This window comes from Cervus elaphus, chromosome 30, assembly GCF_910594005.1.
Source record: "Cervus elaphus chromosome 30, mCerEla1.1, whole genome shotgun sequence".
Taxonomy (NCBI): Eukaryota; Metazoa; Chordata; class Mammalia; order Artiodactyla; family Cervidae; genus Cervus; species Cervus elaphus.
Genome location: NC_057844.1, coordinates 62,327,263 through 62,399,351, shown reverse-complemented (window position 1 = coordinate 62,399,351; position 72,089 = coordinate 62,327,263). Strand labels below are relative to the sequence as shown.

The following is a 72,089-nucleotide window of genomic DNA, read 5'->3' as shown; positions in this document are numbered from 1 at the left end:
AACAAAAGAAAAACACATGGAAATAAAATATCTTACCCAAACTGACTCAAAACTAGATATTGCCACAGTGATACTTAGGCCATGTTTTCTTTTTAATCTTCTTACCATTGGACTCTGAAAGAGAATCTCAGGAGACATGGAAAATCTTCAGCTTGGAACACTATGTGATGGTTGAATCATTTTCTAAGAATCCTCCTTCATTAAGAAAATAATAGTGCCTACCCTGGGCCAACTTCTCTCTCTGTTAGGAGAGTAAAAATGGAAATTTGCTATGGTAAGATTTTCATACTATGTGTAAAGTTACATAGTATCATTTAAATGTAAATCATGATAGAAGTGGATTCTCTTAATTCTAAAGAGTAGAATTCTAAACCAGTAGAATACCAACCACTCCAGTAATCTTGCCTGGAAAATTCCCTGGATGGAGGAGCCTAGTAAAATACAGTCCATGGGATCGCAAAGAGTCGGACACAACTGAGCAACTTCACTGGTTCACTAGAATGCCAAAACCAAAGAAGATAGGAAATGGAAAACATATTGCAAGATGAAAGACTAAAACATAACTATATCAATAATCAAAATTTTAATCTTCTAATTACTTCAATCAAATAAAAGTATTGACTCAGCTATATGCTACCTACTAGAATTATGTTTTAAATATAAATACAAGAAGTTTAAAAAGAATTTAAGACCATGCTATTATAAGTTTAAAAAAAAGCTGAAGTGACTATATTAATTCTGTTAAGATTTCTAAGCAAAGGATATTATTGGGAACAACAGGGTCATTTCACAAAAACAAAGGAGTGAATTTATGAGGAGGATCCCCAATTATAATTTTTTATTTACTTACCTAATAACTGATATACTATATATATATATATATGTATATATATATATATATATATATATAGCAAAAACGGGAAAAAAAAGAAAAAAGGAAAGAGAAAAATCTACCAATGCAGTCAGGAGATCCAGCACTTATTAATTAATTAGTAGGCCAAGTAGACAGATAAGAATACAAAAGATTTTAACAACACTGTCTATCTACATAAACTAATTATTTATAGAATATTCCACCTGAAAACAACCAAATGTACATTCTTTGTAAAGCAAAATGGAACATTTATCAAGAGATGAATATTCCAGGACAGAAACAAGTGTCAATAAATTTTAAAGGTTTTGAGCCCAAGTATGTTTTCTGGTTACAATAGAATCAAATTAGAAATCAATCAGAGCTGCGATGAACATTGGGGTACATGTGTTTCTTTCAGTTCTGGTTTCCTCGGTGTGTATGCCCAGGAGTGGGGTTGCTGGGTCATATGGCAGTTCTATTTCCAGTTTTTTAAGGAATCTCCACACTGTTTTCCATAGTGGCTGTACTAGTTTGCATTCCCACCAACAGTGTAAGAGGGTGAAAAGACAGCCTTCAGAATGGGAGAAAATAATAACAAACGAAGCAACAGACAAAGGATTAATCTCAAAAATAAACAAGCAACTCCTGCAGCTCAATTCCAGAAAAATAAATGACCCAATCAAAAAATGGGCCAAAGATCTAAACAGACATTTCTCCAAAGAAGACATACAGATGGCTAACAAACACATGAAAAGATGCTTAGCATCACTCATGATCAGAGAAATGCAAATCAAAACCACAATGAGGTACCATTACACACCAGTCAGGATGGCTGCTATCCAAAAGTCTACAAGCAATAAATGCTGGAGAGGGTGTGGAGAAAAGGGAACCCTCTTACACTGTTGGTGGGAATGCAAACTAGTACAGCTGCTATGGACCCAGGTCAGGACATGGAAGCAACCTAGATGCCCATCAGCAGACGAATGGATAAAGAAGCTGTGGTACATATACACAATGGAATATTACTCAGCCATTAAAAAGAATACATTTGAGTCAGTTCTAATGAGATGGATGAAACTGGAGCCCATTATACAGAGTGAAGTAAGCCAGAAAGATAAACACCAATACAGTATGCTAACACATATATATGGAATTTAGAAAGATGGTAACTATAACCCTATATACAAGACAGAAAAAGAGACATAGATGTATAGAACAGACTTTTAGACTCTATGGGAGAATGTGAGGGTGGGATGATCTGAGAGAATAGCATTATAATAATAATATGTATATTATTATAATATACATATAATATACATAAAATAATAATAACATGTATATTTCAAGTGTGAAACAGATCGCCAGTCCAGGTTGGATGCATGAGACAAGTGCTCAGGGCTGCTGCACTGGGATGACTCAGAGGGATGGGATGGGAAGGGAGGTGGGGGGGGGCGGTTCAGGATGGGGAACACATGTAAATCCATGCTGATTCATGTCAATGTATGGCAAAAACCACTACGATATTATAATTAGCCTCCAACTAATAAAAAAATAAAGGAAAAAAAAATAAAGACATAGAGGAAATGTTTTAAGATTAAAAAAAAAAAAGAAATCAATCAGAAAAAGAACTCTGGAGAAATCCTGATGTATTGGAAACTAAATAACACATGCATTGATAGCCAGATTAAAGAACCCATTAAAAGGGGAATTAAAAAGTATCATAAATGAATAAAAATGAAAACACAGTGTATAAGAATTAATGCAGTGCTGCAAAGCAATATTTAAGCAGAAATTTGTAACACTAAGTATTTACATTACAAAAGGAGAAAATTCTTGAATTATGACCTCACCTTAAGACACTAGCTTAAAAAGAGCACATTAAACACAAAGTAACAGAATAATAATGATTAAAGAAGAAATTAATAGATAGAAAACACAAAATGGGAATTTTGAAATATATTTAGTGTCCTGTAATCTCCAATTTGGGAGATTATTTTTTAAAATGAAAGTAGATTCAGCAGCCTCCTTATTCAGTATGAGGACTTCCTCTTAATTCCCTGAATTTACAATGGCACCACATTTATCCACAACATTGGCACCTTGGATATTTGAGTCTAAAAACAGTCTGGTTTAATTTCTCTAAAAACTAAATTTCAGGTATCCTGTTGGGCAATGGTGCATGTATAAATGTCTTTAAACAGCTTAAAAACTATTTTTTTCACATTCTGCCTTTTAGGCACCTGCTATGGTAGCTGTGCAATCAATTCCAGAAAACTTATGAGTTCTTTCGGTTTGACTGCTTCTCTGTGTTCTTTTTTGGTTTTTTTGCTTTTTTCCTGTGGACTGGTAGGTTTTAAATTTCCTGATCCACAAATCACCTACCACTCTTCTGTTTGATTGTTTAACTTTTTTTTTCAGAAGTCTCCTAGTTTCACGAAATATGGAATATATAATTCATCTCTTTACACACATAATTATTTGGGTAGTTTTGTGGTGGTTTTGCCTTGTCCTGATAAGCCACTTTGTAGAATTTTCCCAATTTCACCTATGGCTTTAGTAAATATGTTCTCTGTGTGTGTGTGTGTGTGTGTGCACGCGTGCACACACTCAGTGGTGTCCAACTCTTTGCAACTCCATGGACTATAGGCTACCAGGCTTCTCTATCCATTGAATATTTCAGGCAAAAATACTAGAGCAAAATTACTATTTCCTACTCCAGGAGATCTTCTTGACCCAGGGACCGAACCCGTGTCTCTTGTGTCTCCTGCATTTGCTGGTGATCCTTTACCACTGTGCCATTAGTTTCATTTCATCCAAAACTGTTCAACAATCTTTCCTTGTCTCTCTCAACATAACTGTTTATTTGTTGGTTTATTATTTATTTATTATTTGCTTGTTGAAGACTATGATAGCCAGTTGTTTTGTAGAATCTTAGTTTGGGTTTTCTAATGTTTCTTCATAATTAGATTCATGTTATTTAGCAAGAATACTACACAAGGGAAGCCGTGTCCTTTTGGGTGCATCACAGCCCATGGAGTATATGCGTGCATGCTGAGTCACTTTGTTGATGCCAATTTCATTGTTACTGCTATAAACATACAAACTTTGTTCTCTTGATTGAGGTAGTGTCTGAACTTCTCCAAATTTCATTTACACCTTGACAAGGAAATAATGTTAACTATGCAATTATTCTGTGTCCATAAAAATTTCCCCCACTGTGTGTTCTGTTCTTTTCTTTTCTTCTCTTTTGGTGAGTTATGTTTTATTTGGGGCAAAATGAGGGCTGCAGCCTGAGAACCAAGACCTCAGATAGCCCTGAGAGACTGCTCCGAAGAGGCAGTGAGGGAAGGTCCATACATAAGATTTTGATGAAGAGGGAGTTCAATGCAATCAAAGCACTTAGTGGGTTTTCTGGTTTTCATGCAGATGTCATCATGAGGGGATTTCGTACTTTTCTAGATATGAAGAGATGCAAGTATTGGGATCATGAAATCAGTTCCTGAAAATATCTACCTACCTAAAGACCCGTCCGTCAGTTTCCCTGGAGCCCAGAGTGCCTCACTCTCCACCCTGAATTCCCCTCAGTGGGTGTTGAAGGTCAGCAGCTGCAGCAGCACAGAGTTCAATCTTCCGCAGAGGGAGATTGCAAATACCCTTTTTGTTGTTCAGTCGCTGGCAAATGCTCTTGACAAGTGCCAATTTGTAGTTGAGAGAGCCACCCACTGGTTTTGCATTCATTGTAATTTGTCTCAGTTAATTATTACAATTATTACAATTATTGTTGTAAATTTTTATTTTACTTATATTATCATTTCTTCAACACCTATTAATTGGCATTTGCTGTATGTGTGTATACATACATACATACATATATATATAATATGTATGTATGTCATTAGGAGATCAGAGAGTTTAATATTACTCAGTGTATTATGATCCATTATTGTCATGATTCATTTTAATTCTCTAAACTGCTATAAACTGACCAGTGAAATTCCTACCTACTTGTCTTCTATGTCTTTTGTTATGATTTTAGGATTATAACAAGCATTATGTGCATTTCCTTATTCTTCAGGCACAATAAGTTGTTTCAGGCTCACCTAAAACTCTGTCTTAACCATAGAATCAACCATGACTCCAAGAACTGGGTTCATTAGTTCAGTGAAACATGTAGAAACCAAGATTAGAATTTTTTGTCCTTCAGTTCAGTTCAGTTCAGTTCAGTCACTCAGTCATGTCTGACTCTTTGTGACCCCATGAATCACAGCATGCCAGGCCTCCCTGTCCATCACCAACTCCCGGAGTTTACTCAAACTCATGCCCACCGAGTCGGTGATGCCATCCGCCATCTCATCCTCTGTCGTCCCCTTCTCCTCCTGCCCCCAATCCCTCCCAGCATCAGGGTCTTTTCCAATGAGTCAACTCTTCGCATGAGGTGGCCAAAGTATTAGAATTTCAGCTTCAGCATCAGGCCTTCCAGTGAACACCCAGGACTGATCTCCTTTAGGATGGACTGGTTGGATCTCCTTGCAGTCCAAGGGACTCTCAAGACTCTTCTCCAACACCACAGTTCAAAAGCGTCAATTCTTTGGCACTCAGCTTTCTTCACAGTCCAACTCTCACATCCATACATGACCACTGGAAAAACCATAGCCTTGACTAGACAAGTAATGTCTCTGCTTTTTAATATGCTGTCTAAGTTGGTCATAACTTTCCTTCCAAGGAGTAAGCGTCTTTTAATTTCATGGCTGCAATCACTATCTGCAGTGATTTTGGTGCCCAGAAAAGTAAAGTCAGTCACTGTTTCCACTGTTTCCCCATCTATTTCCCGTGAAGTGATGGGACCTTACTACTATAGAAATAGCTAAAAATTTATGTTCATATATGTAGATGTATATGTGTACAAGAACATTAAAAGTGATGAGTTTCTACGGATACCCCTAAATTTTTCATTCAGTAGTCTTAGGTTCTCTCTTGTCTTCCCCATCTGTCCTTCTGCCTTTCTCTCCTCACACTGCTTAGAAACCTGTCTTTTAACATCAAACATTTATTCATTTGCTAGTTCTATGATACTCACAAATTGCAGAATTGCTGGACCAATACAACTACAAAAAACAAAACTTATATTTAGATTTCAAAATATATTTGTAGTTGTACTTATCTTTATCCTGACAGTGCACAAATATTTGTCCTATGTTCAAAACCTACTTCAGTTAGTATCTCTTTTTTCTTCTGTCCCATTATAGTATTCACTTGAATTATGGGTAAGTTCCTTTGATTCTGTTTGTTTTCAGAATATAAATTGTATGCCTGATAATTCTTGTTCAGTATAAAGCATTAGGATGATCATTACTTAACATATACTTTTAAATGATACTTTTATATACAGGTGTATCTATTTCATTATTTCAAAATATATTTATATAAAGTTTAGAGTTTAGATAATATTAGCACATTCAAATTTAAAAAAAAACTAGCACATCTTTCTAAGATCAATTTTCATAGTTCTCTGAGATGAATTAAGCATACAGTGATGCCTGTATAATTTTGAATAGCTTTGAAAAAGACCCTGAGGGAAGCAGTGAATAAGGATGACACAGGGCCAAGCTGGCGGCGCCAGGCGGGCGTATACAGACTCTATAGGTGCAGTGTACAGATGGACAGGGTCCTCCCCTTCTGAACTCTTTGACCTTCCTTGACATCTGCTTCAGACCCCTTCCCCACCAGGCTAGGCTCCACACTGGAGGACCCATGTCCCCTTTTTGGTCTTCTGTGAAGAAGGCAGGACCTATGGAATGAACAGACACTTTTGAGGACCTTCAAACCCCTTCATACCCCCCCTCCACCCCCAGCCCAGAATCTTGCCCTGCCTGCCCATCCCCTGCAGTCCCCACCTATTCTCTGGGCCTTTTCCAGTGCTTTGGCTGGGAATTTCGTACTCAGCTCTTAGTCTAAACAAATAAATCAGAGATTAAAACATTTTTAAAGTGATTTTTTTAATTAGAGTATTTGGATCCCCCTTATCTAGCTAGACTTTTAAAAATTTTATCTTGAAGATAAGAGTCTTAATTTAATAATCTGTTGCTGTTCGATCTTAGCACAGGTTTCAGGAAAAAAAATAAGTTTTTGCATGTACTGTATTGATTTTTTTTTGCAATATTCTGACATGTAAATTAAGATAAAGTGCTTCCTTATAGCTGAATAAGAACAGATGCACATAATGAATATAACAAAATAGAGAAGCAGATGGTATACCACATCTATAACATCTTAATTCATCCCGTTTTAGGTTATACAATTACCACAGCAAATATACTATATTTAACTGATTTTCTTAGAATCTGCAGGTTCCCTAAAGAAACAAAATGGCTTTTTAAAAGTGTTGCAAATGTATACATATACACAGTATTTTGCTGTTATTGTTGTTGGGATGTATTAACATTCCAAATTAAAAATTAAAAAAAACACATATATCCACATTATATTTTCCTAATTTCCATGAGACAATGTAGTTGATCTTCTGCTAATCAATGTAAGTGCTAAATAAAAGAAGTTTCATGGGAAAATATTTTTCTATTGCATACCGAAGAGGATACACACACACAAACACCATATATATACATATATGTATATGTATACTTACCATCCCCAAAAAGAACGTATGTGCATTCATTTGCTTTTCTGTGATCTACTTTTGTGAACATGTTTTAAATGTATTCATTTTATCATTTATTCTGTGTCCAGAGCACTTTGTTGCATACATTTGAAGAGCAAATTTCAATGAAAAAAAGTTAAAGAATTAAAGCAATTATATAAAAGTTAAAGATGGCTGAAATCCTCTCAGGCTATTGAAGATCAAGAAGGATTTAATCTTGGATTATCCAGATTGATAAAATTGACTAAATAATTCCTTAATTCTCCATTTGATTGTTATTGTGTGATTACAGACTTAAATTAAATCAGTGTTCATGACAAGTCTGGACAATTGGGGTTACAAAATCCTCTTTTCTTCTGTACACATCTTGTCTGATACTTTTCAATTTCTCTAGCTCCCAATTATAAATAGATGGATAATTTTGTAATAGAGTCTAATAGCAACATTCTTATACAATATAAACGATTTGCAACCTTGGCAACACCTAAATTAATTTCAACTTTTCATCTAGTTCATTGTCACATTAGTGGCTAACTTATAGTATCAGCATTTAAGTCATCAAGCAAAAGTTACTCTTACAAAATTAACCTTCTGGTGTTTAAATTTAAATCATATAAGTATGTTAAGTAGTCTCATGATAATAGAATCTCACTGTGATCAATGCTGTAAAAATATGATCTTTGCAACTACTGTATATACCTTATTTTTATGTCTATGTATGTAATTTCAGAATTCTTCTTATTGTAAGTAGATGAATCTATATAAGTAATATATATGTAGATGAACACATGAGAAATATAAGTAGAACATATCAGTAGGTGAACATATTAGAAAATATCTTTCAGTACAATCCGTTCCTGAAAATATTTTGGATTGGGTTCTTAATAAAAGAAAATAATAAAAGATAAAATAAACCAATAAGAAATAGACAAAATAAAAGTCAATTAAATAAATAATAAATACAATAAAAGAAATATAAATAAAATAAAAATAAAATAAACTGAGCATGAGATACTTTTGTAGATTTATAGACATACAAAGAAATTCCAATTATAAAATAATATATTTTTGAGGCAAGGCTACATCCAACAATATGAAATTTAATCTTAGAAAAATTTTTTATGTTGTTAGACTTATTGCTTGGGAAATATTTTGAGTGTTCTGATCATTTTAGTTAAAGTTTACCGCAAGAATGCAAAGTATAATAAGTGGGGAGGGAGGAGGCTGATGAGCCAGATTAAAAAGCAATCAAACCAATAATTAAATTATCTGCCTAATATTATCTCTTTTAGTGTGAGTATTTCTTTAAATGTTCACTTCAGAATGTTAAAAGCTTTCCTACTACAGTGACGCTTGCAATTACAGATAAGGTAGGCAAACATATTTGTACTTTAGTCGGGTCTTTAACCAGAAAATAATGTTGTGCTAATATCATTTTATTTAAGAATATAGGGTATCATTAATTTGGTCTTCATTTTAAAGTATAAAGTGATTATTTAATCATGACAACTTAGCATATGAAACAATTATAGAGTCATCCAGCAAGCCAGTCTTTTTCATGTTTGTATAATGCTTTCCCAAATTAAAAATATAATAGGGCTCGGAACATAATTCAGATAATACAAGGCAGATCACACACACACACAACTAAAGAAGCAATACTACTTGTGGGTAAAGAATTTTCACTTTAAAAAATTATAAGATATAATTATATTTATAGAAATAATGTCTCCTATACCTTCTGCACTGAAGGCAGAGTTGGAGATTAAGCCACACAAAATGAATTTCTCTGAAATATGAAAAGACACATTTGAATACATGATTTAATCATGCAAATTTAAATCAAATTATGTTTTATTTTGTGAATTAAATAGGGCCAGGGATTATACTGATACTCTGATATATATTATCTAATTAAATGGGGGAGTTGAGTCAACACCGAATGCAACACAGAATGCAAATAAGCATTAACAGTGGGAAAGAATATAATGATATGTATTTACTCATCAAATATTTATTCCACACACAACCCCACCTCCCCACCAGGTGCAAGGCACGGAGCTCCATACTATGTACATTATGGTTAAATTCAAACATAATGAAAACGAAAGCCTGTAACTGGAAACAAATTGTGACAAAAATGAGGAACATGTGAGTGCTTTGGGAAAACAGAGAAGATGATTATAATTAAGAATCAAGAAGGATGAAGTCAGAGGGAAAACAAGCAGAAAAACCTGTATTAAGTTGAGGGCATTTTTCTGCATCTTTGCAGATAGGACACATGGCATGTGTAAGTGAAGATAAAGGAGAAATGGGAATACACGCCCCCAAAATAAAAATAAGGAGTTTAGGCTACAGAGGTAAAAACACATAAAGTTTGTAAAAGAAAGGAATGTATTTCACATTTTTCTATTATTATTTAGTAAAGTTTTTTTTTTTTTAAATTTAGTAAAGTTTGTTTTTTAAAGTGTAGGACTTTCCAAAAACTCAAAGCTATTAGTTGGGATTAAAATTTTCAAGGTGAGTAAAAGCTTTAATTAAATTTCTGTTTTGAACACATGCTATTTATTTCCACCAGGAATAACCCTTAACCCTTCTTCTGGTTAAACAATACACAAGCCAGGGCTTCAGGAGTATGTGGCCTGTGCAGTAGCACTTTTAACAAGGGTCCCTGAAATTTCATTTTGCACTGGCCTCCCACAATTGTGCAGCTGTTCCAGACAGCACACTTAACCTTTGAGGGGAAACATACATCTCCTCTCCGTTCAGTGGGTCCTGACTTACTTGGGACTGTTAGCAGAATCATATTCCCCTGGAAGTAGAGATTCGGCCTGATAATCAGGCTGTGAAAGTCAGACCTAAGTTGCCTTCTTTTTAAAAAAACTAAAATAAAGAACTCTTTAGTGTTCTGAGATTTCTAAGGTTTCTTTTCTCCATTGAATGAGAAGCTACAGGGACGTTAGCTAGATCTGGAACTAAGTATTGGGGCCAGGATGAAAAAGCCCATGTGAGACGCAAGCCCACACAAAGAGAAGGGTAGACCTGAGCCTAGTCTACAGCCCGGGTTCCTGAAGCAGCATTTGCGATCTTAGAATGCACTGCATGCGAAGCCTGCCCCATGACTGAACATTTGAAATCGAGACAGTGAATTCCCCAGCTGGCTTCAGCCACATTTGAGTCATTTCATTAAGTCTTGCAGTAGAAAATATCCATATAAAAATGTGTTCAACAGAAGCACGATAGGGAAGAAGCTTCTTTTTTTCTTACTTTTTTTTTTGCAAAATCTCCTCTATAAATATTATGATTGTGGTCACTCAAATTATAATTCAGATTATTCCAGTGATAAAAATGCAATGTATAAAAGGACTCCTAAGGTTGAAGTAGTTTCTGTCATTTCAGTTTAAGATATTTTTTTTTAATGTTTTCATCATCTGTGTGCTTTCTCCCTTACAAAATACATTTATTATGTCCCTGCCAGGTGGACGGTGATTTATTAAGAGACCATCTATAAGTGTGATACTCTACCAGTTTGGGCACCCATTCAATGACTGTCTTTATTAAATATAACTGATTCCTTGATTACTGTCATGAAAAGATAAAAGAAAAAAATAAAAGCATTACTACAATGGAGGGATGCATCCATCACTTTTTTAGCATAAGATGTTTTATTCTTGAAAGGAAGGTTTTTGTGTTTTTTTTTTCTTTTTACTTCCATGTCATGCTAATATTTATCTTATTCTATTTACTTTTTCACTGGTTTTACAAATACAGCTAGGCAAAAATGGCCTGTACAAAAATTTAACTAGGCTATAAACCTGAAAGCGGAAATTATGTGATGTGCAATTCACATATTTTCAAATCTATTGCTATATGACTTTTTTCAAATCTTAAAATGCCATTGATTATAAGATGCACCATTATTTATAGGAGCTTCCCTGGTAGCTCAGATGGTAAAGAATCTGCCTGCAATGCAGAAGACCCAGGTTCGATCCCTGAGTTGGGAGGGTCCCCTGGAGGAGGAAATGGCAACAGACTCCAGTATTCTTGCCTGGGAAACCCCGTGGACAGAGGAGCCTGGTGGGCTGCAGTCCAGGGGGTCGCCACGAATCGGACACAACTGAGTGACTAACACATTATTTTGTATCACACTAGGAAATGAAAAAAAAATGCTACTGAGTAAAACTGAATCACTGATAAGTGAAGTTCTTCAGTCGTGTCTGACTCTTTGCAACCCCATGGGCTGTTAGCCTACCATGCTCCTCCATCCATGGGGTTTTCTAGGCAAGAGTACTGGAGTGGGTTGCCATTTCCTTCTCCAGGGGATCTTCCCGACCCAGGGATGGAACCTGGGTCTCCCGCCTTGTAGGCATCCGCTTTACCGTCTGAGCCACCAGAGAAATCACTTGTAAGACTCATTAAATAGGAAAACTATACACAGAGGAGCCAAGGAAATATCATTAAAATGACAAATTGTTATTCCCAATCGCAATAAAGGACCAGTCTCTCTTTGTTTGACTCAGTACCACATGTGGACTGACTTTAATTTTTGCTCTATTTACTTTGTTCTCCTTACTGATGGATTAGAGCATATTTTCATGTGTTTGTTATCACTTATGTTCCTACCCTATGTGTTGCTCATTATCGTCTGCATATTTTTATTGACATGTTTCTTCTTTTGTTTTTGGAATTTATTTTTTATTTATGCATGTTGTAATCATTGTTGTCCAGTTCTTAGCCGAACCATTCAACCTGTCCTGAGGAACCTAAGTTCTTTTTCTTACGACTTTATTTTCTTAGAGATAGGTTTAAGTTTACAACAAAATTGAGAGGAAAATACAGACATTTCTTATATACTCCATGTCCCCGTATAGGCACAGCCTCTCCCATTAGCAACACCACTCACCACTGAATCACAATTTTTTTTTTTTTTTTTAACCAAGGATGATCTACATCGACAGGTAATCACCTCAACTCCATAATTTACCTTAGGGGGTTCACTCTTAGTGTTACATTTAGATCTCTGTTCCATTTAATTTAATTTTGTGGAGGGTGTAAAGGCTGTGTCTAGATTCATGTTTTAGCATGTTGATACCCAGTTGATCAGCATCATTTGTTGAAACTATTATTGACTTGTTACATTGCCTTTGGTCCTTTGTTGAAGATGTTGACATTATATATACAAATATATACATATGTATTTATTTTTATAAGGTAACATTGGTTTCATGTGTACAGCATTACATTTCTACTTCTGTATACACTACAGCATGTTCACCTTCAAAAGTGTATTTTCTATGTGTCACCATACAGTTAACCTCCTCTAACCATTTCTTTCCCTCCCTACCACTTACCTGCCTGGTAACCACTTCTCTGTTCTCTGTATCTATGTTTTGTTTTTGTTTGGCTTGTTCATTTGTTTGTTTTTCATAACTTGCATATGAATGAAATTGCAAGGTATTTGTCTTTCTCATCTGACTTATTTCACTTAGGATGATACTGTCAAGGTCCATCCATGATGTCACAAATAGCAAGATTTCATTTTTTCTATGGATGAGTAGAATTCCTTTGTATATAATTATCACATCTTTATCCATTTATTCATTGATGAGTACATAGGTACATCAGCTTTTCATATCTTTTCTATGGTAAATAATGTTAAATATAGGGGTGCATAGTTTTTTTAATTAGTGATTTCATGTTTTTGGACAGATACTTGGAAGTGAAAGTGCTAAATCATATAGTAGTTGTATTCTTAATTTTTTAAGAAATTCCCATACTGTTTTTCAGTGTGGCTTTACCAATCCATATTTTTATGGCTTCAGGTCTTATGTTCAAGTCTTTAATCCATTTTGAGTTTAGAATATGATGTAAGATGGTGGTTTAATTTCTTTTTATTTTTTTTTGGCATATTTCTGTCCAGTTTTCTCAACACTGCTATTGAAGAGATTATTCTTTCTCCATTGTATGTTCTTTGCTCCTTTGTCATAAGTTAATTGTTCATATAGGTGTGGGTTTATTTGGAGATTCTTTTTTTTTTTTTTTATTTTTATTTTTTTATTTTTTTTTTTATTTGGAGATTCTTAATTCTGTTCTATTGACCTATGGATCTGTTTATGTGCCAGTACCATGCTGTTTTGATTACTTCAGCTATGTAATACAGTTTGATATCAGGGAATGTGACACCTCCAGCTTTGTCCTTTTATCTCAGGATTATTTTGGATGTTCAGAGACTTTTGTGGTTCTTCATGTATTGTAAATTTTAGATTTTTTTCTATTTCTTCAAAAAATGTCTTTGAGGTTTTGATAGGGATTTCATTCAATCTGTAGACTGCTTTAAATAATATGGATATTTTAACAATATTAATTCTTCCAATTCATAAGTATGGGATAACTTAACATATATTTGTGTCTTCTTCAATTTACTTCAACAATGTCATCGTTTTCATTGTACAAGTTTTTCACCACCATGGTTATATTTATTCCTAGCTTATTTTATTCATTTTTTGTGCTTGTAAATGGGATTGTTTTCTTAATTTCTCTTTCGGCTAATTTATTGTTAGCATATAAAATGCAACTGATTTTTTAAAAGTTTTCTTAATTTTTTTTAATCATGAAAGTATAATAACACATTTACAGGAGACATGGAAAATACAGAACAAAATTACATATAGTTCCACTATATATTACAACTATTTTGTAAGTAGCTAAATTAAGATTTTTTTGTTGGGAGTTTCAATATCAAACTCTCAAAAATTAATTGAATGAATAGACAAAAGTACAAGGATATAGCAGACCTAGAAAACACTATGAAACAATTCAACATAACAAAGATTTATACAATTTTCACACAATATTAGGATACAAATTCTGTTCAAGTTCCCATCGGCTATAAACCAGGAGACACTGGAACATATCCAAGGATATAAAACAAGGAAAATGCAACTGATTTTTTAAGTTGAATCTGTACCTTCAACTTGACTGTATCTGTTTATTATTTCTAATAGTGTTTGGGTTGAGTCTTTGGTGGTGGTTTAGTTGCTAAGTTGTGTCTGACTCTTGTGGACCCTATGGACTGTAGCCCACCAGGTTCCTCAGTCCACGGGGTTTTCCATGCAAGAATACTGGAGTGGGTTACCATTTCCTTCAGTCTTTAGGTTGCCTATATATAAATGTATATTGCCCACAGATGGTGGCAGTTTTACTTTTGCCTTTCCAATTTGGCTAGTGTTTCAGGTCTTTGCTCTAGATTTTTGTTTTGTGTTTACCATTACATATGTATAAAACATTTTTTAAATATAATAGTTTTTTTTTTTTCTGTTGATAGCATCTTATCTTCATTTGACTATATGGGTTTTGGTTTTCTTTTTCCTCTTCCTCTTTGTGTTTTGGTGTTTCAAATTATCCTTTCTTATGTTATGAATTTGTTACAGAATTGAAGGAGCTATAGTTAATTTTACTGCTTCCCTGCTTTTAACCTTAATATTATAATAAAGTGTTTAAAAGTCTATCTGATATAAAGCTAGGAATTTTCTGATTCTGTTTGTCTACCTAGCATCTTACTCAAAGTTTTGTGTACTTTTACCTTTTGGTTTCTGGTGGAGGAGCTCCTTTCTACATTTCTTGTAAATCAGGTCCAGTGTTAATGAACTCCCTCAGCCTTTGTTTGCTTGGCAAAGCCTGTGTTTCTCATTCATCTCTGAATGATAACTTTGCTAGAGTGTTCTTGGTTGACAGTTTATATCCGTCAGTATTTTGAGAATGTCATTCTACTTATTCCTGGCCCATAGAGATACTGCTGAGAAATCTGCTGATAGCTTAGCTGGAATTCCTTAGCTGGGGGGAGGAGAGGGTAGGGGGGAGGAGAGGATGGGGGGAGGAGAGATTCAAATTAACTAGAACCATAGATGCTTCTGCCACGTCTGAGGTTATCAGGTTTATGTGCCCCTCCACTTTGTGTTTGGGGCCAGAATCATGGAAGCCTTTATGACCGGACGAGGGGAGTCACTCTGCCCAGTTCACCCTGGTCATGAGAGAAGCCAGAGTTTTGTGTGCTGCCCCCGTCCCGGCCGGATGCTACCCAATTCTCTGGTGCTGCAGGCTCAGATGCAGAGGCTGGAGGTCCAGGCTCACAGGCACCACCTCTGCTGTCCCCCTGACTCTGCCTCCTCTACGTGTTCTGGTCCACCCACCTTTGAGGGACAGATGTGTGCAATTCCCCAGCATCCTGGTCTGTTGGGCAGAAGCACCTTGGTTGAGTTATATGTGATTTACTGGCTGTAGATTGAAGAGGAAAGAAAAATGTCAATGCTGGCATTAATCCTCCACAGGTGACTTTTTTATGGGGATCTATTTCTAGGTCCTCTGTTCTGTTCCATTTATCTATGTGTCTCTCCATTTACCAATTCCGCACTGTCTTGATTACTGCAGCTTCATAGTAAGTCTTCAATCAAATAGGGTTGGTTAGTCCTCCAATTTAGGTTTTGTCTTTCAGTGCTGGGTTGACTATTATAGGTCTTTTGCCTGTTGATGTGAACTTTAGAAACAGTGTGTTGGTATTCACAAAATAACCGGGAGTTTTGGTTGAGATTGCACTGAGAAAGAAGTTTTTCATATAATGTAGTCAAATCTGTGCCTTAAATGATTTTACTTTTGTGTTCTATTTAAGAAACGCTACTCTATCTAAAGCCCATAATAATATTCTCTTAAATAGAAATAATTTTAACGTGTTTTTATCTAGGTAATCTATCTCATGTTAATTTGTTTTTATATGTGTGTAATGTGAGGTGAGAATTGCCTTTTAATTTCTTTTCCCCAGTGGAAAAATTTATCATCCAATCACTATTTGCTGACTAGATCATCACTCTCTGATATGCCATTCTACTACATCATAAATCAAGGTTTTATATATGTTTCTATCTACTGTTTTCTTTTCTATTCTATGCCATTTTCTGAATTATAAATTCCTATATAAAACTTTTATATATTATTTTGTAGCTTTACAGTTAGTGATAACATCTGCTGGGCAATTTCCTAATACTGATCATTTTCAGAAACAGATTTTGGCTCTTTTTTGTTCTTGGTACTATATGTTTCATGCTCCATGGAGAGTTGTTTTGGAATTTTTTGTTGTTGTTTGAAATTTTTTTCTTAGCAAATCAGTTTGGAGAGAATGGTTATCTTTTTAAGATATTGTGTTTTCTAATACATCAATATTATATTCACATTTCTTTAATGTTTTTAATGAATTTATATTTCTCTCCAAAAATAGCTTTTTCATTGTCTATAAAATTCATTCCTATATATCTTGAATGTTTTGTGTAAATTTTAAATATTTTCAAAACAATTTTATAAACATTTGTTTAAATAAGGTGTTGCTGGTATGTAGAAATTCAGTGAATTTGTGCAGTGATCCTGTGTCCATTAATTGTGCTGAACTCTCCTATTAATTTCAATAATTTATAAATTATTTTCTGTTCTGTATGTGGACCAACTTATTTCAGAAGAAAAGGTTTCCAAGAATTACTGTTTTCAATATTTTATTTTTTAAGTCTTGATTGAATTTTGTTATTATAGTGTTTCTATGTTATGTTTTGATTTTTTGGCCATGAGGCATGAAGGACTCTTTGCGACCTCATGGACTGTAGCCCATCAGGCTCCTCTGTCCATGGAGTTCTCCAGGCTAGAGTACTTAAGTGTGTTGCCATTTCCTTCTCCAGGGGATCTTCCCAACCCAGGGATGGAACCTGGGTCTCCTGCATTGCAGGCAGTTTCTTTACCACCTGAGCCTCCAGGGAAGCCCCTGCATTGGACGGCAGAGTCTTAACCACTAGACTGCTAGGGAAGTCCCTCAATTAAAACCAATCATAAACCCAGCTTCTAGTTCCTAACCCAAACAGCTAGTAGGAAAGTATATCTCAATCATTCATGTGGTTCATGTTCCTTTTTCCTACCTGCTCAAAGTCTGGGAAGTTTGTATGCTTTAGAGAAAAGAGAAGAATCCAAGTCATTTATTCATTGTCCCAGCCCACGTGGATCCTTGAAATCTTCTGTTCAGGCTGCAAACAGTAATTGGGAAGCTGCCAAGCCTCAGAATTCTGGCACTGGATTCTATAGAGATATCCCACATAGCCTTTCCCTGTGAGTACTTGTTCCTTTCTCAACATACTTCAGAGAACCTTGTGAATGCTTCCAACATTCTTGGACCCCTTCCATGTCTATTGAAACCAAAATCTCTCTTCTTTGCTGTCCTCAGGTGCTATATTTTCTGTCCTGTACAGTATCGCCACCTCTACACATCATTCTAGCATAATCTTTTTAATGGATTTCGATTTTATGGGAGAATTTTAAAAGCTGCTGATCTCAAATAACTTTTGGCTTTACTTTGTTTTTTATTGTGTGTTTGTTTTTCCTAGGGAGAAGGGTGTCATGGAGGAGAAGGGAACTGAGAGTAGATTTACTGCTTGTAAATCACATGGGTTTGTTAGAGCATAAATTTGTATCTTAAACTGTATGGCCACACTTGTAATGGGGATTTGTTGGTGAGGGTCTGAGGGGTTGAAATATGAATCACTCATATCTCCCCATTGCCCAGATCTATGTTCAAATTACATGTATCTCTGCTGTATTCTTTCATTGCTGCTGTAACTACTTACCACAGACTTAGTGGTTTAAAGTGTGTTATCTTATAAATCTAGACGTCCAAAGTTCAAAATCAGTCTGCCTGAACTGAAGTCAAGGTGTTGGCAGTGCTGGTCTCTTTGGGATTCCTTGACTCTTGGCTCTTTCTCCACATTACACCAACCTTTTGCTTCTGTTGTCACATCTCTTACTACTCACTCTAATCTCCTGCCTCCCTCATTTAAGGATATGTGTAATTATACTAGGACTCCCCAGGTGATCCAGGGTAATCACCCCATCTCAAAAGCTTTCATATAATTCTGTCTCCAAATTTCCTTTTGCCATGTAAATTAACTTTCACATGTCTGGGGCTTAGGGCACACATGTTTTGAGGAGATATTTATTTGGCTTGCCACAACTGACTATTGAATGTCATGACTTTCATGCTTCATAGAAATTTCAATTAGAAAAAATTTAATGTTTAATATTAATATTCTGATGAAATTTCCTTCTATATATCCCTGTGGGTGAAAACAACTTCTCAGCTAGTTGCTAATCATCATCCTATGTTCTTTTCCCCACATCCAGTAATTTTCTAAGTCAGTTGTTATTTTCTTTAAAAAAAATCTGCTCAATTCACCCCTTGTGTTAATTATCATTGAGTTTTGTTTTTAATTTTTTTCTTGTCTCTTACTCATTTATTATAATAACTTTTTGCAGGTTTCCTGTCTTCTAGACTCACCTTCCCCAATTATTTAACACCATAGTAATCAGAGTGATTTCTCTATGACATCATCTGATCATGCCACCTTTTTTCCTGAAGGAAAATGTTAAGATCTGAAGTGGAATTGTGCAATAGCTTCCTGTTGTGTATAGGTTAAAGGTTAAATGTCTGAAATTGATTGACATGGCCTTGTCTCGACGGCACAGATTGTGAAAATACTTCCTAGAATGATGGTGTCATTAAACTTCAGACTTCCCCCTGGACTGAATATCCACAACACAGACAGCAAGTCTCCTTTTGTTTCCTATTGAATTTCCAGTGACTGACACAGTAGGTGACAAATGCACTCTCAATTGTTTCATAAAGGATTGAAGGGCTTTTAAAATCTGGTCTTACTCATTTAAGCTTTTCCTTTTCCCTTTTCACACACACACATACACACACCATATTTTGCTGAATTGTTCTTTTGCATCAAATTTGACATTGTTTTTCTGGTGCCTTGCTTTCTTTTCCTCCTTTACTCAATGGGGGTTTCTAGTAATTTTAGTCTGAAGTGTCCACTTCCAATTAAAAATGAACATGCAAAAATGTGCGTCCATTGAAACAATTCTATGCCTTCTGAAGGCAACTTCCCATCTTGTTGAATTATATACAAATCCACAAATACTAAGCTAAATGTTTCTAGTTCACTCTTTATGTGTGTGTAATACTAAAGAATGCACAACCAAGGGGCTCAGTTGACTGATAATTGAGTGCAAGACTTCAATACTTGTATTAGATTTCCTCTGTGTCCATAAAAGTTACTGCACACTTACTGACTTCAAATGACAAAAATTTCTTATCTCATAATTCTGTAAGTCAGGCTTTAAGGTTAGTATAATTGGTTCCTCTGCTCTTGATTTCATGAAGCCAGAATCAAGGGGTCAGCTGAGTATGGTCCTATGAAGAGAATCTGTTCATAAGTTCATTCAGGTTGTCGACCAGACTGTTGTTGATGTTGCAGTTATGGAACTGAGGTTTCCATTTCCAGCTGATGTTTGCTTCAAAAGGCTGCCTGCTTTTCTTGTCATACTTTCACATGGTCTGCTTACCAACTGCTGCTTCTCCTTCTGCATCATCTTTCCTGACATCTATACATACCACTTGAGCTAACTTGTCTGCCTTCTGTCCTGCTTTTCAAAGGCACCTGTGATTGCAAAAGGTCCCCCTAGATTATCGAAAATAATCTCCCTATTGTATTGTCAGCTGACTAATAACCTTAATAGAGTATTCATCTATGCCTGCTTTCCCAGGTGGTGCTAGTGGTAAAGAACCTGTCTGCCAGTGCAGGAATCTCAAGATACATGTGTTCGATCCTGGGTCGAGAAGATCCCGTGGTGGAAGTTATGGCAACCCACTCCAGTATTCTTGCCTGGAGAATCCCATTGACAGAGGAACCTGGCAGGCTATGGTCCATTGGGTCTCAAAGAATCAGACATGCAGTGACTCCCTTCTTCCTCTTCTTCATCAGCAAAGTTACCTCCCAACAGTACTACTACCCCAACCGTAGTGTTTGAAAAACAAAGGTGAAGCAATCTTGTAGGGAGAGGAATAGTGTTAGAATTCTGCATGCACAGTACTGAAGAGGGAGAAATTCTAACATATGTTACAGAGGAGCATCAAGAAATCTTTGAAATGTTCAGGATATTGTCTGTAAAAGTGAAACCAGAACTACAGGCTCTAGAAAAAAATAATGACAGTTTTGTGAAATAATAGAGACTTAAAATTTCCTTCTTTATTTCTTAATTATTAAGATAGCCTATTTTTTTCTCTCTCCATTGTCTCCTTTCAGGAATTAATAGTAAGCTGGTTTAAATTACAATTGCCTCAGTGTTATCTTTACAAACTCATAAAACATGGAAAAGCTGAAGACACAGCATTCTAGTCTGCTGCAGGCTTGAGCAAAACAGGAAACCAGGTGGGCTCAGTATGTGTTGGGGGCCAGCGAGAGAAGAAGACAGCAGATTGTGTGCCTGAGGCTTTCAGGAACAGAGTGAAAGCTTAACTGGCAGCCCAACCATGAAAAAGTTATTCAATATCAGAAGCAACATTTTGTTTTTAAGATTTAATTACCTCAGACCAAAAATTTTAAGTTTTTTATTGGTTCTTTGATATTTTTGATAGTATGGTTTCTTGCCTCACAAGTTCAAATGATCAAGGGAAACATGTAGTCTGCTTGATTTTTATAAAGCTGAATGGATGTAGACAGCCCTGGTGATTTAAACGGTAAAGAATCTGCCCACAATGCAGGAGACCTAGGTTCAATCCCTGGGTCAGGAAGACCCCTTGGAGAAAGGAATGGTTTCCCACTCCAGTATTCCTTCCTAGAGAATTCCATGGACAAAGGAGTCTGGCAGGCTACAGTCCCTAGGGTCTCAAATTAGACATGAGTGAGTGACTAACCAAGTACAAGAATATAGATAAATATAGATAGATAGATTATTACATTATTTTTAAAACATATTCTGAAATTTGGTTTACATATGAAAAGAATATGATTTTCTTTAATATCTTTTTATACTACTCTATGATTTCTAAATTTTCCTATGTATAAAATAAATAAGCATTATTTTAAATTAATAATTAAATAGCTGCTAACAAGTTACTTTTTTTGCATTACTGGTAGCATCTATTATTTTCCCTCTTCCTACTTCCTTCCCACTTTATTCTTTGGTTCAGTGTAAAGTATATCTGGAGGCTCCAAAATTTACCACATACTGCAATATAAAAATGAATGAGGCAGTCCTAGATTTTGATAATATCAGTTTGTGATGGAAAGACAGGCCCAAAATATTTCAGTTCACTGTGTACAGAAAATGTGACAAATAAGGAAGTTTCTACAAGTCAGCATGAAAAGATAAGGAATGTACAGAATGTAAAGTAACCACCCAGTAGTTGGACTGGCTGGTGGAAAAGGTTTATTTTACAGATCTCCTCTTGAAGGGTGATTTAATCCATATATTTTTGAGGTTGAATTTTAACACATTCTATTTGGTGAGATTTATAATGATATCAGATACCTATTCCTGCAACAATAAAGTAGTTTTGCACTGGAGGAGGAAGGGACACTCCTTGATGTAAGTTACTTATCGAACTGGCCAAGAGCATCCAGTTGTCCAAGGATACCTTTTCTTGGTACCTATTCTACTTTTCTTCTCATGATAATGGTAGCCAAGGAAAAAAAAAAAGTTTATATTAGGTATACCACCCCTGATCTCTACTAACCTGATTCAGTACTCTTCCAAAGAGATGACATAAGCAAAAACATTGTGATTTTTGTGCAAACCTGGATCCACATGAGAGCTAATCTCTCCCTACCATGACACATCACATGCGTACTCAAAAATTAAAATATTAGATTCATGCAAATGATTTTCATGGTCCCCCTTCCCACTTTCAATCATATTCCGTTCCAATAGAGAAATCCTAGGGCAGCCACCACTATTATGGAAGATTAAACAATCTTTTTAGTGCCTGTATGGAATGACCCTGAGTTTATTATCAGTGAAGATACCTCAGTTTATATTGGTACTGATATGCAAAGTGCTAAGTGGTTAGTGCCCACATACATTGCTTTACTTTTTTCTTACAGGGGGAAGGAGGAGGAGGGAGTAAAATACTACAAAGAAAACTGCATTTTTAGAGTATGCAGGGTCTATTCCCTGACCAGGGATCAAACACAGGCCCCCTGCATTGGGAGCTCGGAATCTTAGCCAACAGACCACCAGGGAAGTCCCCTGTACTTTTACATGAATCATAAAACATGCTCCTAGTTATAGCTGTGGTGATAATTAAGGACAATGCAGTTTTGTTACTTCTCCCACCAGTTACCAGGCATGTGATAGTTTAGTAACTCCCATTAGACATGATATAAGTATGTGTGTATGCCTGTAGGCATGTATTTGTTTTTACTTGTAGTAATTTCAGATTCTCTTTGTGTTTTCTAGTCATTTTCAAGGAATAATTTCCAAATGCACATGACAATTTTTTTTCTGGAAACATTAATTCTGTGTAAACGTTATTTAAAATTTCTCATGTAAATCACCTATTATAGGCTTTGGGGGCTTCAAAACCACTGTGGACATTGACAGCTGCATGAAAATAAAAGATGCTTGCTCCTTGGAAGAAAAGCTATGACAAACCTAGACAGTGTTGTAAAAAATAGAGACATCACTTTGCTGACAAACATCCATATTGTCAAAGCTGTGGTTTTTCCAGTAGTCATGTGTGAATGTGAAAATTGGACCATAAAGAAGGCTGAGCACCAAAGAACTGATGCTTTCAAACTATGGTGTTGGAGAAGACTCTTAAGGGTCCCTAGGATTACAAGGAGAGCCAACCAGTCAATCCTAAAGGAAATCAACCCTGATTATTCATTGGAAGGACTGATGCTAAAGCTGAAACTCCAGTACTTTGGCCACCTGATGCAGTGAACCAACTCATTGGAAAAAACCCTGATGCTGGAAAAGATTGAAGGCAGGAGAAGGGGCAACAAAGGATGAGATGCTTGGATGGCATCACTGACTCAGTGGACGTGAGTTTGAGCAAACTCTGGGAGATGGTCAAGAACAGGGAAGCTATGGCTTGTTGCAGTCCATGGGGTTGCAAAGAGTCAGACACAACTGAGCGACTGAACAACAGCGAGAGTATAGCTAGCCATAAAAACCACACACAAAAAACTAGAGTTATCCGTTGTACACATAAAGTGAAGATCATAGGAAATATTCTGGTAAATTTTTGCAAAGGAAATACAATAAATGAATACCCTCAGAAAATAATACTGACTATTTCACCTTCCCCTTCAATACAGGGGGAAATTTATATAATCAATTCTCATGAGTCTATGGATCATCTGGGTAGCTTTTCTAATTTTGACTGGACTCATTCATGTGTCTGCATTTGGCTGTGTATCAAGTAGGCAAGACTGCTAAATTTGTCTAGGTTTTTTTTTTGTTTTGTTTTTTTTTCATGTATTTGGGGCTCGGCTGGCTGTAAGCTGGTCTAGAATATCCTTAGCTGAGAAAATGGGCTCTTCTCCAAATGATCTCTGTTTTCCATTAGATTAGTTTCTTCTCACAAGGGACGGAGGTACCCAAGTGAGAGAACAGAATCAGGCAAGGCACTTGAAAGTTGCAGACAATCACTTCAAATACAGAGGAAATCACAGGACAGTCCAGATGCAGGCTGTGAAGAAATGGGCTTTGCCTCTTACAGAGAGACGCTGCAAAGTCACTTTGCAAAAAGCATGAATATGGGCTTGAGTGAAAAATTGGGATTACTTTTGCAATCAAGACAATAATATATATGTATAAAGGGTAATGATAGTTGCTATGGAGAGAAAGAAGAAAAGACTTCAGAGGATAACAGAAGGCTAGTTAGTTACTTCGGTCTCTCAGTCGTGTCCGACTCTTTGCTATTTGTACAGAAATCCTGGGCTATGGTAATGTTCTGGGTTCCTGGGTGTCTCAGGTGGTAAAACCACCTGCCAATGCAGGAGAAGCAGGCAGGAGAGGCAGGTTTGATCCCTGGGTCAAGAAGATCCTCTGGAATAGGATCCCACTTCAGTATTCTTGCATGGAAAATACCATGGACAGAGGAGCCAGACAGACTACAGTGCGTGGGGTCACAAAGAGTTGGACATGACTTAGCACAGAATAGCAGCAACTGAGCAGGCTTTTAATGGAGGGACAAAGGAAAACCATTGGAGGCTTTTGAACAAAAGAGGCATGTCCACACAGTATATGAGGGAAGAAATTAGCATAAATCTGGAGTTCAAAGGTAAGGTATGAGTTGAGAATACAAATATAATCTGCTAAAACTAAAATTCTCATTTATACCATATACATTTAATAAATTTCATTAAATTATATTTATATGAATTTAATATATTATGAAATAATATGAAATCCTGATTTCTGTAAACATGTGTGAGAAAGCTGTACCATTTGCAAATTTGATAAATATAGTTTCTATATGTGCTCCCAAGTTTAACATGTAAGAAACAAGCCCAGTTATTTGCTTTTTGCATCACTATAAATCACTGGTTACTAGAAAAATAAGAATTTTTAATCTTGGTTGCTTTTTGCTACCGACAAAAATAAACTATGTTTACTTTTAGCATAGTTTTTTTAAATAAGCATAGTTTATGTAAATATTGCCTCTTTTGTTTTTCCCCTTTCGGCATGTCCATGAATCTCCTCCAGTCCTGGATCATTTTTTACCTATATGAATGTTAAAGACATCAACCAATGAAATGTTTTACTTTTATTAAAGTAATACATACACACAAATAATTAAATAAATACATGGAATTGGGGGAGAATCAGTGTAGAACCTAAAAGAAAAGCCATGGCTTACTTCCAACAGAAAGTGTATAAAGTTGTGATCTTTCTGTATTTCGAGGAAGCTAATACAATTGATGCAACTCAGAAATTCCAATTAACTTGACATCTGTTGAAAACAGAGCAGAACAGCATACAATCTGTTTCAAATATTTTTGCATAAAGTGGCTAACAGACAGTTTAATAAAGCAAAAAATAAGGGGAGTAAGTCTAGTAATTTATTGACTATTAAGTAATGAGTAGTTGATAACTTGGAAGAAAAGGCAATTCAGATAATCAATCATAAACAAGCAGAGAATACGAATTTAGAGTTTTAAGGAAAAAGCACAGAAAATAATAACTTCAGGAAGGTGTAGTATTCTGCTAGTAACACTAAAAAAGATTTATTTAATGCATGTTATGAGTTTCAAAAAATGAATCCTATGGCTATTAAAAACTGACAAAGCAAACTAAGATACTATAGGAATATATGTGTATACACACACACACACACACACACACACACACACACACACTGCACATAAAGTGTATGTGAGATATGTTTAGCCATGAAATACAATGGCTTATTCTGATCATATTTAACATATTCCTTTGTTTTTTTAAGTTTTTGTGGTTTTTTTTTTGTCTTCCTTGTGAAAATGCAAGAAACTTTTACTTGAGAGGTATTTAAATGAAGCACTTATAAGTGAGGCTTCTTTGATGACGATATTCTGAATTTCTTCAGTGAAGATTCTGTCAGTCTCAAAATTTTCAGATGCTGTGCTGAAATGTAATAGGTGATCAAATTTTAAAGTCCTAAGTGATCCACATGACTCACTGTTATTAATAAGTTATCTCCCTTTTAGATTTCAGTTACAAAGGATGAATAATTCTAGACTAGAGACAACATAGTCACTATAGTTAAGAATACTATATTTTATATCTGAGTGATACATGAAACCACTGGAGGATTTTAATGGTAATATGATATATTCTGACATATTTTGTTGTCACTGTTATCTTTAACAGCTTACTTGAGGTCTATCAATACCATAAAATGTACCCATTTAAGTATGTTAGTGTACATACTGGTATATCTATATCAACACATTCTAATGTATATTTTGAATAAATATGGAATATTTACATCACCCCTAAATATTTCCTGCTGCCCATTTTCAATCAAATGTCTGCTCCTATCTCTTACCCAAGAAAATATGGATCTACTTTTTGATATGTAGGCTTGCTGTGTTTAGAAATTTCATATATTTGTAGCATTTTTTTAGATTCCACATACAAGCAAAATCGTTTGTCTTTTTCTGACTTACTTCAGTCAGTGTGACAATCTCTAAGTCTACCATGATGCTACAAACTACATTATTTCATTCTTTTTTATGGCAGCATAATATTTTATTGTATATATGTACCACATCTTCTTTATTCATTCCTCTGTTGATGGACATTTAGGTTGTGTCCCTGTCCCAACTAATATAAATAATGCCATAGTGGACATTGGGGTGCATATATTGTTTCAAATTATGAAACATATATGCCCAGGAGTGGGATTGCTGGATCATATCCTAGCTATATTTTTAGTTTTTTCAGGAACATCCATGTTGTTGTTGTTCAGTTGCTCAGTTGTATCTGACTCTTTTCGACCCCATGGACTGCAGCATGCCAGGCTTCCCTGTCCTATACCATCTCCCGGAGTTTGCAACTCATGTCCATTGAGTCAGTGATGCCATCCAACCATCTCATCCTCTGTCACTCTCTTCTCCCACTGCCCTCAGTCTTCCCCACCATCAGGGTCTTTTCCAATGAGTCAGTTCTTCACATCAGGTGGCCAAAGTATTAGAGTTTCAGCTTCAGCATCAGTCCTTCCAATGAATATTCAGTGTTGATATCCTTTAGGACTGACTGGTTTGATCTCCTTGCTGTCCAAGAGACTCTTAAGAGTCTTCAGCATCACAGTTTGAAAGCACCAATTCTTCAGTGCTCAGCCTTCTTTACTGTCCAACCTTCACATTTGTACAGTGCTATTCCTATTCACATTCCCTTCAACAGTGTAGGAGGGTTCCCTTTTCTCTACACCCTCTCCAGCATTTATAGATAATAGATTTTTTTGTTGATGTCCATTCTCACTGGTGTGAGGTGATACCTCATTGTTGTTTTGCTTTGCACTTCTCTAATAATTAGTGATGTTGAGCATGATTTCATGTGCTTTTTTTTCCTATTTGTATGTCTTTCTTGGAGAAAAGTATACTTAGATCTTCCTCTCACTTTTTGATTGCTTATTTGATTTTGGTATTGAATTGCATGAGCTGGTTGTATATTTGGGGGTTAATGTTTTGTTGGTCACTTGATTTGCAAATATTTTCTCCCATTCTGAGGGTTGTTTTCTTGTTTCCTTTGCTGTACAAAAGCTTTCAAATTCAATTAGGCCCCATTTTTTATTTTTGTTTTTATTTTTATTACTCTAGGAGGTAGATCAAAACAGATCAAATGAACTCATTCAGAAAACAGAAATAGAGTCACAAATGTAGAAAACAAATTTAAAGTCACTAGGGGGGCAAAGGGGAGGGGTGGGATAAATTGGGAGATTGGGATCGACATATTCAAACTATTATATATAAAATAGGTAACAAATAAGAACCAGCATAGCACAGGAACTCTGCTCAATCCTTTGTAATGGCCTTAATATAGGAAGAGAATCTAAAATATAGCAGATGTGTGTGTGTGTGTGTGTGTGTGTGTGTGTGTGTATGAAACTGATTCACTTTTCTGTACAGCAGAAATTAATGCAACATTGAAAATCAACTATACTCCCAATAAGTATTATTAAAAAAGAAATTTCATATAAACAGATCATATAATAATTGTCTTTTGTGTTAGGATTCTCTCTCTTAGCATGATGTTTTGAGGTTTATCCATTAATATTATGTTAATATTTCATTAACTTTAATGTGTTAATGTTTCATTCCTCTTTTATTGCTGAGAAGTGTTCCAACTTTTTCATAGATATATAGCAAGAATCAGACTGACTGAAAAATCTTAAGAGATCTATAAGACTTACTCTCTAATTTTGCAAACAAGATATTTGATATTCAGAAAAGTTAAGTGTCCAGACAAAATACACAGAGCTAGTTGATGGCCAAGCCCTCTGACAATAGTAACGAACTCTCCGAACTTTAAAAAGAAAATGTCTCCATGACACTTTCTCTTCCCACTGTTTCCTGCCTTCTGTCCTTAATCTTATACCCATGAGTCACTTTTAATGTTTCATCCTCTTTTCATTAATAGATTTCTCATTTATTGAAAATCAGTTTTTTGAAATTGAATTTCATCAACATTTATAATGAAGCCATATGCTTCTCCCTGCTTCTGTTTTATGTTTCATCCAGCTCTTATTTCTATCAGCCCAGAAAAGCATGTCTTTAAGAAGTCCAACTTATAAAACTATGATAGTTTTGATTATACATTTTGATGTGATTTACATTTGTATTTCTCATTTATTTTGTTGTTGTATCAATAATAACATATACATTTTAAACCCTAGTACTCTACTTATTCCATTTGTTGAGGAAAGATTTCTCTTCACCTCTTTAATTTGATTTGTGACCCTCCATCATCTAAACCTTCTACTTTATCTTCGTAATCTTCACTTTACAGACTAAATTTCTTTCTTCAAGGATATATCGTTTATGAAAATACCTACTGACATAAATAACTCTTGATGTACTAACAATACACAAATCTCAAAGTGGCAGTGAGTAGTTTGAAATGAGGTTGCTGACACATTTGATATATCTATACAGTTTTCTTATTTCATTAGAGCAAATAAATAAAGATTGATAGATTTCCTCTGTTAATAACAAATCTGACAGTACTTGGAGAAAATATCTGCATCACAATGGTACCAAAGTCAGATGTCAGTTTCTTTTTTTTTTTGACATCAGTTTTTAATGTTTGAGTGCTGTCAGGTTGCGAGTTTCACCATCCCTTCTCCCCTCCTCCTGCCCCACATTTAAATAAGCAGAGAACAGAGTCTTTGTGCTCCTTCTCTCAACCCTGGCAGGAGGGTCACATCTAAGATCCTCTGCCCACAATTGGAAACATTATGCCTAGCCCTACCCCTGCATCATAATAAAATCCCCAAGCCAGTCTCCTTTCCCAGCTCTCTCAAACCATTTTAGACCAACTTGGGAGGCCTACTCTATACTCCTCCAAAACACTTATTTTGCAAGTACAAAAACATACCTCATTTTATTGCACTTCTTTTATTGCCCTTTGAAGACATTAAGTGTTTTACAGATTGAAAGTTTGTGCAACCCTGTCCCAAGCAAGTCTATGGGCAGCATTTTTCAAAAAACATTTGATCACTCTGTGTCTCTGTGTCACATTTTGGCAACTCTCACAATATCTCAATCTTCTTCATTATTATTATATTTGCTATGATCATCTGTGATCAGGGACTTTTGATGTCACGATTGTAATTGTTTTAGGGTGCAAACTGCATCCATAAAAATCTTGTGACATCCTAAATTATTATGAGAATGAATCAATGAATTAATGTATATAAAATGCTCAGGATAACACCTGGTTCCTAAAAAAATTCAGCGTTAAACACCTAGTGTTATTAGCATTTTTATTGATATTGTTGAAATAAGCATGGGGATAGGCATCAGACACTTATTGTCCCAGTCCTATTGTTCAGTTATCTTTGAACTGTGAAGAATGTTTTCACATTTTCTGGACATGTATTTCCTTTCATTTCAAATTTTAAAAAGTTTTTCACTGCCAAAATGGACCTTAAATGCTAATTTTAAATTATATATGAACTCTCCTCACGCTTTTCTCCTTCATTTTTTTTCCTCTTCAATTAAAGTGCAGCAATTCCTTAGATGATGCAATTGTCTTTGACAATATTGATGAAAATCTCAGTTTTGAGGTAGCTAACAAATAAATTAAGGCAACAGTCAGTGCCAGCTACTGACCCTCATCAGAGTCCAGGGAAACAACTCAATGCTTTTATTTTTTAGGTTCTTTGTTTGTTTTTAGATTCTATGCATAACAATGAGATCATACTGTATTTGCTTTTTTCATTTGATTTATTTCTGATTAATTTATTTCATCCATGTTGTAGCAAATGGCAGGGCTTTCTTTTTTTTTTTTCTTGTTACGGCTAGATAATATTTCATTATAAATCCTTGCTCTTAAATGATTTATTGTCCAATAGATTAATATAGTCAATGTAACTATTTTTTCTTGATTCTTAACTGGAGATTCTCTCAGTTGTATTCCTTTCCTCAAAAGAGAAAATTCAGGAATAGATTGCATGGTTTCCTACTTTCTGATTCTCAACTGGAAGCTCAAAATCTCATACTGTAGAGGTTTTTCTACCAGGATGACACTCAAAATCTGCCGGCTGAATAGTTAACTGTTTTATTTACAAGGCAACGGTTTCCATATTGTTTATCGTCAGGGGAGAGAATTATAAAAGGTAAAATTAGAATAGATTAAGATATTCTGTAGTGGTAAGTGAAATATTTAGCAAATTCATAAGTAAACTTATATAAATCAATACCTAGTCACAGAGAACAAGCCGAGTATTTCATAGTGTTCAAAAGCCTAGGATTATATAAAGACTTTAGGAACTATTATTTTCCATGTTTTATGGACTAAATATTTGTGTTGCCTGAAAATTTGTATGTTAAAGCTGTAAACCCCAGTGTGATGTTATTTGGAAGTGAGGACCTTGGAAGTAAGTACATTTAAATGAGGTCATGAAAGTGGAACCCTCATGATGGGATTAGTGTTCTTATAAGAAGAGGAAGTGCTCTCTCTTTTTCTCTCTTTCTGTTTCTCAGCCATGTAAGGACACAGCAAGAAGGTGCAGCCTGTAAGCCAGTAAGAACTTCTTCAGTTCAGTTCAGTCACTCAGTCGTGTCCAACTCTTTGGAACCCCATGAATCGCAGCATGCCAGGCCTCCCTGTCCATCACCAACTCCTGGAGTTTACCCAAACTCATGTCCATTGAGTCAGTAATGCCATACAACCATCTCATCCTCTGTTGTCCCCTTCTCCTCCTGCCCTCAATCTTTCCCAGCATCAGGGTCTTTTCAAATGAGTCAGTCCTTCTCATCAGGTGGCCAAAGTATTGGAGTTTCAGCTTCAGCATCAGTCCTTCTAATGAACAAAACATCCTTTAGGATGATAGGACCTTTCTATTGTTAAGTTCTAATCCTTTTATCCTAAAATATGAATTGTGGGAGTGAGTCTGGTAAAATTTTTACAACCTTGAGACATTCTTTTGATTAATTGTAATAACCAATTTAAAAAAGTATATAACTCCCTTGCTAACACCAGGAAGGGGGGCATTCTCCATCCTCCTTCTGATGTCTATGTCAGAAGCTTTGTCTGCCCCTTTTCTTACTTTAATAAAACTCTGTTACACAAAACCTCTTGAGTGACCAAGCTTGGTCCCTGGTCCCAAAGCTAAATCTTCTTCAGTGATCATGAATCTGACATTGTTCACCATAAGCTACCATAGTTAGTTATTAAAAAAAAATACACACATCAGATATTTCCACGCTACTATCTAAACTCAGGAATAACTAGAATATCTAATATTTTCTTGAATACTTAATTTTCAGGATTAACAAATATGTTTTAAAATTAATTATATATGTTGTTTCTTACATTAATTCTCTGATTACTGAGTATATGTTCATTATATCTATTTTTAAAAAACATAAAAGAGGAAAGGTTATTATATTCTCTATATTTATTTAATTCTATGTATTATTTAATAGATATTTTAACAAATTCAAATTATATTTAATATTTTAACTATATAAATCTGACAATGTCCAAAGTCAAGAAATAGTGTTGTTTTAAAAATTCAGCCATTTGACATTAGAAAACTTGATATTTCATTGCCTTAACTTGAATTTAGTGATATTAAAAATATGTTGAATATAAAACTTTGGAGTTTCCAGTACTTCTATTAGTTACCTAGTCTTGTTCAAGCCCATTCCCCCCCACACACTGGGGATATTATTTGCACAGTTTCTAGTAAACTGTAAGACATTTTCATATATTGAATGACATTTTTTGCCTTCACATAGCAATTTTTTCCAATTCACCTATGTGTCTTTTAAATTTTTCTTTATGGCATACCATTTATGATTTCTAGATGTTAATTTGTTATGAGCAAATCTATTCTTCCTTTGGCGTCTTTTGTATGAGATGATACATATGAAGTATATATATATTTGTGTTCTTAATTTGTTTATTTCTCTTAATTTTTGACTAGTAGACAAACATTGTGATTGTGACTTGCATGTAAGAAACAAGCTGGAGGCAACACAGGATGGGAGTCGATGGTGTTATCATTTAGGTAGACCCGTGAGATGTTATTTGAGGTCTTTGGCTGATTAGTTATAGTAAAATGAAAACAAACAAACAACAAAAAAAACCAGCTACTTCCCTAGGCAATTGCAACTCTTGGCACACAAATGGTGCCACTCCAAAGGTGTGCAAAAATGACAAAAGACTGTAGGGAGAAAAGGTATCTTCTCATATCTGACAAAAAGAGTGAAGTTCTCTGTCAGCTATGACAGTTGGAGAGAAAGCAGTGTTTTTGTCACATTGATAATGTTACAACTCTGGAAGACCCGCAACAATATGTATTCCAAAACGCTAATAGTGATAGAAGACTTGAAGAATACCAACTGGAGAAGCCAGCAATCAGCAGAGGGACATTAGAAGAGCAAAAGCAGCCACGAGGCAGGATATAAACTTGTTCTTACAAGCAAGAAAGAAAGCTCCTGAAAATTCCCAGCGGCCAAGAAAGTAGCAGATGAGGAAAGTATTTGTGGTTTGGGAAACTTTGGTCATGTAACTAGGTGACAAAAAGGTCATAAAAGTTTATGTGAAATGTTACTGATCTTTATTGTGATTATGTTACATTTTGATGGTAATAATAGACTTGTACAGAGAAAGAAATGAGATTAGTACATGATTCCACTTGCTGATTTGCTTACACGTTCAAATTCAACATAAATGCAAAACATATAATTTTATTATTTCACATCTGCTTTCAGAAACTACATATTTTCACTGGCTATTACTAGTCCTGAAAGTGAATTTCAAGACATATTTAGTTTTAAGAGAAAATAGAAAGAATAGGGAGAAAAATATTTTCAAAATCAATGAAAAGAACACATTAAGGAAAATGTCAAGAATGATCAGGGACATGAAAAATAAAATAATATTTTGGTTAATATCTAAATCATTTTTTTACAATATAAACCATTCTTTCTGATGCATAAGCTCTAATATTTATTCTTTCTCTTGACAATTATTTTGCTCTTTAAAACATTTCTTACCTTGAAAACATTAAATATAAGGCTACAAAGCCAGAAATTGATGTCTTAGAAATGCTACTTTTGGAAGAATAAGGTTGATGTTCTTCAGTTTTCTAATCTCTTACATTTCCTTTTGGTTTAATCAATGGACTATAGATGAACAAAAACTAAAACTGGTGTGTGCATGTGTGCCTGTGTCTGCTGCAGAAAATAATTCATACATATCACTCAGCATGTGCAATCCTATATATATTACCTCAAAAAAACTTTAATATGAAAGATGTTAGTCAAGATTCATGGTGAGCAATTTGTTCAGATTTTAAAAAATCTGAACACAGTGATGGAAAACACTGAGAATCAAAGGCTATGATAAGAATATAAAAGGGCTTGTGTGACAGATTCAAAATGAATAAAAATGTGATAGAAGCATGAACATTATCTTCCTGTTTCTTTAACTTGATACTGAGAAGACTAATGGCCATAGACAAGATAAAAAGAAGCCTTGCTTTGTGGAATAGAATGAATGACTTTAGATTTAGAAATGATATTGACCCCTCATCTCAGACATTGAAGAAACTGTAGAAGTATGGGGGGAATAGAGTGGATGAGAAGAAAACTGATTATTCACTTAGAACTTCAGTTCGTCTGAAGTAATCACAAAGTAAGGGAAAAAAGTAGCTGCGACTTTTACTGATCATCAAAGCTACAGATAAAAACTCAGACCAATAAGAATAGAAAAAGACATGAAATGATATAAGAGAATTACTGCTTCTCAATTTGAGAATGAGTTCAGAGATTCAATTTTTAATTCAGAATCTATGTACCCTCTATTCTTTTAATATTAACATTTAAGAACATATTAAAAAGTTTAGATTATAGATGGAAGGTAAACATTTTTTTTTTAAATAGCCAGACAGGTTTAAAAGGAAAAAAATAAATTTGTGGTGATATTGGATCACTTTATTATAATAGGATTATGCACCTAAAGTGGATTTCATATTTGCAAATTTACTGAGAACTTATAGAAACATTCTTAAAAATATTTATAGAGAAGTGGTTAAGAAATACATAGAAAATATTGAAGAAGCATTGTATAATGGTCTGTATATGTAAGGTCAGTGCTAACACCAATATTATTTTTAAATATATAATTATTATTTACATGAAAAATTTACTCATCTTTGAGAGCAGTTTCAAAGTCTTATATCTCTGAGAGTTTCCCCAATATTTCTTCTTTCTAGATAGACTTAAACTCTCCTTATCAAACACTGTTTACAATAACAGCATAATGGGCAGATTCTCCATTTATTAAATTAATAATGTGTGAAAGCCTACATGTGAATAAATACATGTACAAATTAGTTTCAGATTATCATAAATTTTATTAAATAATATAGGTTACCCTGATTAAAAACATATATAAGCTACTACCCAAATCAATCTGCAGATTTAATACAATCTCTGTCAAATTCAGTTCAGTTTAGTTCAGTTCCGTTGCTCAGTCGTATCCGACTCTTTGCGACCCCATGAATCGCAGCACGCCAGGCCTCCCTGTCCATCACTAACTTCCGGAGTTCACCCAAACTCATGTCCATCAAGTCGGTGATGCCATCCAGACATCTCATCCTCTGTCGTCCCCTTCTCCTCCTACCCCCAACCCCCCCAACATCCGGGTCTTTTCCAATGAGTCAACTCTTCGCATGAGGTGGCCAAAGTATTGGAGTTTCAGCTTCAGCATCAGTCCTTCCAATGAACACCCAGGACTGACCTCCTTTAGGATGGACTGGTTGGATCTCCTTGCAGTCTAAGGGATTCTCAAGAGTTTTCTCCAACACCACAGTTCAAAAGCATCAACTCTTCAGCACTCAGCTTTCTTTATAGTCCAACTCTCACATCCATACATGACTACTGGAAAAACCATAGCCTTGACTAGATGGACCTTTGTTGGCAAAGTAATATCTCTGCTTTTTAATATGCTATCTAGGTTGGTCATAACTTTCCTTCCAAAGAGTAAGTGTCTTTTAATTTCATGGCCTCATTCACCATCTGCAGTGATTTTGTAGCCCCGAAAAATTAAGTCAGCCACTCTTTCCACTGTTTCCCCATCTATTTCCCGTGAAGTGATGGGAAATTACCCATGACAAATAATCTTAGAACAAATGTCCTAAAATTGTATGAAATGATAAAAAATCCAGAATTGCCAAGGCAATCCTGAGGAAAAAGAACAAAGCTGAAGGCAAAACCCTGTCAGACTTTAGACAATGCTACAAAACTATAGTAATCAAAACAACATGGTATTGGCACAAAAACAGATATATGGATCACTGAAAGAGAAGAGAGAGCCCAGAAATAAACCCACACACCCATGGCCAATTATTCCTCAACAAAGGAGGCAAGAATATATAAGGGAGAAAAAGCAATCTCTTCAGCAAGTGGTATTGAGAAAGCTGGAGAGCTACATGTCAAAGAATGTAATTAGAACAGCCTCTAATACCATATACAGAAAAATAAGCTCAAAATGGAATAAAGACCTATCTGTAAGCCATTAAAAGTAGATTTAGTTTTTGGGCAATGACTATAGTGGGCTACCAAATTTTATATAGGAAGAGCCTAATTTTGTTAATTGGACTTCCCTGGTAGCTCAGTGGTAAAGAACCCCCATCTGCCAATGCAGGAGACACAGGTTTCATTCCTGGGTCAGAAAAATTCCCTGGAGAAGGACATGGCAGGCCACTCCAGTATTATTGCCTGGGAAATCCCATGTGCAGAGGAGCCTGAAAGGCTACAGTCCATGGGGTTGGAAAAAGAGTCAGAAATGACTTAGTGATTAAGCAAAACAGCAAGTTTTGTTAATAAAAAGTATACACAAAAACAAAATAAATATATGAGCATGTTCTCTTGATGAAATTATCAGGTGAGAGGCAGTAGTAATTAAGTCCTGAATATGTGGTTCATGCATGCTCAGTCATGTCTGACACTTTGCCACCCTGTAGACTGTGGCCCATCAGGCTCTTCTGTCCATGGAATTTTCCAGGAAAAATTATAGGATGAGTTGCCATTTCCTACTCCAGGGAATATTCCTGGTCCAGAGATCAAACCCACATCTCCTGCATTGGCAGGCAGGTTCTTTACCACTAATGCCACCTGGGAAGCCCAGTCCATGGTAAGGAGATGTGGTAGGATTCAGCTAAGTGGTGCAGGGAAAGATCTCGGTGAAAATCATTTAAGTGACAGTTACAAGGAAGTTGGTGGTACTGTCTGCATGACATTTTTCTATCAGCAGTGAGTGATTACAAGAGAAATTCCAACGGAAAGAGAGAACAGAACAAAAGGACTCAAAAATAGGAAAATCCAGAGTGTTTATGAAGCATAGTTGATATACATCATAGTTTAGCTGAAACATGGCAACCCACTCCAGTATTCTTGCCTGGGAAATCCCATGACAGAGAAGCCTGGTGGGCTATAGTTCATGGGATTCCAAAGAGCCGGACATGACTGAGCGACAGAATACTACAACTTAGGGGGACTCTGATAGAGAACATTGGAAGGAAAGATTTGAGGACATATTGTATCCAGCCTTGAATACCAAAATGTATCAATTGTAATTAATTTGGTAAGCAACAGGGAACCAACGATGGTTACTGAGCAAGAGAGTAGCCTGAGTGTCATTGTCTGTGGCAGAATTTAGGTTTTTTTTAATATTGAAAAATGTTTCAGTGTGGTACATTTTCTTTATCCATTCATCCATTGCCAGACATTCAGTTTGGTTCTAAATGTCTTGACTCTTGTCACAGATGGGGGTTCTTTACCGCTGAGCTACCAGGGAAACTAAACCTCTTGACTCTTGTGAATAATGCTGAAATGAACATGGGAGTGCAAATATGTCTTCAAGATGCTAATTTTCTCTCCTTTGGATAGGTACCCAGAAGTGGAATTGCTATGTCATATGATAGTTCTATTTTGATTTATACTCTACATTGCAAATGCTGCATATCATGTATTAAACATTTTCTATAACATTATATATTATATACTTAGACATGTTTTATATACTATATATTGTGCTACTTAGTATATATATATCCAGCATATTTTATGCTACATAAGCTATATATTTTAAATTTCATAAGATATATATACTGCCGCTGCTGCTGCTGCTGCTGCTAAGTCGCTTCAGTTGTGTCTGACTCTGTGTGACCCCACAGATGGCAGCCCACCAGGCTCCACCGTCCCTGGGATTAGACCCTTGTATAAGTGCCTTAATTCATTTAATTCTTATAATTATTCTTGAGTTGAGGAAAAGTTTATTTCCCAAATCCTATAGATGAAGATTGAAACTAGCTATGCAAAGCATATTATTCTCATTTTTTATTCTAGAGAAAGCATAGAGTTAAAAATGTGAGAAAGGTTGTATCCAAAGGGGAACTATTACTTAATCACTTGTGAATTTCTCTTATATTAGTTGTGGCAAGAACTGCTGGCAATATTCTAAGGACATGCAGGTGATCTTGGCACACCCTTTGGTTGGTGGTTTAATCGCTAAGTCATGTCCAACTGTTTGGGACCCCCATGGACTATAGCCCACCTCTGTCCACGGGATTCTCAAGGTAAGAATACTGGAGTGGGTTGCCATTTCCTTCTCCAGGGCATCTTCCAGACCCAGGGATCGAACCGAGGTCTCCTATATTGCAGGCAGACTCTTTACCAGCTGAACCACCAGAGAAGCCCCGGCATGCCCTTTAGTTCCCAGTTTTACTCAAGGTACCTTAATTTTCTGCCGCTTGGAGGCACTCTTGCACCATTGGATAGAACTTCCTGGCTTTGAACTTGGCTTCTCAGGAAACTCAAAGGTTAAGACTGAGGCTTAAACCGCAATCTGTAAAATCTGCACACCTTAATCAATGAAGTTGATGACCAGAACCTGTCTTTACTGTCAGGTCAAGTATTGGTGTCACTATTTCAACTGTGTTCTGAACACAGAAACTACCAAAAGATCCCATGTTCTTCAGGTTATAGGAAACTGCCCATCCTTCCCTTCCAGACAGATGGTAGTGTCCTAGGATGTTCCAGGCTGTGGCGGGACGCGCCTTCAGACAGCAAAGCCTGGAGTGAGCTGCCTACGAGGATGAGGCTAAGTAGGTAGAAAGATGGAACCAGTCAGAAGGTGCTGGATTTAAATACAGAAGGAATACATAATATAAGAGGTCAGAAAGTACTGATCTTCGGGGAGTTTGACTGGAGTGTGGGGAGTTACATCCAGTTAGCTTACTTGAAGTACTAAAGTTATAGGACTCTTCTGTAGGTCTCCCTGGCTGCTGATGGGCAGGTAGCAATTAAGGGAGCTAAGGTAGCAGAAACTGAATTAGAACTATGATTTAGAATTGGGAAAGTGATTCAAGTTTTAGTGTTATTTAAAATACTACCATGAAATTAAAAGATGCTTGCTCCTTGGAAGAAAAGCTATGACCATCCTAGACAGCATTTTAAAAAGCAGAGACATTACTTTGCCAACAAAGGTCTGTCTAGTGAAAGCTATAGTTTTTCTAGTAGTCATGTATGGATGTGAGAGTTGGACCATAAAGAAAGCTGAGCGCCGAAGAATCGATGCTTTTTAACTGTGGTGTTGGAGAAGACTCTTGAGAGTCCCTTGGACTCAAGGAGATCCAGTCAGTGAATCCTAAAGGAAATCAGTCCTGAATATTCATTGGAAGGACTGATGTTGAAGCTAAAACTCTTTGGCCACCTGATGTGAAGAACTGATTCATTGGAAAAGACCTTGATGCTGGGAAAGATTGAGGGCAGGAGGAGAAGGGGACGATAGAGGAAGAGATGGTTGGATGGCATCATTGGCTCGATGGACATGAGTTTGAGCAAGCTCCAGGAGTTGGAGATGGACAGGAAGGCCTGGCATACTGCAACAATGGGGCTGCAAGGAGTCGGACACGACTGAGCGACTGAACTGAACTGCACAATACTACATGTGCAAGCCTACCAGGTGGCACTAGTGGAAAAGAACCCTCCTGCCAATTCAGGAGAGGTCTGAAACACGAAGGACACAACTTTTCCTCCTCCCCCTCCTCCTCCTCCTCTTTGATCTGTGGGATCAAAGCCAGGTTTGATCTCCGGCTTGGGAAGATCCCCTGGAGGAGGGCATGGCAACCCACTCCAGTATTCTTGCCTGGAGAATCCCATGGACAGAGGAGCCTGGCGGGCTGCAGTCCACAGCTTCACAGAGAGTCAGACTGTACTGGAGCGACTGAGCACATATGCACGATACTACCCGTGTGTATAATATATGCTAACTTATTAAGTATTTTATATTGAATCATTTTTAGAATCATATACATTAAAGATCAGTAATATATAATATGTACTCTAAGTTTTTAGTAAAAAGTGTTCTTGTTAAAATTAATATGAAATACCAAAACATCTGCAAAAACAACAGAATAAAAATGTGCTTCTGTTCTTACCTGCTTGTGTGACCTGAGAAGCCCTACTTGCCTCACTGAAAAACTATAGCATTCTAACTGTAAAATGCACTCAAGGACCTCTAACATCTCTGTAACTTTAAATTCTTTGGTTTCCAAAAACCAGGCACACCCACAAAATACATTTTTTAATTGAAGTGGGATTATATCTCCTTTAAATAACATACAAGAAAGAGTACTGCTCTTAAATGGTTGATATAGTGATTTCTCTTAATTGTTTTTCCTCCTGCTGCAAGAACATGGCTTAACAACTGTGATGTTTGATGAAAACTGAAGACATTTTTAAGTCAAAAATAAATAAATTGGAGTGCTTACTCAGAACTGCAACAGCTGTGTTTCAATGTTTACAGTCACAGATGTTAGATGTTTCCAGATGGCAGCAAGGTTGTCAGGCTTCAATTTCCTCAAGAAAGAGCTCCATAATGACGGGCAGTTAAAAAAACAGTTTCATGGTTTTTCTGTGATGCTAGTCATGGAATTCTGCAGTTTGCTGGAACTATATGTCCAATGTAGTTGTACACATTTAGTTCAAACATTTGAAACAGTGTTCACTTAATCTGATTCCACACCAAATACTAACACATATTTTCACAACAGGTGTTTTAATGTTTATTTAATTATTTTGGCAGCGCTGTGTCTTCGTTGCTGTGTGGGCTTTTTTCTCTAGTTGTGGCGGGCAGGGACTACTCTCTAGTTGCAGTACATGGCCTTCTCATTGGGGTGGCTTCTCTTGTTGTGGAGCAGGGCTCTAGGTACTGACCCGGTAGTTGTGGTTCCCAGGTTCTAGAGCACAGACTCAGTAGTTGTGGCTCATGTGACTCATGTGGGCATTGTTGCTCTGCAGCATATGGGATCCTCCCAGATCAAAGACACAAGGATCAAACTTGTGTCTCCTGCATTGGCAGGCAGATTCTTTACCACTCAACCACCAGGGAAGCCCCCACAAAGTTTTTGATTAAGGTCACCATTTAAAAATATTACTGAATATTACCTAGCTAAGTTACGGTGATGGACTCAAAATATTAGCAAATAGATTGGTGAGAATTTTTTAAACTTCATGCTTTTGACTTACTTTTATCAATCTCTGATTAGACCATGTTTCATAAATACTAGTATTAAATATTGTTGTATTTTAACTCTGTACCCAGCACTATCCTAAATACTTTATAAATAATTCTATTTCATGTGCAAACCTCACAACAATTCTACGAATGAACTACTATTATCCTCATTTCATAGGTGAATAATTGAGGCTTAGAGAGATTATATAACTTGCCAAACTTCATATCATCAAATGATACAGCTGAGTCGGATCCAAATATCCTGATTCCACAAAGCCCCAGTTCTTAACCGGTATACCTTACAATGTGCAACTATGCCGTCTTTGTGGAATCTTATCTCATAACCATCATGATTGTATGAGGTAGATAATATTTTTTGCAAATTATTAAAGAGAAGAAACTGAAACAAGAGGGTGACGATTGAATTAAGGTCAACAGGGAACGCTTCAGTGCTCCGGACCCTAAAGGTTCTAGAAGTCTTGCTCCAAGCACTCTGCAATTAGGAGGAATTCAGAGGTCTCCATCATTTCCTGATACCCCATGAACAAGTAAAACCCCTTCTTAACACAATAGTTGATCATGCATGCTTAGCCTCCCTTGATCCACCCCATAATATGCTTATAAACTATTGATTGAATATTACAGTAGAGTAAAAATATTTTAGACATAAAAATTCTCTAAAATTTACTACCATGCATTTTTTTTTCAATTTCCTCATTCTTTCAGCTTTCTTGAGGTATAATAGACAAATGAAATTGTAACATTTCAAGTTTACAGTGTGATGATTTGAAATGCACAAAGCCTGTGAAAGGACTATCTCTATCTAGTCAATTAACACCTCCATCACCTTACATGTGTACTTCTTTGTTTTAAGATTTCACATATAAGTGATACCATGCAGTATTTGTTTTTCTCTGTCTGGCATCATGCCCACTGGGTTAATCTATATTGTTGAAAATGACAAGATTTCCTTCTTTTAAAGTTTGAAAATAATATTCCATTGTATATATGTACTATAGTTTTTTAAATCTGTAGACAGACACTTAGGTTATTTCCACACCTTGACTAATGCACATAATGCTGCAGTGAGCATGGGAGTATAACTATCTCTTTGATTTTCTTCAGTTATACCCAGAACTGGGATTGCTGGATCATCTGACAATTCTATGCTTAATTTCTTTTGGAACCTCCATGTGAGGTGATATCTCATTGTGATTTATTTGCATTTCCAAAGAGTCAGACACAACTTAGCTACTAAAGAACAACAGATGATTAATGATGCTAAATACCTTTGCATATATCTGTTGACCTTGTCAACATTTGACATTTTGAACAGGCTAGATTCTTAAAATAAGAGTTAAGGAAATATCAGATTTTTACATCATAAACTTTTATATATAATTTTGTTTGAAGTCCAAATATAGAACTTTTGTGAATAAATAATACACATCTTCGCTACACACTAATATTTAGAATTTGAATTAATTTCCAAGTAGGAAAATAATTGTAACAAAGAGAACCAATATTAGGAATGGATATACTCTTTGAGTTATTTATTGCCTTTAGAGTATCAGTGAAAAGTGTTGAGGCTGCTAATAATAAAAAACAAATCAAAACAAAAATATTGCATAGGTTTGAATCACTTGGGCTTCATTGAATGTATAGACATATAAAAAATATGAACACAGTCTTGGTAGAATTTCCTAATAGTAATAGTTGTTCTTTGATCCTATAGGAAAATAATGAAAGATCAGGATGATATTTTTATGTCTTCATACTTCTAATGCTAATTTTTGCAAAGTTTGTGTCTGTTAACAGATGTGACCCAAGAACTTGGGTGGAAGAACCTTAAACTTGGACATGTTGTAAGACTCAGAGATCCAATATTGGGCAATAAGTGAAGTGACCATTTGAGTTTCATGGGAAAGCTTACATATCCAACATTAGGAGTTAATTTATTCTTATAGTATTGAATATATGCATTTTCAGTAACAATGGACAATGTTTTGAGAATATTTGAGCTCCTGAGGACACTAGTTATCTCATAGACTAGGTGAATAGCACCTCCTGTAATTGGGCCCTGTCTAACTTACACAGTTATATGTGGTACCTTTTTTAATGTAGGGATATCAGGATAAAGTAAGGTCTTTGAGCATGCCCTAATCAATAATAAAAGAGTAGGAAGAAAGGAATTCCCTTTTGTATTGAAGTACAAGAGACTGTACAGAAGACAGGATAAAAGGGAAGGTTAGTTCAAGAAAGCATTAAGAACAGCACTCCTGAAAGGCACATTTCATTAAAAACAACAATTACTAAATCACATACAGTCTTTATTCTACCCACATTACAGAATGCAAAATGGAAAAGCTAAAAATCCAGTCAGAGAAGATAAGGTGACTGTATGAAAGCTCTGGTAACTTCTATTAATATAGAGCCAGATGTGTATGTCTTACGCAGATGTGAGCATATTGTATGTGTGCATCTGTGTGTGTTCATGTGGTTTTATTTCTTCCATTTCTTAAATTCTGTTAAAAAAAGTACAAACCCACTTCCCTCAGTAAGAAGATAAACATGACCCAAACCAGGACATTTGAGTCATTCTCCAAGATCTTACTAATGAAACTACAACTAGTGGGGAAGGTTTTATCTGACAGGCCATGGAGTTGCAAATATGAATCCAGAACTACCAACATGTGTCCCTCATGTGAACAGTCCTCACCACCCTAGAATATAGCTCATATAATCCAGGAAGAAAATCAGGAAAGACTGATAAGAGAGAATCCTGAAGACATTCCTCTTCTGAAGGGCATTTTAGGTTTCATGTACTTTGGAGAGACTTCTAGAAGTATCACCTTTCTAACTTTTATTAGGGATTAGATTAAAACAATGGCAAGCATAGATGTGTTCGTCTGTCAACCCATGGGAATATCTCCTTCATGATATTAATAGAAAATATAGCAGTGCCCATGGCTTTATCTGTTTACCTGGCTAACCTGAGGACTTTTTCGGAAAATAAATTTTGTCATATATATTTTTATAATTTTTAATATTTCAGTGTTCATAGCATCACCATTTACATTAGCTAGGACATAGAAGCAGCCTAGATAGCAATTGGTAGACGAATGGATAAAGAAAATATGGTACATAAATACAGTCACTCAGACATAAAAAAAAGAACAAATTTGAGTCAATTCTAGTGAGGTGGATGAACCTAGAGTCTGATATTCAGAGTGAAGTAAGTCAGAAAGAGAAAAACAAATATTTTACATTAACGCATTTATATGGAATCTAGAAAAATGGTACTGATGAACCTATTTGCAAGGGAGGAATGGGGATGCAGGTATAGAGGATGGACTTGTGGACACAGTGGGGGAGGAGCGAGTGAGACAAATGGAGAAAGTAGCATAGACATATATACACTGCTGCATTACCATGTGTAAAATAGATAGCTGGTGAGAAGCTCATATGTAACACGGGGAGCCCAGCCAGGTGCTCTGTGATGATCTAAAGGGGTAGGATGGGGGAGGAGAGGTAGCTCAAGAGAGAGGTGATATATATATATATATATATACATGTACATATACATATATATATATACAATTATGACTGATTTGCGTTGTTATATAGCAGAAACCATCACAACATTGTAAAGCAATTTTACTCCAATTCAAAAATAAATTTTAAAAAACTATTAAAAATATTTTGGGTTTCTGGCACATTCTGCTATATGCTCAAAAGTCATTTTTATTGCTTGGATAAACAAATGAGCATATTCTGTACATTTATGCACCAATGCCCATATCATATCTTAATTCGTTCAGCAGCCATCATTAAAAGTGTGACCTAAAAAGGATGCATATTAATATTAAATCTGTCACTGCAGAATGAACCTATTCCTCAAATGATGTGAGAAAAATTCATATATCAAAGCTCTTCTAATTTTGTTAGTGTTTTTTAACTGACAAAATATTGCATATGGGTGAATTACTTAACATTTCTGAGTATCTATTGGTATGCAAATATGTATACTCATAGACATCTCAGTTATTATTTTGAGAATTAAATATGAAACATGTAAAATTTACTAACCTACCAACTGCCATATTGAAGGTACAAATAGATATCATTCTCCTTTCTCGATTGAAATGTTATTATGCAGCATCTCTCTCATCTCAGAGAAATAAAAATTGTGAAAGAACATAATGGAGTGATATGGGAGAACATTCCCATCAAAGTCTATCACACTAGATCAACTTTCAGTTCGGTTCAGTTCAGTTCAGTCTCTCAGTCGGGTCTGACTCTTTGCGACCCCATGAATCGCAGCACGCCAGGCCTCCCTGTCCATCACCAACTCCCAGAGTTTACTCAAACTTTACTCATCCTTAAAATTTGGCTTAGGCATACTTTTATTTATGTCTTATATTGGTTTCAAAGGACCATAGAAAAATAAATGTATTACAGATATTTAGCATAGAAAACCATAAGTTTCCTCTGAAAAAACTTGTGTTTATTAGCTGCCCTCTCTTCTTCCTTGCCAACAAAACCCTAATCTTCTTTAAGACCACTGAGTCCCTGGTCACAGTGATATATCCTGATTAAACTTGGCCAGTTATAGCAAACCCGCTCTGCTATGCCAGGTAAGCACTAGATACACACGTTTTCTATTTCCTTTATACCAGGGCTGGCCATGTGACCGAGTTTTGGCCAATACAGCATAGAAGGAAATCTTCAGGGAATAGGTAGTCTTTGGTTGGAAAACTTTTGCTTGCTAATAACAGATGTATCATGAGAATAACTAGCTCCTACAGACCCACTTTGCTTCTCCTCTTTGACACAGTATATGGAGGTAATGGGGCTTCCCAGGTGGCACTAGTGGCAAAGAACCCACCTGCCAATGCAAGAGGTATTCCCTAGTTTGGGAAGATGCCCTGAAGTAGGGCATGGTAACCCACTCCAGTATTCTTGTGTGGAGAAGCGCATGGACAGAAGAGCCTGGAGGGCTAAGTCCATAGGGTCGCAAAGAGTCAGACACAACTGAAGTGATTTAGCACAAATGGAGGTTAATACTGGGAGATAATTACAATGTTCATGTGATCCTGAAGTAACAGGACAAAAGGCCAAGTTTCTGAGGATTTCAGAATGTATTTAATATACTAAAGGGTGGCCGATATCTTGACTGCTTCCGGTAGCTAAACTAGTATCTAAACTAGTAACACTTATCTGCAAACGTAATGTGAGTGAAGGGTAACAGAATATTTCATCCCCAGAATGGGCCCTTTGGTTACATTGATTCTTTTGATCTGTAGGTATTTGGAAAACAGCAAATGCAGGCAGGGATTTTTTGTCCAAAAGGAACTCAGTTGTCATAAACCCCCTCCACAGAAGTTTCACCAACAAGTGAAGGTTGAATCTTATTAAAGAAGAGACAAGACATCCATACCTCACCCAGACACACTCTGTCACAATCTATCATGCCTCCCATCTGTTCGCTCTAAGAGTCCATGCACCTTTCCCCCAAATCATTTACTTTCTCCTAATAGGCTTCATCCCTCTTCCTCTTTCCCTATTAAGACTTATTTAAATTTGAATTCTAAGTCACCTGGAAAAGTTACTCATTTTTCCCTGAGTGTCTCCTGTGTATACATGAGGTATATATGTTAAGAAATTTCTAATTTTTTTCTGTTATCAACCTGACTTTTATTATAGGAGTCTCAGCTAAGCACTCGGAATGGTAGAAAGAAAATGATTTTTCCTCCCCTACATATGACAACCTAAGTTTCTGTTCAGAAAAACTAATTAACAGAAACTTAGATTTTTTACTTGTGGTAAAAGCCTTCCTACCTGATAAAAACATCCAAATAAAGGCAATACTGAAGTGGAAAAAGAACTGGGTCTGATGCCAGTATTGTGATACTGTCCTGAAGAAACTTGACCTCTTTAAAATATAGGGTGTGTATGAACTAATTGGGCAAGTTATATAAAATTAGTTTAGACATCCTGGGTGCATCCGATGTCTGTTTTGTTTTTGCCTTTCTGTTTATTTCCAAAGTATTGACCTTGTGGATTGCTCATAAAAAATGAATTAGAGTTCGAGGAGGCTAGAAAGTCTTTATTAAAATTATGTTAAGATCATAGAAACATTACTCCTTATTTCCCTGTTCATATTTTTATTTTGTGAGCCATGCAAATTAATTCCTCATGGGTTGTTTTGGTGGCTGGTTGATACACCGTAGCTTTCAAAGACCTGCCTGACTTTAAAATAATTTCCAACACCATTCTCTACATAGGCAGGACCTTCTGATTCTTATAAATGATATTTTTTCAGGATAAAAAGATCCATTCTTTCATACCAGTGGATAAATGACTTATAAATGTGCTCATCAGTCTTCATTTTTAGCGCTCTGTAATTTAAGTAAATGACTTAATGGAATCTAAGCATTTGTCACAAGAAATAGGGAGGCTGTTGTTTTTAAATGAAGGTGGCCTGCCTGTTACCTTTCAAATAACTCTTAGGTGGCAGCTTACCCCAGAGAAAAGCTATGCCTGGAGCAGGTGTCTAACTATGTGATAAAGGAGATGTCACGGCAGGAAGATGAAAGATGAAGACCACTAAACATTTTGGATAATGATTCAAAAATCGGAAGAACAGATAATCCCAAAGCATGAATACTTCTGAAAATAGTTTTAAAAATGTATGAAACTGTTGCTTCTGTATAATTTCAACACCTTTTGAAGTAACACAATCAAAGGGGCACCGTTCTTCCAGATTAAACATATTTTATTGATTTTTATCTTCAATGGAGTGAATGCTATTGAGATTTCACTTGTACAAGTTTGAAATACCTGATTTAAAGTTATATTTTGGCACTGTGAATGTCTCCCAAGTGTACATTGATCAAGTTATGCTTTTTTTTTCCCTTTTGATTTGTTCTGCTTTATCAAAGAAGCAGTCTGTTTATATGGGTACTACCAGAAATGTAGAATATTTTTTTGGCATGCACCCTCAATAGTGAAGGTTATGATGAATTTGAACACAGTGAATTAAACCAAAGAAAATAAACCAGAATCTGACTAGAGTAACAAGTTGAGGGTTGGGGTAATATGAGCAAGAAATCAATAGCCACATGACTTCCTTTCTTCCAGACCTATATCCAGATTAAATTCCTAAGCTCCTCTAAAATGCTTTCCAATATATAAAATAAGAATAATATTATAAAAATTGAAATTTATCAGAATCATAAAAAGTGACAAAAAGGATATTTCTTTAATGTGTTATAATAACTTCTATTTTTTAATCCCTCTCAATAAGGCTCTTGTCTCGTTTGGTTGAAATTGCTTAACATTTCAAACATAACCTTCTACTTAATAGATTCATCTAAAACTGAGATATTTTTTATAGCTAATCACTTCATACTTAAGTTTTTTATCCTGTTTTTGCCTTCTAATATTGTTTTCTTTTCTTGATCCTCCCCACTTGCCTTCCTTCCTTCTACTTTTTAAATTTTGAGCCACAGATCTAGTGTTTAAATTTTGAGCCACAGATCAAGATAAAGAACTTTTGTCCTAGAAATATATTTTAAGAGGGAGACCCAGGACCAAAGGGAATGCAAAGGAACATCTGATTCCCAATTGTATTACTCCCAGTGGTTCTAGCTCCATCACTTCTCTTTCCCTGACACCCCAGAATATTTCCTAGACCTATTGAACATAATAAAAATGAGAAAAGAAAAAAAAAATAATCCTAGTAAAATTGTCCTGTTGGTATGATAAATTAGTGATGTATTTGTTTAGCCTGGTGAATCAATGGCTTCACTGGGATACGGATGTTTGTTCTTATGGATGCACATCTTTCCTTCCACTTAACTCCCACATAAGCATGCTTGAATTTTGAAACAAATAAGTTTAGGAAGTGTGACATCCTTGTAGAATAAAAGGAACTGTAGTCATGAAAGAAAAATGCAGTGCTGTGTGAAGAACACAATCACTGAATCATCTTAAAGGCAAATCTTCATAAAGAAAATTAATGAGTGCTTATCTCTATCAACTTACACCTGTAAAAAAAATAATGTAAGTAAAGTTGTGAATATAATATTAAGTGAGTTATTTAAATAACTAAATTATTAGATTGCTTATAAAATGTAACTAGATAACTTGGCACAGGAATGATTCTAGAATTGATGAAGCATTATTACTACAAACTGTAGATACTACTATCAAAGACATCAGGGCTATGATGATGAGTAATGTGGAGAAGGATATAAAATTAATTAATTTAAAACTGCCTGTTGAACCTCAGGCAAATATTCAAAGAGCTGCCAAACAAACATATTTTTATAAATAACTATCACAAGTTATATCAAGACATAAAATTGGTAATATAATTTTGTAAAAAGAAATTTTAAAAAGCATATAAATTTAATTAGTCTGTGCAATAAATAATATTTTTTTAATTTTGTATTTTAAGCTTTAATTTTGAGGATCTTCAAGTTGATTTTTTCCCTTACTTTCTAGAACTTTATGTTAATAAAGTAACTTCACACATGTGCCTATAGGAACCCAGGCAAGACAGAATAGAATTTTAAAAAATTAATGTGAGCTATATTCCTCAGATATGCAGATGATATCACTCTAATGGCAGAAAGTGAAGAGAAACTAAAGAGCCTCTTGATGAGGGTGAAAGAGGAGAGTGGAAAAGCTGGCTTAAAACTCAAAATTCAGAAAACTAGGATCATGCCACTTCATGGTAAATAGATGGGGAAACAATGGAAACTGACAGACTTTATTTTCTTGGGCTCCAAAATCCCTGTGGATCGTCAACTGTAGCCCTGAAATTAAAAGACATGTGCTCCTTGGAAGGAAAGCTATGACAAACATAAACAGCATACTAAAAAGCAGAGACATCTTTTTGCCAACAAAGGTCTATGTAGTCAAAGCTACGGTTTTTCCAGTAGTCATGTACAGATGTGAGAGTGGGACCATAAAGAAAGTTGAGCACCAAAGAATTGATGCTTTCTAACTGTGGTAGTGGGGGAGAAGACTCTTGAGAGTCCCTTGGACTGCAAGGAGATCAAACCAGTCAATCCTAAAGGAATTCAGTCCTGAATGCACTGGAAGGACTGATGCTGAAGCTGAAGCTCCAATATTTTGGCCACCTGATGTGAAGAGTCGACTCATTGGAAAAGGCCCTAATGCTGGGAAAGATTGAGGGCAGGAGAAGGGGACAACAGAAGGTGAGATGCTTGGATGTCATCACCAGATCAATGGACATAAGTCTGAGCAAACTCCAGGAGATAGAGAAGGACAGGGAAGCCTGGTGTGCTGCAGTCCATTGGGTCAGAAAGAGTCCAACACAACTCAGCGACTGAACAACAGCAACATCTTAGAAACGAAGACACAGATTCAAATGCCTATGTGACTTGTCCAGTGTCACATGGTTAATAATTATCTGGAATGAAACTATCCTAATTGCTTTTTGTTCTATTATTACATAATGATATGTCATCTTAGAGGAACATTAATATTATATGATAATTTTTTCATATTTGAAAATTTGTTCATATACTTCATACTTTCAGCCAATAAATAGTGACTGCCCACTTGTTCCAGGTCTTCCGAACTGAAATTCCTTCTCTTTACAGAAATTATAGTCTAGTATTTCAAATAAAGTGGCATTTGTTCTAAGAAATTCTATGAGTCAGTTCTAAACAGGAAACACTTTTAGAAACATAATCTAGAATCCGCATTTGAATTTGAAGGGGTAGACATGTCTCAGAGTGGTAAATATATTTGAAATCATATCTCCTATTTCATGCTACAATATAGAGAAACCTAGTATTTGATATTCAGATTGTTCTATTTGCTGTTTTCATTAAATAATGAATGCTTTCACAATTAGCTTTGTATATACATTATGAAATAGATACCTGTGAAATTTTTTCATTTCTATTTTCCTTATTTTTCCTTCTGATTTTTTTTTTCCTGAGTAGATATATTATTATGTGTTTTACAACACATAGAACTCATTATTTTAGATTTCCCTTAGAATAAAATTTTATGAATACTATTCCTTTATGATAACTTGAAATACAAATTACTCATATATTAATATTATCTGACAAAGACCAAAAACAATTTTGCATCATATATGTTTCTTAGAATAAATTACATTTTGGGTAAATATATATTAATAAATACATGTATTTATGAAAAGTTTTGCTCAAATTTGAAATTCAAAAACTGACATATTCTGTAGTTGCAAGTTAAAATAGGATCCACAAAATGCCTACTCTGCCAGGAAAAAATAATTGCCAACTGGCTGAATATAACTAGGTATTAAATTTTAAAAAAAGCATACTATGCTCACCAGTGCAAGCTGACTGAATCTTTTCAGAGTAGATTCACTAGGCACACGGTCATTATAAATGCTCTCCATTAAGTATCCAAAGGGCAATTTTCAGATACTGTCTCATATGTTTTAGTCTTTCTAACATAACAGACCCTTTGGAAGACAACTCTTTCTATCTACATGTGGAAAGTGCTGAATGTTTCCTTTAGTGAGATTTAAATTGCTTTTAGCAGGTCAGGTCATCTCATTTAATAGTTTCACATTACTTTATTCAGCTTGCAACTTTAGGAAATAGTTTTTAGAAATATTTCACTCCAATTCCCCTTTACAATGAAACTTAGTATTATGTTTGTATGGTTAAAAAAAATCACTTTCTGGTATGTGTTTCTCTTTTTCAAATTCTTCACTGCCCCATACTCTTGATTTTAAATATTGAATCAAACTTTAAATTTTAAGTTTCAAATATGATTTATGGTATATGGGAGGAAAAATTAGTCTCCCTCTATCATTCTAAGTTCTTAGGTGAGATCCCTGTAATAAAAGATAGATTAACAAGAGGGAAAAATAACTCAGAGATTTGCTAACATATGTACCTCATGCATATGCAGGAGAAAATTAGTAACTCCCTGAAATGGCTTAGAAATCAAACTTATATCCTGTCATAATAGGGAAAGGGGAAAAATGAGGGCCTGTTAGGAGGGAGAAAATGATTTTTACAAAAAATGAATGGGCCCTTAGAAGAACAGATGAGACATATGATAGATTGTGAAAAAGTGTGTCTGGGTGTGGTGTGGGTGTATAATCTCCTCTCCCAGGGGAAGATGAGTCACTCTTTCCTGCTTGATGAAACTCCTAGGGAGGGAGGGAATTCGTAACAGCTGAGTTCCTTTTGGAGTCTGTGTGTTTAGGCACGTAAAGGGAGTTCAGAGAAAACCCCGGCCTGCATTTGCAGTCTTCCAAGTACCTATAGCTCAAAATAATCAATATACTGAAGCAGTATATTTGGGGGTAGCATGTCTTGAACTATATTTATAGAAGGGTATCATTTTGGAGTGGTATATTCTGCTACTTTTCAATTACCAAACACTTTGATATTTTTCCTACATGTCATAATATCCCACGGAGATGCTGTGGAACTCAATTATTGCTATTTAATTAGAAGCATATATTGAACAAGAATCAGGGCAAGATTGTCTTGAATTCACTTTGAAAGCTTGGTTTCTGACTTGCCTTCCACCATGCAGGAATTGCTTCCTGATCTCCCCCCTCTCCCATAGCAGCTTAGGGGCATTTGAGTTAAATGCCTACCACTTTAGGCTTTACAATACAGTTAGGTTTCAGAGGGAATTCCTTCAGGAAGTAACTCACGCCTGCCTTAAAGGTGTACCTCTAGAGGCTCTTAGCCCAGATCTGCCTATATTAAACAAGAGTTTCTGAAATCTCTCACTTCAGGTATTGTTTAGACCTGGCCTCAGGCACTCTGTTTACTTCCCAGTTATTTTTATTGTCAGCTTGCCTCCTCTCTGCCAGTCACAAGCCTGTGGGATTTCTGCAATTAAAATCATTCTTTCTCTTATTAAGAAAATAAAGTGAATAGTGATATGATAATAATAAAATAGGGACTTCCCAGTGGCTCAATGGTAAAGAATCCGCCTTCCATTGCAGATCCCTGCATCAGGAAAATCCCCTGGAGAGGGCATGACAACCTACACCAAATTCCTGCCTGGAGAATCCTATGGACAGAGGAGCCTGGTGAGTTACAGATCTTTGTATCGCAAAGGGTGGGACTCAACTAAAGCAACTTAGCATACACCCACAATAATAAAATATAATAATAAACCATCTTTCCTAATTTCATGTGAAGGGCATGTGACATTTTAAAGTTTTTCAAATTTGAACAATTCCTTTATATTCTTTTTAAAATGAATTTTTTTAAAGATCTGGTTTGTAATAATACAAAGGAGTTCAGTTGCTGGATCGCATCATAAGCTTCCCAGCTGGTGCTAGTGGTAGAGAATCAACCTGCCAATGCAGGAAACATAAGAGATGTGGGTTCAATCCCTGGGTCAGGAAGATCCCCTGGAGGAGGGCATGACAACCCACTCCAGTATTCTTGCCTGGAGCATCCCATGGAAAGGGGAGCCTGGCGAGCTACAGTCCACAGGGTCGTAAAGAGTTGAACACAACTGAATTGACAGCACACACACGTATGGTTAGAGTTTAGTTTTGTAAGAAACCTCTGAAGGGTATCAGATTATGCCACACCAAAAGATGCCTCTTTGGTATTAGGATTATTTTGAGCAGATTATTTTGAGAAACTACAGACACAGGATTTCCCTGATAGCTCAGTTAGTAAAGAATCTGCCTGCAATGCAGAAGACCTGGGTTCCATCACTGGGTTGGGAAGATGCCCTGGAGAAGGGAAAGGCTACCCACTCCAGCGGGTATAGCCCACAGACTGTATAGTCTATGGGGTCACAAAGAGTCAGATACGATCGAGCGACTCTCACTTCACTTCACTTCACAGACACAGGAGAAGCTCTGTAGACAGAGAGGCAGTTACCTTTCTGTAAGGGAATTTTACATTTGAATGGGGGCCTGTACTAGGGAGAGAGCTAATGCCAGAAATAACTTTTTCATGTGAGAGACTTACCTGCAAGGCAGGGTAACCTTTGTTTGGAAACATCTCTTCTTCTCCCATTCCCACAAATTGCCTTCCCCAGCTTAAAGCCCCACACCTCTGTCCTTTTCTTTAGTTCAGAATATAAGTCTCAATCACCTGGCCACCTTTTGAGTTTCATATCTTTGCTGAGCTTCTATATGTACATAGGCACACAACTGATTTTTTTTTTTCGTTGTTAATCTGTCTTTTTCACAGAAGGGTCCTTAGCCAAAAACAAATAAGAGTAAAGGAAAACTATTTTTCCTCCCCTACACCACCGAATTATCTTTCAAAGTGACTGTTCCAAATCCTATTCCCACCTTGAAAACCGTTTTAAGAATTCTACAATATACATCTGTAAAAAAAATACCTCATATGTCCTTTAAAAAGGAAAAGTAAGCTGCTATGATGTGGGAATATAGAAAATATAGTCAGGGGAGAAGATGACATTGACATAAAGTATGTGTGGAAATGGAATTATCTAGGAGTGAAAGAGTCTACAATGTGTGAAGGTCACCGGCTAGAAAAACAGCTAGCAAGAAACTAAGGAATCAGCCAGAGAAGCAGGAAAAAAAGGAGAAGAGTGTGTCAAATAAGTCCCAATAATAAGAAAGTTGTATTCAGTAAGAGTAGAGAGGAAAGACTTCACCCCTTCATAATTAAGAGACAGGCGGGCCCTACACTCAGTCAAAAACTAAAAAAACAAAATTGTTCTTAGTGTTACATTCTTTTGAACAAATATAGCCTCCTTTGATACCTAAAAACCTAACTCCATTTTTGTTCACCTTTTTTTCACATATATATTATCAGCTTTCCTTTTAAAATAGCCTTTTGAAATTTTTTTTATGAGGGCAGGACCCTAGAGATTCTAATAAAAAAGCAATTTCTGTAAAGTGCTGGGGGCAGATCTTGGTTGTAGTCATGTATAAAAGAAAACTGGTAAATCAGATGTGCCAAGAACCTAGGTGAGGTTTTCCCAGAAGCTAGCTTATTCCTTCTCCCCTATCAATATCTTCAGGCAGATATTGAGTAAATATCAAGTCATGTTTCAAACTATCTGAGTCTCTGATCATTTTGTCCTCATCAATGATTGATCTATCAGTTTTATTTAAAAAAAAAAATCCAAGAGTCCCAAATTCTGTATTCTAAGAAATATCCTATTTTTTTCTTTAACTTTTTATTTTCAAGAGAGAGACAAAAGAAATGCAAAGATAATCTGGAGTTCTTTTCACAGAACTTCTCCTAATGCAAACATGTTATATTAACAACATATCAGACTTAGGTGAGGAGAGATTGTATTTGAAAAAACTATCTCTGAATATAAATCTGTAAATTTCATAAGAGGCAAATGGAGAGGAGAAGACAATGTTATGAAGAACCAGGTACGGACACAAGAAATGAAAAAGTGTCAAGTTTGTAGGGTAGAGGAGTAAAGGGTTTATGCTGAGGCCAGCCTGTCCCCAAGGAATGGTCCCTACGGAAAGGCTCTATGCTAACTCAGTCTGAGAGTGGACTCAATGCATGGGTCCCAGAGAAGGAGAAAAATCTTAACTCAACTTTGGTTAATAAACATTTGCTCCAGTTGATAAGTGGGGACAAAAGAACTCAGGTAATAATTTATGATGTGACAAATGAGAATTTGGAGGTACGGTGTCTGGCTTTGTCAGAGGTAAACAAGGGGAGCATTGGTGAACCTTATTCAGGTCTTGTGAGAAAGGGTGATTCTTGGCAGTAAGCAATTCTCCAGAACACAAATGGATGGGAGTGGGATTCCTTAACCATAGCTTTTTCCAAGACTGTTGGGTATTATGTCAATAACTTTGACAATACTTTGTCAAAGTGTCATAGTGTAAGGGGAAGTAAAAAAAAAAAAAATGTGTAAACCATTTAAAAATATATATTTTTATAAAATTCTCAACATGAGTTTTAAATTGACAACACAGCTAGGTACTTTATTAGGGTTGAACTACTATTTAATTCAAAGCAGAGTTGAGGGACTACCAAAATACCAAAATATCAATATAATATATCATGGTAACATTTTTATTTTCCCATAAATATTGAGTCAAATTGTAAAACCAACCTTTTGTTAGACAACTGTAAGAAAAAAAAGTCAAAAATCTCTTTCCTTGTTGGCTATATAAATGGATTGCTTTTATCCTAAATGGAAAAATGTGTTTCTGAGCTTTCATTTCTAGTTTCTATTTATTTAATTTAGCACTCAGCATTCTATAAGAGAATAAAAAATATTATTTATTTTTATTGATTTATACTTACCATGGCATTTTTTGTTCCAGATGCTGAATAACACAAAATTTAATTAAAAGCAAACATTTAATATATTGCCACTGAATTCATCTCTACTCACTCTAGCTATCTTTCTTTGGGAGACTTAGCATGGAACTTTTTCTGAAGGGTTTTAAGTAAATGGGCCTGATTGATGTGAACTTGCAAGTGCCACTTAACTAAGGACAAATGGTACACCCACCATTTCACTGAAGCAAAGTCATCTTTCTGACTAAAACTCTATGTCCTTTGAAAGTAACTGGCAAAATATAAGGATATGATTGGCAATTATTAGGAAAGTTGATAGGACACAGAAGAAAAAGACTGACTGTGTTACCTGTAAAATCTTGACCATACATCTGTTTGTTATGTTAAATGTAGCATTATATGGATTAAGTTGAAGGTAAGATCAATTCCGTTCAGTCGCTCAATCGTGTCTGACCCAATGGACTGCAGCACGCCAGGCTTCCTGTCTATCGCCACCTCCCAGAGCTTGCTCAAGCTCATATCCAGGAAGTCGGTGATGCCATCTAACCATCTCATCCTCTGTCGTCCCCTTCTCCTCCTGCCTTCAATCTTTCCCAGCATCAGTCTTTTCAAATGAGTCAGTTCTTCGCATCAGGTGGACAAAGTCTTGGAGCTTCAGCTTCAGCATCAGTCCTTCCAATGAATATTCAGGACTGATTTCCTTTAGGTTTAAAAACTGGTTTGATTTCCTTGCAGTCCAAGGCACAGTCAAGAGTGCCTTGACTGTGCCTTGACAGTTCAAAAGCATCAATTCTTCGGTGCTCAGTTTTCTTTATGGTCCAACTCTCACATCCATACATGACTACTGGAAAAGCCATACTTTTGACTAGATGGACGTTTGTCGGCAAAGTAATGTCTCTGCTTTTTAATATGCTATATAGTTTGGTCATAGCCTTTCTTCCAAGGAGCAAGTGTCTTTTAATTTCATGGCTGCAGTCACCATCTGCAGTGGTTTTGGAGCCCAAGAAAAGAAGTCTGTCACTGTTTCCATTGTTTCCCCATCTATTTGCCATGAAGCAATGGGGCCAGATGCCATGATCTTAGTTTTATGAATGTTGAGTTTTAAGCCAGCTTTTTCACTCTCCTCTTTCACTTTCTGCCATAAAGGTGGTGTCATCTGTGTGTCTGAGGTTATTGATATTTCTCCCAGCAATCTTACTTCTTGAATCTTGAAGGGTAGATAGTGTATTTAACTTATGTTCTTTGTTTTCTCAAAAGCAAATATGGCTAGAATAGCTGGGGCTCCTTTCTTCTATCTATGAGTAAGTTTGTGTTTTATAACCACAGATTTATATTGATTTTTTATTAATAAAAATATTTTCAGTTCTATGTTCTCTTCAGTTCCAGCATATGCTACTGATGGGATTTATGTCTCATTGATAGGATTTTCAAATATGAAAATAACTGAAAATATGAAAATAATGTGGAGATAGGAAGCATAGGAGAGAGAAAGGGTCTATTTTTATTTAGGCTGTTAGAGACCCATGATTTAAAAATCATTGAAGGGACTCAGTGCCTCTGTTTGTGCTAAGAACAAGATAAGTCTCAGCTTTGTGGGACCTGAAATTTATGAGAATTTTTTTTAAGAAAAGTTATACAAAATTAGTTGTGAAAATAAACATTTATTTAGACAGGGAAAAGAAATCAAAGCTAGTTATACATTTAATTAAGCTGAACATATCATACATGTCAAAATCCAGAAAAGTACAATATTATATTATTTAAAATTCTATAAATTAATAATTTTATATATAAATAAAATTTATAACATATTTATAATTACATGATCTATCTCTATAGTACTTTTTCTATATACTATCTGGCCACATACTCCTTGTTCATGTATTCAGATGAAAATATTATGGTATTTTCTTGAAAGATAGAAAAATAATTTAGTCATTTTCTAGTGTGGCTTATCAAAATTTATTTTTGCTTTTACTTGATATTTTAGCAAATCTTCTTTGGTTTCACAGCATGTAAATGGTAGAGCCATGTAACAGTGCTATTGATTTTATGGAAAACATTTCCCAAGTTTCTTTTGTATCATCTCCCTGGTCGAAAGAATGTCAAGTGCAAAAGCCTTGGTTCAAGGGTTCACTTTGTATGGTCAAGTGAGAGAAAAGGAGTGGGTATTCCTAGCATGTTGAAGATGATGGGATGTGTCACTGGAAGTGAGGTTAGAGATACAGATGGTTACATGGGGCCTTGTAGGCTAACCATAAAGTATTTGCTTTTACCTGAGTGATGTGAGAAGTCAGTGGAAGCTTGTGGTCCAGGGCCACTCAATTAATTTAATTTAACATTTTAACATTCTGGCTGCTGAGTTGAAAAGGACTATAAAAGGCATAAATGGAATAGGAAGACTAGTCTAAATGTAAGGACAAAAAGTCATTTCAGCAACAAAACCATAAATATTTGAACTAGTTATTTTGAGAACACAGTTAAGGAAGCATCTTAAACACAGCAACAAATAAAACCTTTTTACTAAAACTGTAACTAGTCATTGCTTCTCTCCTTATCTAATAGAGGTAATCCCTATACTGTTGTTAACTTGATACCTTCACTATTTGACTTCCTATGGTGATAATGGAAAACACAATACTACTTCAATATCTTTTTAGAAATTTAGAGATGATTTTTGAAAAATGTAATTGTTGGGTTTTTCTTACAGTAAAACAAAATACTCAGCTTGATAGAGTAAAATTAATATCTGATGTTTAAATAAATATAAAATTGTATTTACTAAAATCTGTGAATGTAAATTTTGGAAAGCAAAAAATCTTTGTATTAATTGACACTTGCATTTATTCTATAATTTTTCACATTGCTGAAATTATTTGTCTGTTTCTGTCTCTAGACTGTCAGACCCTTAAGAACAGAATCAGGTTCATTCCACTCCATTATTCTCAGCTTTTTCATAGTTATTGGAACATAGAAAATGTTTCATGACTATTTTAAATAAAGGAAGGAAGAATGGTTTAGACAATCATCCACTCAACCAGAAAGCAAGCCCTTCCTTATCAGAAAAATGAAAGGGATGGATATGCCGTGAAGTAGGCTGGCATAACCTCTGAGCAAGCTGACAAACCTCCCTAATTTTTTTACCCTTTAATCTTACTGTCAGTACCTCTAGGGGGATGAGACCACAAAGGATGAAGGATAACATAAGAATCTTTCCCTACTTCTTATTATTCAAGGAGTTGACTTATTAACCAGGAATATCTATTATATTCCAAGAAGTTCATCATATAAGTCATTGATGTCAAAAAGATTTTAGTAAGCTGAATAATTCATTTAATAGTGGCCTCCAGAGATTGCACTAATAAAAAATCAGAAGGCAAAAAATAACAACAATTGAAGTTTCTTTCCCATACTGCTGAGAAGCTTTAGGGAATAATAATTTCCAGAGTTGGCTTTGTATATAGATTGACCTCTATTTGAATGCTGGCTTTAGCCACTGACAAGCAGTTTGCTAATTGGTCTAAGTATTGTAGAAGAAACAAAAATCAATCACTCAGTCAACCTTTTTCTTAGATGTAATAGACTTCTTAGGCACTAGAACCTTTGTGGCATTAGGAAATATTCTGGGTGAATATCTTTGTATTCCCCCTTGAAAATCTTTAAAATGAAAAATTCTAAAGATGACTCATTCAGAAAACACACTATATGAAGCTTTCCTCCAGTGACCCTTATAATCATTTCTCCACTCAGCTATCATTTGCATGAATAATTGTATAGCAATTGAATAAGCAGTATTCCTTATCATCTCTGCGCTTTCAGTTCTTCAAAAAGCCTTCCTATTCTTGTAGCAATATGTTCTAAATGTGTGCATATGAGTCAGACCAATGCATCATCACAAGGGCAGCTTTTATTAGGGTAGTTCTGATGATGCATTATTATAGGATACCTTCACAGTGGTGTCCCAGTAATGATTTATTACGATGCTACATCATAGTGTTGATAGAGAATAGAAACTGGCCAAAGAATGACTTGGTAATTTATAATGTTAAAACTATACATTACATATGGAGCTTTTCCCCACTTTTAGGAATGGAAATACTCATTTATGCCATTTTTAAAATAACACATTACCCATGTGGACCAGTGTGACTTAATATCTTACCTTCCCTGTATGTATATTATAAAATGAAAAAATAAATCATGACAAAAGAGTATATATAATTTGTCACCAAACTGAAAACTTGATACTGTAGAAGAAGGCAACTCACTGTTTTTAAACTGATTATGCTTTATGACTGTGCATACTGAATTCTTTTATATTAAAGGGTCATTTGCATGGATATTACTATTTTCCAAAAGAAATCATTGTATTGTATTTAGAATTTTTTTTATGAATTGGAGATTTATGCTTCCTATAGTTACTCAGAAAGTAATAAAGCATTTACTTATTGGAAAATGTGAATTTTTAATTTGTTCAGGTAAAAACAAGTCAAATGTGACTAATAGAAACGTTGTTTTAAATCTAATGTTCTACCCAAGAAGTCAAGGTATTTTTTGCCAATGATAAGATTCTCATGATTACAGTCTTGATGTCTAGATCAAGGTCATCAGATAGTTTACTAAGTATACTCCTTAAGTATACTTCCTTTTTTAATAGAATTCTATCCTTGTGACTAAATTTAGGGTTGGTAAGATTTAAACAGAAATGATACAGACAATTCTTATGAGACCCATGACTTAAAACCAAACCACTTAGGTAAGTGTGAAGAGAATTAACATCTTTACAATACTGCCTTCTAGCTCCTGAAGATATATTTTCAGATATATATTTTCTTTAATGTCTTTCAAAAAAAGTAATTTTTTCCCAAAATTTCTTTCACTGTTAAAAACTATTTCTAAATATTTATGTTATTGCAAATATGTATCATTTTTGCTATATTTGCTGAATACAGTCATACCTTATTGTCTGCAGGGGATGGTTCCAAGACCCATAATGGATTTGCAAATCTGGGGCCACTCAAGTCCTTCCAGATCCATGATACAGTGCCCACAAATTCAACCAAATGTGGATTGTCTAGTACTTCATTATTTATTGAAAAACTATCTATGTATAAGTAGACCTGAGCAGTTCAAACCTATGTTTTTCAAGAGTCAACTGTCCTTCTGCCAATACTAAAAAAATGAAATGTTTATTTGTAATGTCACATATCCAGCAAACTGGTCTTCCTTGGTGGCTCAGTGGTGAAGAACCCAGCTGCCAAGGCAGACTTGAGTTCAGTCCCTGGTCTGGGAAGATCCCCTGGAGAAAGGCACGGAAATCCATTCCAGTATTCTTACCTGTAGAATCCCATGGACAGAGCTGAGCCACAGTCCATGGGGTGGCAAAGAGGTGGACATGACTGGGTGCCTGAGCACACATACACAGGTATATATTAGCCCCTTTAAACCACCAAGCAAATACTATGAGTAACAATAAGATACATTTTAGTTACTTCTTTGCTATATGTTGTTATCTGGGGTACAATTTGTTGTTAAAGACACAATTTTTCAGGTGGATGTTTTAGTTCAAGTTCTTTAGAAAGCAGAGCCTGAGGAAAAACTTACATGTTAAAACTCTGTGGGGCCTGCAGTCCCATGGAGGCAGGAATGAGAGGACAAAAGGGAAGCAGAAAAGCACAAAGGGAAGGTGTATTCATTTTGTGTTTGTATTTTTTTGTAACAAGCACAACTGATTGCTTTGTCTCGGATGACATTTTCACAGAGACAGAATGAGCTCACTGTAGCTTAGAATGCTTATCCAAATGGAAGAAGAAGAAACCAAAAAATTAACCCATAGGTCCCTGGAAACTCTCGTTTCCTAGTGGTGAACATCCAACCTATGAAATCACTCTTTTGTGCTTCTGGGCTGCCAGAGGGTCTATAGTTCTTGCCCAGTAACTGAGGAGGAACAAAGGTCTTTCCATATCAGTTGGTGGCATGAAAGTTACCTTGATTTGTGATTAAAGTAGAGGCAGCAGCATTTACCTGGCCCTTTAGCCTCTGGAGCTGTGAACCCTGAGTAATAGCACTTAGGCGAGATAGGAAAGCATGTGCTCAAGACCTGAGATGATGCATCTCCTGAGTGAATCATAGCTTCTCCTTGGGCATGTGTCCACTCACATCCCTTTTAGAAGTTATGGATGTTAAAGAAGAACAAAAGATACTTATTTCCTTACTAAGAGGGTTGATACAAGTGCAATCTTTCAACGTCAGGGCCAGTTATAGTCTCTTGAAAGACTAAAAAGGATGAGCAAACCAAACTGCAGTCCTTGGTAAGGCAGGGATTAATGGTACTCATCGCTTACGTCTGCTGGTCTTTCAGTCCGGATGACCCAGACCTCCATCTGCCATACAGCTGTTGAGCCATGGCATGGCATGGCATATGCACACAGTTGTGTCTGACTCTTTGTGACCCCATGAACTGTGTAGCCCACCAGCCTCCTCTGTCCATGAAATTTTTCCAGACAAGAACACTGGAGTGGGTTGCCATTCCCTTCTCCCAGGGATCTTCCCAACCCAGGGATCGATCCCACATCTCCTACGTCCCCTGCACTGGCAGGTGGATTCCTTACCACTGAGCCACCAGGGAAGCCATGCTTGCTGCCCCTGACCCTTCATCATAACTTCAAGGTGTAAAAAGCATCTAAACATACCTGAGAACATTGTTAAGTTCTGGAAATATCCCTCCCCGCTCCTCCTATTTATCAGTAAACTTAATCACGGACAGTGTTCGAAGTTGTTCGCTCCAGTGTGTACCACAGTTCCTTTCTCTGGATGTTAGCCCTCTGGCTGAGACAATGCAAAAAGGGCAGGTTGTATTTGCATCTTCCAGTTCAGTGAAAGTTTTATGTCTCCCCTTGAAAGGACACTTGCCCAAAGTGGAACCAGTTTCCCTTCACCATAGGGCCTAAGCCTGAGCAGGACCCCTTGCACAAGCGGGACCCTGGGAATGATAGGGAGATAGGGAGTCAGTTGTGCTTTGGTTTCCAGAACCTAGCAGACTCCCAAATGCAAAAATGCTGGTCACTGCTCAGTGCTGGGGTACTGGGGTAATTTGTAACAACAGTGAATTCTGCAGTCATGTACTTGTCTCTACTCCTTCTTTGCTGAAGTGGATTACATTGCCCGATGCCATCTTGCATGTTAAGTTGTTTCATTAGTCGTTGTACAAGTAGCATTGTAGATGAAGATCTACTGGGCAAGGGAGGCAAATCCATGTCTAGAATACATATTTATTTTGTGGAAGAAAATTACCGACCCACCAAAGTGGAAGAATTCCCCTATGGTAAACTTGTCACAAGTTACTGTTTTAGGGCTTCCCAGGGACCTCAGTGGTAAATAACCTGCCTGCCAATGCAGGAGATGCAGGTTTGATCCCTGGTTGGGGAAGATCCCCTGGAGGAGGAAATGACAACTCACTCCAGTATTCTTGCCTGGAGAATTCCGTGGACAGAGGAGCCTGGCGGGCTACAGTCCAGGTGGTCACAAAGAGTCAGACGTGACTGAGCAACTGAACACACGCACACTGGCTGCTTTACATGAGGAATGGTAAATAGTGAGACCTCAGTTTTAGTTTCTGCTGCTGACAACTCGGTCTGGTTACCGAGGTTTAGTGGGAAAGCAGTGATGCTTTGGGTCTAAACTGAGCCTTATTTCTGCCGTTATGGCCACTTTTCTTCATGAAGCTCCTGTGCTAGCCCCGCAGTTGTTAAAGAGAAAGGTGTGATTTCATAGAGTCAGCCTGCCCACTGGGTTGACGAGACTATCTTCGGCTGTGGATATTTTCTGGGAAGCATTAATATGAGGCACCAAGCCCCACATGCTTTTTTCTCATTCCCATAGATTCTATCCGCATGAAATTTCCCCAGATGCCCTAGACATTCAATTTCTAGTCTTGTTCCCTTCAAATTCTTGGACCATAGCCCATCATTTTCACGTGCATTGAAGTCAGTGTATAGCCCCATATCAGGCTACATTTCCTTATATATATATATGTATATATATATATATATATATAAAGTGAATGGCAGCTATACTGCTTGCCTTTCTACCCACTGGGGAGATTACTCTTTACCACACTTCTTTAGGTTTGCCTCAGAAAATGGCTATATTGTGGCAACTATGTAGTTTCAGCTAATGCTAATGACTTACACCAATCTGTCCATAAGTCATACTCAATTTCTTTCTTCCTCCATGTTACCAAAAGATGTCACTTGTACGGACACAGACTTGAGTGAGTTAAAGGTACCAGTGTATCATAAATAGGGGTCAAGGCCATTTCTTCATGCAGTTTACTTACGCTTTCAAGACCAGCTAAGGATGATACAATACTGACCTGACCAGACTTAATGGCTCATGGTCTTATCTCAACAATAACTGGATCTATAGTCACTTGATATCCTAAAACACTATGAAGTTTATTTTTTAACATGAATCATAGTTTTCTGCTGCAGAAGGCATAGCATTATTCCAGAATCACTGGAGTCTACATATAGCCCTTCTGTTCTCATTGTTTAGACACTAAGTTATGTCCGGTTCTTTTGTAACCCCATGGACTAGAGCCTGCTAGGCTCTTCTGTCCATTGGATTCTCCAGGCAAGAATACTGGAGCAGGTTGCCATTTCCCTCCTCCAGCAGATCTTCCTGACCCCACAGATCAAACCCGAGTCTCCTGCATTGTAGGCGGATTCTTTACCACTGAGCCACCAGGAAGCCCTATCCCTTCTGTTTGTTGTTCAGTTGCTAACTCCCTTTTGTTAGGACTTCCTAACATCTCTACAAAGCTTTTTAACCTACTAGAAGTACCTTAAACAAATGTTTATGTTGAGCAAGATAATAAAAGTGGGAAAATCACTTTTTCCTATCCTAGATATGCTGGAAATCCTGTTTTGTCATCCTAGATTGCAGAACTATTTCCAAATAACATAATGCTCCCTTGAAAGTTCATGGTGATCCTTAACAATCGTGCCTTCTTCTTATAGAGGAATAAAATAAAAACTCTACATTTACCCTTGTAAATATGGGTCCTAGCATGCTTCAGATCAGTTGAGTCCTAAAAACTTCAGCATTGTGGAAAGCCCTGAATCATGGTAGAATTTTTCTCCCACACTTTGACACAAGTGTCTTACTGGGAAATCTAATGTACCTGCTATTTTCTAATAACAAGGTTCAAGGAACATGATAACATTGTGATGAGTATGTTGTTCAGCAGAATGTCAAGAAAATCAAGGAGGATGGGCAAGCTATGAGACTCCAATGGGAGTAAAGATTCCATGATAAATTACCAAGTAGTAACTAAGTTCAATGTGACTATTTTTATATTACCTTTCCAGGTGGCCTTGATCTTGTCTAAAGAGGTGGAGATTATTGAGGAAGACAAGACTTTGTCATTCAAGTAGTTCCCAAACCTAGTTGTCCATTGGAACTACCTGTAAAATTTTTGATACCAGAGCTCTCATACACTATAGATTTTTATTAACTCATCTGGAATGAAGCAAAGGTATTATTTTTAATATACAGACAAGATCTGAGAACCACTTTAATTAGACTTTTGGAGAAGAGAAACTAAGTATCAAGACAATGGATATAATTTATTAGTTATCCTTAAGTACCTCTGCTTACAGATTGAAAAGTAATACATTGTTTAACAATTATATCCAGTCATCCCCAACCCACTCTCTTCTAAGGAACAAGTAGTTGATGTAATTGTAAACTATTTATAAATAGGGTAGTAAGATTGGCCTTTAGGAAGTCAGGGATCTATAAACAGGAACTCCTGGTAAAACTATACTCCATCACTTCTATATGGTGTTGTAGTTAATCATGGGAAGGAGGCTGGAAGAACTAATGAATATTTATAAGTAATTTTATTTTTTACTGGTTGCTGTTTTCTCAAGACATAATGGCATTTGGAGTTTATTTTGATTTGTTTACTTAGTTTTCAGTATTCTAGTATTATACAAATCAAGTTAGAGTGAATAATTAAATTCAACAAATGCATACAGTGCATAATTAAATTCAGATAATTCCCATACTCAAGCTATGTTTTAAACACTGGAATAATGAAAGATCAAATGTTTCCTATTTCAAGATATTCACAGTCCAGTAAAAGCCAATTGTAGTTTAATGGAATAGTATTATCACTGCTATATACAAGAGAGTTTTCTTATATAATCCTGTATCACTTTAAGAACTATGTGTTACTGTCCCCAAATTGCAGAAAGGCAAACCAAGTTTCAGTGAGTTAAGGTGAACCAATAATTCCATCTATATTTCACATAAGAAATGAAGTCTAAACTCAGATTCTTTTGACTTTAAAGACCATTGTAATTTCACTGTGCTATACACCTTCAAGGATCACAGCCTAGTCGTGGTGAAGGGGCTTGCATAACTCGATGAATCTACGAACCATATCTTGCAGGACCACCCAAAAAATGATGGGTCATGTGAAGAATTCTGACAAAACGTGGTCCAATGGAGACGGAAATGGTGACCAATCCAGTATTCTTACTGTGAGAACACAATGAACAGTATGAAAAAGCAAAAATATATGACACCAGAGATGAGCCAGGTTGATAGGTGTTCAGTATGCTACTGGGGAAGAGGCAGGGGCAATTGCTGGAAGTTCCAGAAAGAATGAAGTAATTGGGTCAATGCAGAAATGACACTAAGTTGTGGATGTGTTTGCTGGTGAAAGTAAAGTCTGATGCTGTAAAGAAAAATATTGCATAGGAATCTGGAATGTTAGCTCCATGAGTCAACATAAATTGGACATGGTCAAGCAGGAGAAGTCAAGATTGAACATCAACATCTTAGGAATGAATCACTGAACTGTGAGAACGCAATGAACAGTATGAAAAAGCAAAAATATATGACACCAGAAGATGAGCTCAGGTTGATAGGTATTCAGTATGCTACTGGGGAAGAGCTGGGGGCAATTGCTGGAAGTTCCAGAAAGAATGAAGCAGTTGAGTGAAATGGATGAAAATGGGCAAACCACCATTATATCTACTACTGTGGACAAGAATCCCTTAGGAGAAATGGAGTAGCCCTCATAGTCAACAATGCAGTCCAACATGCAGTACTTGGGTGCAATCTCAAAAATGACAGAATGACCTCGGATTGTTTCCAAGACAAGCCATTTAACATCACAGTAATCCAAGCCTGTGCCCCAACAACTGATTGCAAAGAAACAAGTTGACAGGTTCTATGAAAATCTGCAACACCTGCTAGAACTAAAACCAAGAGAATAGAATCCGAAATCAGATTAGCAGCTGAAGATAGAGATGGTCTATATGGTCAGCAAAAAAAAAAAAAAAAATAGACCTGGAGCTGACTGTGGCTCAGATCATGAGCTCCTTATTGAAAAATTCAGGCTTAAATTGAAGAAAGTAGGGAAAACCACTAAGTCATTCAGGTATGACCTAAATCAAATCCTTTGTGATTATACAGTAGAAGTGACAAATGGATTCAAAGGATTAGATCTGGTAGACAGAGTGCCTGAAGAATTATGGATATAAGCTTGTAACATTGTATGGGAGGTGGTGACCAAATCCATCCCCAAGAAAAATGAAATGCAAGAAGGCAGAGTGGTTGTCTGAGGAGACTTTACAAATAGCTGAGCAAAGAAGAGAAGTGAAAGACAAGAGAGAAAGGGAAAAATATTACCAACTGAATGCAGAGCTTCAGAAAATAGCAAGGAGAGATCAGAAGATTTTCTTAAATGAACAATGCAAAGAAATAGAGGAAAACAATAGAATGGGAAAGGTTAGAGATGTCTTCAAGAAAGTTGGAGTTATTAAGGGAAGAAATGTTTCCTATAAGAATGGGCACAATAAAGGATAGAAACAGTAAGGACCTAACAGAAGCAGAAGAGATTAAGAAGTGGCAAGAATACACAGAGGAACTCTACACAAAAGGTCTTAATGACCCTGATAACCATGATGGTGTGATCACTCACCTAGAGCCAGACATACTGGAGTGTGAAGTCATGTAACCCTAGGAAACATTTCTATGAACAAAACTAGTGGAGGTGATGGGATTCCAGCTGAAATATTAAATATCCTAAAAGATGATGCTGTTAAACTACTGCACTCAATATATCAGCAAATGTGGAAAATTCAGCCGTGGCCACAGGACTGGAAAAGGTCAGTTTTCATCCTAATCAAAAAGAAGGGCAATGCAAAAGAATGTTCAAACTACTGCACAATTGCACTCATTTCACATGCTGCTGAGGTAATGCTCAAAATCCTTCAAGTTAGCCTTCAGCAGTACGTGAACTGAGAAGTCTCAGATGTACAAACAGTTTAGAAAAGACAGAGGTACCAGAGATCAAATTGCCAACATTTGTTGGATCATGAGAAAGCAAGAGTATTCCAGAAAATTATCTACTTCTGCTTCATTGACTACACTAAGGCTTTTGACTATGTGGATCACAACAAATTGTGGAAAATTCTTAGAGATAAGAATTCCAGACCAACTTACCTGTCTCCTGAGAAACCTGTATGTGGGTCAAGAAGCAACAACTGGAACCAGATGTAGAAAAACTGACTGGTTCCAAATTGGGAAAGGGGTACAAGACTGCATATTGTCCCCCTGTTTCTTTAAGCTATATGCAAAGTATATCATATGGGATGCCAGGCTAGAGTATCATAAGCTGGATTCAAGATTGACAGGAGAAGTGTCTACAAGCTCAATATGCAGATGATACCACTCTAATGGCAGAGAGCAAAGAGGGACTAAAGAACCTATTGATGAAAGTGAAAGAGGTGAGTGAAAAAGTTGGCTTAAAACTCAACATTCAAGAAACAAAGATCATGGCGTCTGGCCCCATCACTTCAAGGCAGACGGAAATAGAAAAATGGAGACAGTGACTGATTTTCTTTTCTTGGGCTCTCAAAATCACTGTGGACAGTGGCTGCAGTCATGAAATTAAAAGACCCTTGCTCCTTGGAAGGAAATCTATGACAAACATAGACAGCATACTAAAAAAGCAGACACATTTTGCTGATAAATTTGCGTATAGTCAAAGCTATGTTTTTTCCTCACATTTTTATGGATGTGAGAGTTGGAAGGCTGAGCACTGAAAAATTGATGCTTTCAAATTGTGGTGCTGGAAAAGATTCTTGAGAGTCCCTTGGACTGCAAGGAGATCAAACCAGTCAATCCTAAAGGAAATCAACCCTGAAGATTCATTGGAAGGACTGATGCTGAAACCAAAGCTCCAATACTTTGGCCACTTAAAGGGAAGAGCCAACCCATTGGAAAAGACCCTGATGCTGGGAAAGAATGAAGGCAAAAGGAGAAGGGGGAAGCAGAGGATGAGATGGTTGGATGGCATTACCAACTCAATGGACATGAATTTGAGCAAATTCCAGGAATTAGTATAGAAGAGGGGAGCCTGGCGTGCTACTATCCATGGGGTCACAAAGAATCAGACCCAACTTAGCAACTCAACAACAGCACCAACACACTGCTTCTTGTTACAGGGCTTTAGGGGAAGTGTTTCTATTATTTACATCTATAAGGTCTACAATATAGTCAATAATAATAAAGGAATAATTTTTATTGCCTGAATGCATCTGAATCCTAGAAATATTCAGATGAAGCAATTTTTCTTTAGTTTTGGAATCATTCAAAATGTCCCCCAAATCCATGAAATCATCTGCAATTTTTTGAATTAAAATCTACAACAAGTATACTACAGACAGTTATGAGTTTGTATTGTAGATGCATTTCTCTAGGCCTTTTAAGTCATGAGAGCATTTACCTCTATCAATTCTTATGTTCAAAATTGCTCTTTTTAAAATTTAAATTTTTAATATTGAGTATAGTTCCCTGGGCTATACAGTAGATGGTAATCCCAAGCTCCTAATTTATCCCTCCACTCCCTTTACCTTTTGATAACCGTAGTTTGTTTTCTATGTCTATGTTTACGTTTCTGTTTTGTATATGTTTATTACTCTTTTTAGATTCCACATATAAGTTATATCCTATGAAATTTGTCTTTCTGTCTGGCCCATTCCACTCAGCATGATAACCTCTAGGTGCATCCATGTTGCCTAAATTAGCATTATCCCAGGTTTTAATAGCTGAGTAATATTCCATTGTATAAATATACCATATCATCTTTATCCATTCATCTGTCAATGGACACCTAGGTTTCTTCCATGTCCTGGCTCTATTATAAATAGAGATGTAACGAACATTGACATGCATGTATCATTTCAAATTATGCTTTTCTCCAGATATATGCCAGTAAAAAATTGCTCTTTAATGCTTTATCTCTGAAGCAGAATTCCATGGGCCTTTTTTTAGTTACCAAGTTAAAACATTGTCTTCTTCAGATTTCATTGTTGAAATATTAAGTTAAAGGACAAATTTTTTTTAGCCCCTCTCACATATAGATTTTTCTTACAAAAGTCCTTTGCTTTAATGAAAAGAAGTTAAAAGAATATGACCAATGTCCATTTCTCCTTTATCATTTCCCCAGAGTCCCTTTAATTTGCTGAGAATTCAGTGTTTCCCTATCCTTAGTGCTCATATATAGAACTGTAATGAGCTTTATCTATAGCTGGCCTTTAATTCAAATTTTCCTGCAGTGATCTGATTGGTCATTCTGTACTTTTCTGTGTGTGTGTGTGTGTGTGTGTGTGTGTTTAATTAAGGGATAAACCTCCTAAAGTGTTTGTTACTTCAAGTATACTAATGATAGAAAACAGCCACATTGTAGTTTATTTAAACACACTAATTTTATTCTGCTTGCTCTCTATTTTTTTTCCCCAATCTTGCTTAATTTTTATATGAGGTCTTGAAGAGTTTTTTAAAAAATATACTGAAGTGCTTGAAGATATGTGAAAGAAGATTATAAATTTACTAACTCTCTTTCTCTCAATTTAAGGACATAAAGTCTAAGGTACTACTTGTTTTGGCTGAGGAAATGTCTCCAGGGGTTCATAAAACTTGACTACACTAGATTTTGAAAAAAAAAAAATGTAAAGCACTTTGACATTCGTATGCCTATCTTGGAATGTCTTTTTAAAAAATTTTTCCACTATATATTTCATATTTTCTGAAAGTCCAATAAAGGCATTTTCTCCCATACATTCACATTTGAGGAAAATTATTTTCAAAAATAAAAGCTTCTCAAATAGCAATAATGAGCTCATCATAAGAAGTTAAGATGGAACACATTTTAAAATTTATGCATTTCTGATTCTTCTAAAAATCTCATGTATATTTTGTATTTAACTATGTATTGGTGAAAAGAATTAACATTTCATATTTCATCTCATGTTTAAATTTTCATTTCATCTTTATATTGTGTCTGTAGAATCTGTTCTTCTCAAAGATATTTCAAAATATTAACCTTTCAATATGCATGTTTCCTACATTAACAAAATAGCATTAATGGTATTAGTATCACTAGACTAATGCAAAATAGCAAAATTACAGTTACATTTCTATGTTAAATCCATTACAGAGCTTCAGAATCTGATGTTGAAAATGTTCATACAGATAATGACTTTTGCTTAAAATAATAATTGTACAAATGATAGATCTATGTTAGAGAGATTTGCTAACCCTGGTTCAAACATGTGAGAATGCTGATTGTTTCTGTTTCAAACATGAAGATCTTTGTAAT

The 72,089-nt window shown here is 36.0% G+C and overlaps 2 long non-coding RNA genes across 2 annotated transcripts; both read right to left on the bottom strand.

The window, feature by feature from the left end:
• Nucleotides 1–31,543: 31,543 nt before the first annotated feature.
• Nucleotides 31,544–38,163, bottom strand: LOC122686500. Its single transcript, XR_006338796.1, has 3 exons — nt 38,143–38,163; nt 36,109–36,112; nt 31,544–31,749 (listed from the first exon to the last, which is right to left on the bottom strand). It is a non-coding gene; the product is annotated as an uncharacterized LOC122686500 (long non-coding RNA).
• An 8,017-nt stretch (nt 38,164–46,180) lies between these two features.
• Nucleotides 46,181–68,122, bottom strand: LOC122686501. Its single transcript, XR_006338797.1, has 3 exons — nt 67,975–68,122; nt 52,840–52,841; nt 46,181–46,192 (listed from the first exon to the last, which is right to left on the bottom strand). It is a non-coding gene; the product is annotated as an uncharacterized LOC122686501 (long non-coding RNA).
• Between the last annotated feature and the right edge of the window lie 3,967 nt (nt 68,123–72,089).